We start from the raw sequence: 72,089 nt of genomic DNA on the forward strand, positions 1-72,089 counted from the left end.
TGCGTGGTTTTAAGAAAATGTACAGGGCATGGAGAAGAAAATGGTTGTCTCAAATTCAGCAGGAACAGTCTGAAAATTATAGTGGTTGGTTTATTATAAACAAGGAACAAAGAAATGAATGGCAGCTGCAGGGAGTCCTCAGGTTTCATTGTGTTCCCTTCAGGCTTTTGTGCCAGAAGAGCATGTTTGAGATTGAGGGAAAAGACAGGAGAAAAATTTTAGCCACACCTACATAACGAAGCTTCGGTAGGAAATTGTCTTTTAATATGAGGTGTGTATTCACTAATTTAAGCTTCCACCAAATGTTATCCATCCCTGTCACGATTTGAGTTTTGTTTAATGTGATCTCGTGTTCTTTCTTGTATCTGAGATGTGTTATGAGTGTAGTTAAGTTTCATGTGTTTACTCCTGCTGCAGTCATCTGCTATGTGATAAGCATGGATGTAGACCAGGTGAGCTGTTCATGGGAAGTGAACTTATTATGCCAGCACAAAGTGAGGCAGAACAGCATGTGAAGATTAGGCTGAAAGCAGGTGCAGACGGGATTCCTACAGTCTTTGTTCAGTACCGTGCTGACGAAAGGAAATGCCTATCCACCCACCACCATGCACCTGTGGTGCCCTCCAATAATTGCTAAAACATACAAACTTATGTATTACACTAATACAGTATTTGCTTAGTGTCCGTGGTGCAGCAGGACTCAGTTTCATAGCAGGGACATGGATACTCATTCTGTGTCTGCCTGTAATCAAATTCTAGCAAAACAGCTTCAGCGTCAGCTCCAATATCGCAATAAACCTCCGTCAGTCCAGTGAGATTTATGTATGTATTTATGTATTTTTATAACTCTTTCTTTCTGTTAGATTTCACTGGCTTTGTTTCTCAGTTGCATGATGCGTTGCTTTTTAAGATCTTTTGGCATTCTCTTTGTCAGACAGGTTCTATTTCGGATAGGATTTATTGTCTCAACTTGTCTAGAAATAATCGGGCCTGAGTGTGGTTAGTGAAACTGATCTCAGCTTTCCGAAAAATACGGTTAAAGCTTCATAATTTAACATATAGGTATGACAACTATGCAAAAAATGTAGAAAGAAAGAAAGAAAGAAAGAAAGAAAGAAAGAAAGAAAGAAAGAAAGAAAGAAAGGAAAAGAAAACCAGGAAGGAGGGAAATACGTTTTCACAGCACTGTATGCTATTGTATATACCACCTGCATGCAATAATCCTGTAAGAATGAGTTGTTGTTTTTTTCAAAGGGCAGACAAAGACACTAAAGGGTGATGAAAGGAAGGGTGGATACATGTAATATTTTGGAATCATTCATTACTTTGGCTTTTATCTTTACAGTCAACAAGCAGCAGCCTGGGTAGCAACCAACAAAAATGATTGTATCACAAGGTTAGAGCTCTTTGTCAGACATTACTTACACTCTGCACAATTTTTAACAGTATATACTGCTGTGGTGAGTTTATACTTGACTTGTTTTCTGCTTGGCTGTCACCTAAGGATTTACATCCCTAATAAGCAGAAGGAGTCTCAGTGTCTGTTTAACTTCTCCCATTACAATGGCCTGTGTGTGTGGAGTATAAGGCCCATCTGTAGTGCAGATGCATACAAGTGAGAAAGTGACACTACTCTTACTAATGTGATATGATTGAAATATGTGATTAATACATGAGAAAAGAAATCTGCCACCACAGAGTGTACCTTAGGTAAATAACTGTCAGGGTTTCTGGGTCGTTGACCCAGTATTTTCAGTTCATGTTCACTGTTTATCTTCTGCCTGTTCCTCTTCCTGTTTTATTGTGTTAGCTTGGGTCTGTGTGCATTATGTTCAGTCCTCTTCCCATTTATCATTAGTTCATTATGTTCAGCTGTTCACTCACCTGTCTCCGATCGTTGTCATTGTTAGTCATGTATTTAAGCCCTCTGTTCCCTTCAGCCCTTGTCGTGTCATTGATGTACATGTGATGGTATGATGTTGTTCCTGTCGCGTGTTCAGTTCAGTCAGCCAGTTAGTCTACCAGTCCATTAAGTTCAGCCAGCCATCCTGTCATCTTTTGTCTCCGTTTCCAATAAACCTCATTCTGCACCAAGAGTCCTGCTTGTGGGTCATCTCTTCCTCACCTCTGCACACGACCCCTGACAATAACTTTCACAACCTGAAAATTAAAACTCTTTAAGAGGTGTAATCTAATCTCCTTTGTTTCGCTTGAATATTTTCTAAATTTAAAGATATTAGAGATACAAAACTTAACTTAAAGACATAAATGAAAGCCTCAAAAGAAAAATTTTATATTTTTAAACATGCGCCTTATTTTGCCATCTTACTGGGCTTAAAAAATGCTTTAAATCAGCACAATGGTTATGACGAGTAAGAGTAACCCGCATGGAAATTGCCCTCGTCAATGTAAAATTCTTTGTTTTTGGCAGAGACATTCGCAGATTATATTCTACAGAAGTCTGGGACTACATTTAATGGTGCCTGTCATGCTACTGTGTATACTGGAGCACTTTTCATCAGGAAAATGTGCTTTTCATGTAGGATCTAGCCCCCTAGTTAATTGGCAGCAGACACTACTTACTGCAAACAACAACGTTTCCAGGTTCAGCACTAGCCTGTCTCTGAAAGCTTTAAGAAGGGTAGTCATTGTGTTGCCACAGTGTGAAGATAAATCACATCACACATCCAAAACAAAGAAACACATAAGTGTGTGATTATTAAAATAAATGTCACAATGTGACAGCCATGCTCATGACTTACTGTGCTCCTAGAACTGTTTATGCAAAAACAGACCACCTCCTTAGGATGCCAGAATATTTTACACTTCCTTTTTCTTTATGTTGGTTATTGATGAGGTATGGTGGGACTTTATGCAAATAATTTATCAGCATGCTCAACAACACAGTAAGACAAAGTATTGCACAAGATTGTACAGCTGCTTGGTGTCAATTATGTTGTTCATTCTACAAAATGCATTCAGAGGGAACAGGGTGTATCTAAGGTCTCAATCAACACTTTTGTAGCAACAGAAAGCCTGAGGTTTCAAGGTCTTTTGGAAAGGAAGTATAAATCCTTTTTTAGTTTATGGCTTAGGAAAAGGAGAGGCTAGTTCATTACCATGATGATAGGAAAAGCTCTGTGAAACGCATCTGACAAAGCAACTAGATTTAGCTATTCTTGGCCAGCCTTGAGGAAATGATGCTCCAAGCGTTGTGTATTTGAATTTCCAGTGTTTGTGCATCTGTACACTCCATTCGCTAACACATGGGTCTGGGTACTGCTGGCAGGTTTTTGGTCTCTGCAGAGATTGGTACTTTTTGACATTTTGTAAATATACAAAATTGGTGTTGTCAGCCAAGTTTGACATCCTCCCCCATTAAATGCATTCATTCAACACTCTGCTCTCATCTACCAAAAGGCTTGTCACTGAAGTCCCTGTCAACAAAAACCATCACAGCGGCAGCTTGTGTAAATTATTACAACGTGGCAGAATGTTGGAGGCATAACTCATAATTAACTTTTGCTGAAGAACCACAGCCTTAGCATTCTGTTTGAGGACGTCGTCTAATCCCACACCCCGTCTTCCACTTTTTTTTGTTCATCTTCCCATACTGGTGTACTTCATCTATTAATGAGCTGTTTATTTACTGCCATTGAGATTGACATTCAGTAACTTGCCTAAGGACATAATGAACTGGTGCATACTTGTTTGAAAGACTAAAGCCATCCAAATCTCTTGTTTTATAAAATCTTGTAATTTACAGTCACGTCCAATAAATTTCACACCAGCGTTTGCTGACAGATTTTTGACTCTGACTCTGTTTTAGACAAGTTTATGTTCACTGATATTTTACCTAAAAAAAAGCGGCCGCGAGGAAGGCGGCGGCGGCCACTGAGCAGGTCTGGTCACAGACATATCACCACATGCCCTATTTAGGTTATTTGCGTGCTCCTTTAATTAACGTGATAATGTCTGCTGCAATCAAAACCCGGTAACGTGCCAGCAAAGCAGCTGCTGCCTAAGCTGATTTGTCTTTCTTGCCAACTTACTTTACATGTATTTAACAGTTAATGATCGACAAAATCTGGAAACCTTGTGGGATTTGAAATGTGCCCTAATCCTCAGTTAGCCTGTTTCATCCGTTCCATCTGCCTGATTATGTTTTGCAATCACAAACCTCTAGATTTTGCTTCTTTGGCAACTTTCAAAATAAATGTCTACTCGGATGTCCAGCAGCACAAATGGACATTTGTTTACATTACAGGTTTTCTTTCAATTGTTTACCTTTTTTCTCCAAATTGGTCTATTTTCACTGAAATACACTTCCTGTAGCTGCAAGGATTTTTGGACAGTGGCACTTCTTGTATTTTTGCTTCTATACATTTACCACAATGGCTTTTAAATCAAATACTCAAGATGACACTGAAGTGCAGACATTCAACTTTACTTCAAAGAGCTTTACAAAAGTATCACACTCAGTGCTTTTGAATTGAATTAATTGAAATTTTTATACACTGTTGACAGGGGATTTCTAAAAATCACCCTGTAATTCTTCAGCTAAGACACCTGAGTTAGAAAACACAAAGACTGCAGTCGTTTTTTACACGCGTGGGAAGCAACGAATGCACCTTGCGAACTGCGAACTTTTATTTTATACGTGTGCGTGTGTGTGTGTGTGTGTGTGTGTGTGTTATATGCAACACTTTAAATTAACCGGTTTTAGTGATGCTTGCATCATTGGAGAAGATGAACCCCTGCCAATGTACTGTTGCAGCTGGTAATGAAGAGTTGTCATATGTCTGAACAAAGCCTGCAACACCTCTTCTTCTCTTTGTTCTAACTTAAAATTTTCTCTGCTTATTGCCATTTTATTTCCTCTGCAGTGTTGACTGATATCAAGGATGGATATTCTGGACGTTGTGGACGAAGACGAGATGGCACTTGAGGGATCAAACATTACATCCATCGTTTTAAACACCAGCCTAGATGGTGTATCCAATGTCACCAACATTACCTTTTTCCCTTACTATCAGCACTCTCTGTATGTGGCTGCCATCTACACCCTGGCTTACTCCTCCATCTTTCTGCTGTGTATGGTGGGTAACATCCTGGTGTGTCTCATCGTACTGGAAAACCGTCGTATGCGCACGGTCACCAACCTCTTCATCCTCAACCTGGCTATCAGTGACCTGCTGGTGGGGATCTTCTGCATCCCTACAACACTGGTGGACAACCTCATCACAGGTAATACTGAGCTTGTGACTAATGTACATGCAGTCGTATCATTGTTAATTTGGACCTGAGTGCAGATGTGCATTTCAATTCAGTGCAATGTACCATTTGGATGCATAGCATAATCTCAGAGTATTCCAATAAGCAAATGGGTCATTCCATTTTAAATCACAGGCCTTATTCTCGATCTTCTCTGATTTGCAAAAGAGTTTGAACATATAGCTAATACATATGAAGCTAAAATTTTAGCTTTATATGTTTACTTGATTTGAAAAATACTCAGCTGACCAACATTTCAGGCCTTTTTTTCCACACAACAATGTCTGAGGCAATGTTTGAAAGTAATTTTCATTGGTCTTTCTTACAATCAAAATTCTATGATTTAGAGCAGATTAATTTTAAAAAAATATCTCGATGTTACTAGTGAAAATTTCTGAAAAGTACAGTTATACAGTGGTCCCTCGTTTATCGTGGGAGTTACGTTCTAAAAATAACCCGTAAGTGCCTTTGATGGTGCAAAATGTTTCATTGACATTGTTGGGTTTGTTGGGAAGAAAACTTACAAACATACAGTACAGCACTTCAGAGTCGCACTGCTAGCGATCAAAGATTTATGTAAATTTGAGAAGCTGAATGCATTCTGTACTGTACTGTACAGGAGAGACGGCATGAGATTGACTGACAATGGTCTACGGCCAAAAGGACGCAGAACACAATGTGCTGTAAAAACAAAACAAAAAAACAAAAAACATGCAAAATTGCACAAAAAAAAAAAATGAGTGAAACAGCGAGGCCGTTATAGCGGTCCCTTGTTATAGCGAGGGACCGCTGTATTTGCAATTTTGTGAAATAATACTATACATCATTCAGAAATTGTCTTTAGTTGTCATCACACACAAAAAAATGAGTACATGCATCAAAACGTTTACCCATCTGGAACAACCCTGACATCTTACAACACAATAATATGACAAACGTCGCAGATTAGGGTTGTTAAGGAATTAAATACTTGGAACGTATATTCAAAGTAATAGACTTTTATCCATTTGGCAGAAGAATATTAGAATATGAGATTAACCAGAATAGATTTTTATACTATCAATAGTTTAATAAAAGAGTTTAAAAAAAGGCATTTAAGCAAAATCAAGTCAAACTACAAACAGGTGTGGTGCAATTCCTTAATTTCAAAACCCCCACATTACTGTCTAAAAGATACAGAACACTCAAAAATAGATGAATCAATATCCCTTCTATTGTGAAATCTATCAGTCAACTTCTGGCCTCAGAAATGCTTAAAAACCTTTAAAATGACCTATCTACAATTAATTCAATACAGAATCCTGCATAGAGTCAGGTCAGTGGTTGTCCAGGATTGGTTTTGTGTCATCTAACACCTGCTCACATGGTCAAAGCAATTTGCCTACAATTACATCCACCGTCTGTCTCTGGTGGAGGCGACAAATAAAGTTTACTCCTGTTTGAGTAACATTTGCAGTCCCTAACTGTTTCAGAAAATCACGGAGTTTTCACGTCTTCCACTTTCACCCAGTAGGAAGGGGACTGTGTGCCACAGGAAGTCTCGGTCTAAATGGTAGATTCTGAAATAGAGAAGGCTTTCAGTAGCTGCCGTGCACGGCCCACTTTATAACAACTCTATATGAGCAATGGTCTGGAGATACAGGTGTCAGTGGCGAAAAGCTTAAACAGCTGTGCTGCTGTGATAACAGGATGCAGCAGTCAGAGAAGTTGCATCAAATCTCTCGTGCACTCTCTGGAAAAAGTGATGTTGTCCTTGAAAACCAGAATCCTGTAAACAATACTGTCATCTTTTTAGTTCACTGAAGCAAAAACTTTACATGAAAATACCGTCACACTTTCTAATCCTTAATATCTCTTTTTTATTACCAAGAAATGTGGTGACATTTTACCTGATTTAAAAAAAAAAAAAAAGGGAAAAAAGAACAAACTGTGAAAACATAATTTTCCTTACTCTGCTTACTTTAGAAAATATTCACAGAGGACACATAACAAGTAAGATTGAATAATTCATACAAGTGATAACAATATATGACCTCCAATCACATTCCCTGGATGCCATGCTCACTTTTCTTAGTCCTCACACAAACAGACAGGACGTTCAAGTGTCAGCAATAATGATTTCACAGCATTACTGCAGGTGCTGGCATTCATCGACTTTAATTAAGTTATGTTATCTTTATAAAAAGAAAGAGAGCCAAAGGAATGTCAGGCGTTGTGTGGAGGCGAGGAAGAAGGAACCCAAACGCAGGACTCGCAGGTAGGTGAAGACTGGTGAAGGTTTATTATAAGGAGTGGATGAACAGAGGGTAAATGGACACTGACTGGCTGGATCACTGAATGGCTGACTGAACTGAGAGAACACACGAGAAGGACAACATCACACGAACATCAATGACACGACAAAGAACTGGTGAAACTGAGGAACTTAAATACACAGGTTGAATGATGGCAATGATTGGAAACAGGTGAGTACAGGGCTGAACATAATCTGACTAATGACACAAGAGACAAGCTGACACGGGGAAAACAAAACAGGAAGTGAGAACATTGATGTGGCAACATAACCTAAATGTGACAAAACTGAAAACACTGGGTCACCGACCCAGGGACCCTGACAGTACCCCCCCCCCCCCCCCCCCCCCCTTCAAAGGCCGGCACCCGACGGCCAAAAGAGAAAAAGACCAGAACAGGGCGAGCAGAGGGGGCCCTGGACGGAGGGACGGAGTCCACATAGAGACAGTTCAGGTGGGCGGCCGCGAGGAAGGCGGCGGCGGTCACTGAGCGGTTCCGGTGGACCAGGCGAAGCCGAAGCTGGACCAGGCGAAGCTGAAGCTTAAGCTGAGGCTGGACCAGGCGAAGCAGAAGCTTAAGCTGAGGCTGGACCAGGCGACGGCATGGGAGCCGGGGGTGACGGAGCAACAGCTGTAGAGACAGCGGGTGCGGAAACCTCTGACTGGAGACAGGCAGGGCCAGCGGGCCGGGCCAGCGGGCGCGGAAACCCCTGGCTGAGGAGCGGGAGAGCTCGCAGCTGGCTCTGGATGCTGTGGCTGCAGGTCAGGGAACTGAACAGGATGGTGAATGAGTAACTGGACTACAGAAGACTGGACTACAGACGGCGGGAGAATGGGTGACTGAGCTACAGGCGGCCGGACGGGAGGCGACTGGACTGACTGGACGGGAGGCGACTGGACTGACTGGACGGGAGACTGAACTGGAGGGGACTGGAGGACAGGAGACTGAACTAGAGTAGACTGGAGGACAGGCGGAGACTGAACTACAGGCGACTGGAGGACAGGAGGAGACTGGACTACAGGGGACTGGAGGGCAGGAGACTGGACTACAGGGGACTGGAGGGCAGGAGACTGGACTACAGGGGACTGGAGTAAAGGCTGAACAGCAGGTGAGTGAACTGACTGGACTGAGGAGACTAATGGATAAACAGAGGTCGGTGAGGATATGGCTGAGCTGAGGTTGGTACGGCTAATGGCTGAGCTAAAGACTGAGCTAGTGAGGGGGATAAAGCTGTAGCTTGGGCTAGTAAGGCTGGTGCCTGAGCAGGGGACAGGTCAGCTAGCCTAACTAGAGATAGTGCTAGGGCATGGAAAGCTGAGTGAGGAGATGGACGGGCTGGCGAATTAGCAGGTGGACAGGTTAGCTCTTCCGTGCCTCCGGAGTGTGAGGGCGCTTACTGGAGAGCCTCAGCCGAGCCTCTAGGGGGGTCAGGTCGGATCCTGGCCACCCTCAGCCTGGGCGCTGGGATAGGCGCGGGAGGTGGCTGGACACCAGTCACCCCCACCTGAGAAACAGGAACGGGTGTGGAGGTAGACTGGGTCGCAGCTGCCCTCCTCCTGGGAGCTGGCACTGGTGTGGGTATAGGCTGACTGACGGGAGTGGAGATAATGACTGGGTGAGTGATACTGACAGGTTTGGGTGCATGAGTATTTTTAACAGTGGCCGGAGCTGATGAAACCGGAACAGGCTGACAGGTGGACCAAGGAGCAGACTCAGATAAAACGGTCCTAGAGTGAGCAGGCCTAGGGTTTGCATACACACGGACTGTAACAGATTTATCGGAGATTGCTCTGGCCTTTCTGCCATCACCATTTACAGTCTTTAGTTGAATAGTCTCCGGAGGTGTTGAAGTGCGGGGATTGTCCTTAATGAATCCCAGCTCAGAGGGAGCAGAGCAGAAAAAGTCTTCCCAGTCCACTCCCCATGAATCAGAAGTGAGTGTACTGTGCGTTTTAAGGGAGTAATCAGATGAAGGGTGTTGCTGAAAATGGTCCATATTATGGCGGCGTGTGCGCCGCTTTCTCCGGGAAGAGGAAGCGGCCGGGGTAAACAGCTGAGCCTCTGGCGCGGTAGCCTCCGTTGAGCCAAGGTGGGAGGCGTAGCCGCTGTGCCGTGGCAAAGGTGGAGGTCCGGCGAATGAGGCGGCGGGTGTGTGAGCGAGGAGCGGAGCGGCGAGAGAGGGAGCGGCCGAAGCCCGGCGTGAAACGTCCACTCTCCGCGGCAAATGCTCCGGTGCAGGTGAGGCAGCAGGTGGGGGAACGCGGCATCTCCGAGGCCCGCCCAGAGCCAGGCGAGTCCCCTCGAAGACGTGCTCTCTCTCCGTGAAGAGCCGCTGTTTTCCCCTGAGCTCCTCTGCCCAACGGGAAAGTGCTGCCTCCTGCCGCTCGTAGAGGTCCGAGTCCGCTGGGTTCCAATCGTGTCTTCGTGGCACAGGTCGTGTCATTCTGTCGTTGTGTGGAGGCGAGGAAGAAATGGTAAATGGCCTGCATTTGTATAGCGCTTTTCTAGTCCATAGGACCCCAAAGCGCTTTACACTACATTCAGTCATTCACCCATCCACACACACATTCACACACTGGCGATGGCAAGCTACATTGTAGCCACAGCTGCCCTGGGGCGCACTGACAGAGGCGAGGCTGCCGGACACAGGCACCACCGGGCCCTCTGACCACCACCAGTAGGCAAACATGGGGTTAGTATCTTGCCCAAGGATATTTGGCATGCAGCCAGGAGGCAGCCTGGGATCGAACCACCGACCTTCTGATTAGTGGCTGACCTGCTCTGCCACCTGAGCTACAGCCACCCCATGAAGGAACCCAAACGCAGGATTCGCAGGTAGGTGAAGACTGGTGAAGGTTTATTATAAGGGGTGGATGAACAGAGGGTGAACGAACACTGACTGGCTGGATCACTGAATGGCTGACTGAACTGAGAGAACACACGGGAAGGACAACATCACACGAACATCAATGACACGACAAAGAACTGGTGAAACCGAGGAACTTAAATACACAGGTTGAATGATGGCAATGATTGGAAACAGGTGAGTACAGGGCTGAACATAATCTGACTAATGAGAGACAAGAGACAAGCTGACACGGGGAAAAAAACAGGAAGTGAGAACATTGATGTGGCAACATAACCTAAATGTGACAAAACTGAAAACACTGGGTCACCGACCCAGGAACCCTGACAAGGAAGCTGCATGAAGCCCATAATTATCCTCTTAATTCAGATAATTGCAACAAAAGATGCAAACTGCAGAATGTCATTGATAGGTTTGTAGCATAAATCTATTTGCTGGAACGTTAAGGACAATTTAATTACACAGCAAAGCAAGACACGAGTAGGCAAATTTCTTTATGTTTCTCGTGCACGGGAGAGAACTGGACAAATGCCGTCCCTTCGCTTGACCCCGTAACACTACTCTTTTATTGAGGTTACATGAATATACATAGGTTCATTAACATATGACGTTTACATACAAACAAAGAGTACTTTGCCTGTGCGTTGTGTAAGTATGTGTGTGCGTGTGCGTGTGTGGGGTCAAGATGTGACCCTGTGAAGACTCCCCAAAGCTGGTGCCAGGAGTCTAGCGGTCCATCTAAACAAAAGGCTCTTAGCCTAAAACTGACATAGCTACGTTTATCCTACCATAAAACAATAAGACAAGGTACGACCTCTCCCATGCTCCCAGGATGTAGGTGTGAATGCCAGAACACTCTGGAATGCACACAAAGCCTTTGCAGACTATTAAGGATCACACATCCTATCACTACACAATCGATTATACACCTCTAAGCATATATGGTTAAATATTTCTAAGCATAAATGACAATAAACAATACAAATCTAACAGTCATCAGTCGTCATTACAGTGCCTAACAAAGCCTGTAACTGTGAGAGCTGACTCAGACGTATTTCATGCTTTGCACATTTACTGTATTAGCCAAAATCTAATTTTTTAGTCATCTGATATTATATTGCTTCTTAGTGCTAATACAAATCCACACACTGCATCTTCAGTATGATCAGGAAAGAACTGAACAGAGGGAGCATGTTTTGTGTGTTTGATAAATCACAAAAACATCAAAGTTCTGTTCCTGATTTCAGAATACATAAGCCAAAAACAACATTCCCAAAATCCTATTAGTCATCTTTGTTGACTGACAGACACAAAGACATAAACCAATATAATAAATCAATGACTGCTGCACTCAAAGGCTGTTTCAAGGCAAAACAACAACACCCAGTTTCACAGCAAACAGTTTCCATCGTATCTTCAGTCAGCTGCAGCAGACATTCCCAGTCACCAACTCATCAGCACATCAGCCTGTTGGACAAAATTTCTATCCTCAAACTTTCACCACTGATATTTACAGGATGTCTTTGATCGATATGTGAAACAGGCAGGGTATATTGCTTGCACAACATCAACAAATGCCTAGTAAAGACCTAAAGAGAATTCCTAGAATAACACCACACAAGTTCAAATGGAAAAACTCATGCTGGATATCTATACTGATATGGGCTGGGTAATGTCTTAGGGATGAAGGGATGTCACACTGTTTGATGGAAATTAAAATTATCAACCTACAGAGGGCTGAATTCAGAGAAAGACAGAAATTCAGAGTGAAAAAATGAAACATTGGGCTTGTTCATGCTACTGAAATTTTACTCAGTAGTTTGTATGTGTGCTTGTATACATGCCTGAAAACGTTGGAGCATTATCATAATGAGATGACAGATGGTGTCAAAGAGGATCTGCTTGCATATTTGAACCAGGGCATCACTGAGCTACTTGACGGCGCCAGATAGAGCGAAACTAAATGTCCAAGAGGTGCTCTGTTGGATTTATGTCAGGCAACATTCCAGTCCTGCCGATGTGTTAAGGACCTTCTAAAGCCTTGTCCAGGTCTCCAGGAGTAGCTGCCTGTCTCCTAGAATCTCCTCCAAGCACTTAAGACGGTGCTGAGAGATACAGAAAACCTACTGATAATGTATTTGCTGGAATTTTGTATTGTGTCACATGTTAATGTACCATCCCAGGAGTTGGGCTACCTGCACATCCTCTACTTAACTCACCAGATCAATATCCCAGAAGTTTAACAGACCTGTTGCTATGCTCTGATTTAAAAAGTGTTTCTTTCACACTGAGAACACTTCCAGCTGTGTTGCTTCCTGAATAGAAGTACCCCTTAATGTTGAGACAGAACAAATTTGAGATGTGAATGTGATGCAAATCGCAGTTACATGAGTACTTCTTGAAGATTAATTTTACGAATAGCTTCAGTGGTTTGGATTTGCTTGTACTCATCTGACAGATAAATTGTGTTAACATGTTTCTTATGTTGGAATGAGGCAAAGTTAGATTATTCAGTTTGTCAATAATTCACAGTACATTTAAAAATCACTACATACTGTAGCAGCCAATCGGAAAGCATGAAGACAAGGTATCACCACATTATGGCTCTAATATGAAAAGGTAAATTGTTCCAGTTTAGTGGAGCTTTAGTGCAATTTATTGTTTTAATTCATCCAGCCACACATACACGCAAAAAACAAGAGCTAATCCAAGTTCCTAACTTGATAATTTGTGAAAAAAGGTTCAAGGACACTATTGAAAAACGTAAACAAGGGCAACTGAAAGTTGAATACATCAGGTATCTTTTTACATTTAGAAATTTAAATTGAAACTATTTTTCTGTCATTGGACTCATTTGTCATTTGCACCACTACTGCATGACTCTACGAATGACTGATGTCTAGCTAAATGAAACCAACGATTAAAAAGAAAAATCTCTTTCAGTTCACTTTCAATGCTCTTTTTCTTTCATGAAACCGACCGTGAACTACTACTGGTAAAGTTTTTCAGCCGGTTGACAGTTTTTGCTTGACTAAAGAAATATGTGTTTAATTTGATTTCCTCATTTTTAATAGAATCTGTGGGTAACAATTCATTTTTTTAGGAAATTCAAAATTATCTTAAGATAGGCTTATGTTCTTAAATTGTTAATTCAGAAAAAATACCTTAATATATAATTAAATAACTAAAAAACAAGCCTATTGGTTTTTAGTGCTCTTTCTGATACAAGTCTCTTCTGTTCTGTCAGTGAAGGCTCTGTGGGATCCAATTGGAAACAAACAGGAGGCAGTAATTGTTAAAGTTGTGTGTACACATGCATGCGCAGTGTTGGGAAGGTTACTTTTAAAATGTATTCCATTACAGATTACAGAATACATGCCCCAAAATGTATTCTGTAACGTATTCCGTTACGTTACTCAATGACAGTAACGTATTCTGAATACTTTGGATTACTTAATATATTATCATGCTTTTTACAACTACGTGAATGTACTATTGCTGTGTGATTTACCATTACTGAAGGTCCGCGGCTCCGAACCTTAGTAAAGGGACCTCTGACTAATACGGCCGAAAAATAGCTTTACTTTGTTGTGTGGGTCAACTTTTCTTGGGAGAGACAGAGAGAGGCGTTGAAAGGCTGCTCCAACGGAACTTATTGTTTTCGGAGGAAAACACGAACACATTGTACAGTCGAGTCTTAATAGCTTACTTACAACTGGGCTCCTCAGGCACTCTTCTTGGCTGCAGTGGTTATTATTATATTTACATGCTTCCAGCTCCCGTTTTTTCTCGATGACTGCTCGTACCTTTCCATTATCCTTTTTTCTCCCACCTCTTGCTCACAGACACATAACGGGTATGGCAGTCCATTCTCACTGCAACACGGACTACACTGCCCATAAGGCTACATTCTTTAGAGCTATGCTTGTAGCATTCTGCCTGTTAGCTTAGCACAACAACAACAACAAAAAGGTGCTCTCTCACCCAGGAAACACAGTAGCGAGACAGAGAGAGGGCGTCGCCCTGTAACCATGGCAACCGTAACGCTGCCGCCTGGAACAACAGAACGTAGCTGTCAAACAAAACCCAAACAGTCCTGACCCGCCACAATATGAAACAGGAAAGTACCGCAGTGTAATCCATTTATTTCAACAAAGTAACTGTATTCTGAATACCACCTTTTTAAACGGTAACTGTAATGGAATACAGTTACTCATATTTTGTATTCTAAATACGTAACAGCGGTACATGTATTCCGTTACTCCCCAACACTGTGCGTGCGTGATGAACCATGGAGCAAAAGTAATATTAATTCAAGAATACATTGAGAGTAAATCTTGATTGTATTTTCAGTGCAATGTGCACAAAATAAAAACAAAAAGAACCCAGCTGTATTTTGATGGAGCACTCTTTGATGGCATTTCTCATTTTTCATTTTCAGAAAATATTTACTTTTATTTTGCTTTAACCAGAACTTCAGCCTGTGCCCGCCGGGCTTTCTCACACTCTTTTTTTATGCACATTTGCGCCTATCTTAAACTGTTTATTTCTAACCATATAGTCTACATAAACATAAAATTGTAGCAGGTGAAATATCACATCATCACTTATATCTGCCTTAGAGCACTGTGCTCTATGCAGTCTCTGTAGATTCTGTTCCTATATCATGTAAAAAGGACTAATTAATTACATTGCATCATTTCCTTCAATGAAATATGTCTTCATTACTTCATAACTCACTGTTAACACAGTATTTCTATATTAAAGTAGTATTAAAGTGATCATAGCAAGTCTTACAGGGTTTATGTTACACCTTCAAATGTATTGTTGCTTCTTTTATGAGTACTGAATGTTGTTCTTTTATTCTGGAAATTTGTATAACAGCTGCTTTTAATTACAAAAGAGTATAAAGCGTTAGATATCCTCCTTCATCTGTTGATTACTTGGTGAAAAGATTGTTTCACCTCTGTTATGGTATTCACACATCTCAAGAGATGCTGTCTGGCTTAGCATCAGAAATTCACAAATCTGTGATGCCTGTGGCATAAACATACATTCTGATGCACTCATTTCTATTCTTGTCCATTCTGATCACTTCCAATGAAAACTTCGACATCACTAACTCTGCCACCTCAAGCTCGGCCTCCTCTCTTTTTGTCAGTGCCACTGTCTGCAAACCATACATCATTGCTCTTAGCCTAAACTGGAAATAAAATTGGGAGAATGAAATTTGTGATCAAAATTGGTCTATTCCTGACACATATCCAAAAGGATGTTTCACTAGTGATGAAATAAATGTTCTTGTTGTTTTTTCAGAGCCCATTTAGATGGCCGTGTAAGGACAGGAAGAGGTCTGTGTTAATATTCAGTTTGTCCCTTTTATTGTTCAAGTTTGTTATGGTCTATATTAGGTCTTTATTGTGGCCTTCAGTTTTACTTCAGGGTGTCCTGTAGCTTCTTGCTTCCATATCTGTCCTCTAAAGAAATAACAAGTGACAGAGCTAATTAATGAAGGACATATTTCACATGTTTTTCAGACACATTATTTTCTGAGACTGGGGTGAAAATTAAGCCACCCCCACCAAAGAATCCATGGTTGCACAGACTTCCACAGATTCTCAAGGTTGTTATCATGATCATCTTCCACTGAGTCATTATATCTGAGTTGCTATAGCAACACTGTAACAATACAGATTATCCTTCACACCACAGTCCTCACACAGAAATAGTACACTGTAAAAATTGATATAAAAACCATGTAAAATCCCTACATAAATGTATAGTAAACCCCAAAACACAATTTTTCTGTTTCAATCACAGTGAACTTTTGTAAACTATTAAACAGAATGTTTTTGTTATATTTACAACATCAATGTGTGATTATAATCAAATTTATTTGTTAAAACTACAAATATTGGGAACAAAAACAGTGAAATACTTTAATACTCATAACAAAACAATTATGTTAATTTGACATGCAAATATTGTAAAAACTATAGTTTTAGTCAGTTGTTTTTAAAAATACACGAATTATATGTAAGTCACTTAACAAGTTTATACTGTAGGCCTGCAACGGACCTACTTTTAACATTATTCATGAAATTATGCAAATTCAGGTATATATGTCATTGTGAACTTGAGAGGTTACTTCTCTATTTATAGGTGTAACACCCGTCCCACGTTCTATTGAGAGGGGCCCTGGGTTCCTGTTGTTACTTTCCTATTGATACTCCCTTTTTAATGCTTATTGTATTAAATATGCAATAAAACTACACTATATCGAAATAAATTACACACAAGCAGGTTAATTATAAAGTTAACTCCACTTTAGTGAATGCTTAATTAACAACACAAAAGAAAATAAGTAAAATCAATAAAGTTTGTTAAACAATGGTAAGGTATCTACCTCAACAGAAACAAAATAATCAAATAATATTGTGGGCCCACACGCACTCTCACCAAACACACACACACACCTCAAGTGCTACAGTCTTTCTGCTAGCAAACCCCTCGTTGCAGGCCTGAGTCGTGGCTCGGGTGCGTTGGGACCTAAAACAATATGGTCGCTTCACTTGTTGCCAAGCAGTAAAAATAAAAGCACGTGCAAACAACAGTACTCACACCTCCAGGCAGTTCAAGGGGATAGCGGGGAAACTGGTTCACGGCTACCAGCAGGCCGCGGCAGCAGCACTCACAGTCGTCCTTTCCACGTGCTCCCACGTGAACACATAACTTCAGCACACCAGCAGAAGGGACCTCTCTGACACGCCAGCAAGACGTCCGTCTCCTCCTCTCACAGTAGGGTACAACAGTTCTCGACTCCAGTTAACTATCCGTCAACCCGAAAATACGTCGGTCGCCCTTCTATGAACTCTGCGTTCACTCGACACTGTTCAGCTCTCGTCTCTCTCGCTTCCTGCAGAGTGCACACGGCTCCCCACTTACTCCCACCCCTCTATCTGAGACTACTTCAGGGTTCACTGGAGCTGTAGTACATATCAATACCATATCAAAAATAATGACATAAACCTCAAAATACAAATAAGAAGGTTGTGCATTTAACTGACACACATCACATACTTTGCAGGCATTTGTATACATTCTTGAACACATTAAACATTTGCAATTAACTATCAATATTAATGAACAAATTGAAATAATGAGCTACTTATATAGCCAGGGCTACATAGGCTATATAAAGATATACAATTATAATGACATTGTCGGTTTTCTAATCATTCAGGCTATTTGCAGTCTATTGTAGAGTAACCTATAAGAAATTATTATCGATAGCCTAAGTAACACTTCTGCTCAGTCATAATCCTTGTATTCTTTATGTTTCTTTTAATTGTAATTTGATACTTAGACTAGACTACTGTTTTTGGGTTAGTTTAGCAATGTATCATATCACAGGCTAAACAACCTAACAGTGCCTCCCATAGGATGTGTCATGGCTACTGGACAGACTCACGCACAGACAGCTCTTTCTTTGAGAACAAAAGGAGATTATTTATTTACAACAGGGATCACCTCAGTGCTATATATATGTACAGTGAGTTGGGATGGGGGGGGGTCCAGGGAGAGAAGGGGGGGGGGGGGGAAATCCAGACACGCTTCCTCTTCCCCACAGTCACCTCCACAGCTCCTCTGCACACACGCACTCCTCTTCAGCCGCACTTGCTCCAAAACTCCACACACGCTGCCACACCCGGGCAGGTCCCGTGATTTGGTCCAGGAGAGGGATATCTACACACAGAATTTCAACGTTAGTTCCACAGCAAAATACACACAGGGGATTCTTTTGATAATGCCGAGAGCACGAACTCAGGAGGCTCAACGTTCCAGTGGTGAGTTGCTCTGTGCCACTGCCTTAAATAGCAGCTGGGGAAATCAGCCAGATCAGCAGCAGGTGGAGACAATCACACAGGTGCCTGGGCCAAGAGCGAGAGCCCGTAACGAGCTCCACCCAGGCAGAGAGGAGGAGAGACAAAGAAAACAAAAACAAAAAAGAACAACAACAACAAAACCTGTAGCCAGCGTGAGCCAGCCAGAGAGACATGGGGACCGTGACAGGATGTCTATGGTGCCTTCTCTCCACAGAGCTGTAGGCTACTGTAGGCTACTAGTAATGTGTGGATCGATACTAAAATATCGATTCCTCCGATACCAGTCATTTATGTTCTAGAATCAATTCTTACATTAAAATATCGATATTTTAGTAATTTAGGGTAAATTTGTAGTTTATAATTAACAGGAACATAGTGGAAGGAAACTATAACATTGTCTGCATTCGAAGGAACTACTTCCTCTTCCGCCTTTCATAGTCATGTGCGAAATACGGCTGTATAAATGTGTCGCAGCCCCTTGGTGTGCGCACTCACAACAATGGCTGAGCGTAAATGGAGTCATGTGCGGAGGTATTTTACATCCACAAACAGCCGAGACGTGGTTTGCGATACATGTGGCAAAAAAGCGAGATGTTGTGGCAACACCACTAACCTTGCCAAACACCTCAGAGTAAATCATATCACAGAATATGATGAGCTTATGCTGAGGCGAACTGAAAAGGAGGAGTGGACAGGTGCTGCTAGGGCGAGAAAGACGTCTCTCACGGAGTCCTTGCATGGCCTGGAAAACAAAATCTGGAAATGAAATCAAACTTCACACTTGTAAACAATTGTATCATAAAAGTAATAAGCATTCAACATCAGCAAGACAAGTGTCATGTGCAGGTTTTCTCAAATCAGTAAACTACAATTATTACCATAATTTGCCTCAGACATGGATCATCCCATGTACTCAGTCAACATTAATGTAATCGGTGACTTCCCTTAAGCGAAGTCACTCCACTCATATATTACTATGGGCTCAAAAGTGGCCAGCTAATGAGCCCATATTCAACTATTCCATAAACACTGCATCTCGTATTTGTTTTTCTCATGTCACTTGTCCACTTCTGCTGAATCTTCTACATGCATTCTTAGAAAAACAAACATTAGCAATACACATTGACTGTGGTCAGACGGTGGTCAGACACAGGTCAGACGCAGGTCGACAGGTTCCAGAGGTGCCATAAAAAGACCATAAAGTTAGCCATCCATAGCTGTGGAAAGAAGGTTATTCACATCATCAAAGTAACCTTCACATTTTCCCAAAAACACAGTGTAACAGCATCACCACTCATAACCTGTAAATACAGTTTTCTTCACACATAAACCCAGAAATCCTGTAGTAGGAAAAAACATCAACCAGTTGTCCTGGTATAAATCGCATCATCAATTCACATGAAGAACTGTCATGCTGTAGAAAAGAAATGCAAATGTTAGCGCTGCGCAGGTGTGTACACACTTTCTCACAGTGATCTCTATGAGCAACACAAGGTAGTGAATAACACCCCTGGTAGATGCACAGACACAGAAAGTGGCATTTAAAAGGTTAAATCATCACGCAACCTCGAATATGGCTGTCATCTTTCTGCTCCTGTAAAAGGAAACACACATAAATTCATCTGCACCTTTGTTGAGCTCTATAATATCCTATACCGAACTGGAGATTGTTATTCATGCTTTTATCTCATCACGACTGGACTATTGCAATTCCCTGTTTATTTGTTTAAACAAAGGTTCTTTGGAGCGTCTGCAGATCGTTCAGAATGCTGCAGCAAGACTTTTGACGAAAGCTTCTAAATATTCACATATAACACCGTTGCTTATGCAGTTACATTGGCTTCCTGTCGAATTTAGAGTCCATTTTAAGATTTTGGTTTTAACTTTTAAGGCTCTTCAACAACAAGCACCACCATATATTATTGAACTTTTAAAACCCTATGCCCCTAGTAGGTCTCTGAGGTCGAGTAGTCAGGGCCTACTTGTCATTCAGTATACGAGACTGAAAACTAGGGGTGATAGAGCTTTTGCTACTGTGGCCGCCAGACTGTGGAATTCCCTTCCTCAGGACTTACGATCCGCTGATTCATTGATTACTTTTAAAAAACAGCTAAAAACACATCTTTTTAAAATTGCTTTTTGCTAACTTTGTTTGTATCTTGTTTTTTTTTTTGTTTTTTTTTAGAATCTGTTATATATAGCATGGTTTATCATACCATCATACTAATTGGCAGGCTCAACTTCACAACAAAAGAAAAATCATCAGCTAGATTCACTCCAAACCAACCACCAGCTGCACAACACACAACATAACCCTAATATGTCTTATTAGCTATGAGTTTAATGCCCAGGTCTGTGCTCTTCACTCATTTAGGCCACACACCCATTTTATTCAGTTTTCCTTTTTCCCTTCATCATAAAACATGTGACATGCTGTCATGCACTTCACAAAAGAAGTTTGTTCTGACGTATTCAGAGTTATGTATCTAGGTACAGGATTCACTCGCACATCAAAGCAGGAAACTCAGTGTTTTAGAGTCTCCACTCAACACACAACAAACTCCAACACATCCCATTCACTCGTGCTAGAATTCAGTCACCTTTCATTAATCTAAGAACGATCAACTAATTTGCATATCAGCTATTAACCCACTAGGATGACAGGACAACAGAAAAGCATGTTCAAAATAGTATCACAAAAGACAATTTCCCTCATACAGTAAATTACTTGTGCTGCATCAATCAAGCAGGAAGCTCCTCCCAATTTACTATATTAACAACTAAATTTATTATCTGATCACTGGTTGGTCAAACCAGAATCTTTTTTCCCCACAAAAGTTAAACTGTTGTCCTGCAACCTAGAGAGTCAATTTTTTGCGTTGGATAAATTCAGCATTTGATAACAAGTGTCTGCTAAATTGACACTATTTTAACACTGATGAGAGATAACAAGCTGATCTTCATTGCATGTGTGTTTGTGTTATTAGGCAGGTTTAATCAATGTCTGTGGAGCTGCATATCCAGCAGAGCATGTTCTTAAAGCTGCCTTTCCTACACATTTCTCTGCTATTATTTGATCATTTCTTAACTAATGTGCTATGAGTCCACTGGTCTTTCCATCACACGAGGTGACTTGGACAAGATGATAAACAGACTCACATGCTTAAGATGTTGTCTAATCTTCATGAGTTCTCTTGTGTTTGGAAGTGTTAGTAGGGTTAATGCATGTTCTGCTTGTGTGTGTGATTTTGTATATGTTTCTATTTTTGCAGTGTTTCAGACCCCTTCACAATTTTCCAACTTAAGCAGTCAGTTTTCTTTTCCCCAGGTAACCCAAATTTTGATTTCCCACATTAAATAATTCCTATGTATTCTCACCTAGTCTTCTCACTCTGTTGTCCTCTCCCACTTCAACAGTCCAACAGCCGGCAGTTCTCCTTCAGCTTTGTCCTGTGTTCCACTGTCTCTTCTTGCCATTTTACTCCAAAGGTGGCAAATGTCAAACTCCAACAGTCTCCTCAGTTCTCCTCAAAAGTTTTCTTCACATGCATAGTGAATTTGCAGCTTGTTGTAAACACAGTGCCATTCATCCGATCAGGCAGGATGATGGGTTTGCTCTTCTTCTCCGATGCTGTTTGTCCACACTGCTGCTGCTTGCTGGGACTCTTTGCTCAGGACTTTGCTGCTGTCTCTTTATCTGCCATGTTATTGCTCTTTGGAGCTGCATTCCTTGTCTTCAGGGAGGAGTGAGAGCTTGCTTGTTAGGTTGAGAGACACATGGTGCTGTAAATAAATTAGCCAGAAACTTGGCCTGAATGTTTCCGATGATGTTAAACTATAACTTTCTTCTGACCGCTGCATGTGGAAAATTGATTCAGGTCTGCTTTGCACCTGAAAGTGACAAACTAAGACATTTTTATTATTATCATCACTGCTTAATCAACACACATCTCTCTCTCTCTGTTTTTGTGAACAGTCCTTTCTTAAAAGCAGAAAATGAAATTGTAGTTGTTTTTGGCTGATCAACACAAAACCTTTTTCCTATGATTTTTTTTTCATCTACAATATAAATTCTTTCTCTTTTGCACTCTTTTTTTTTTCTTCTTTACAATAGCTGGTGACCTGCAGAATCACCGCTCTCACAATCAGAGGCAATTACTTTTACACAGCGCACAAAGACACTGTGATGTCAGACACATTCACACTCACTTTTTCATCTGCATAAATAAATCATATGGCTGATGTTATGTGCCATGGTGATCCATATGTATGATCACAAGTTTATTTAATTATTTTTAACCCAACAAAACAAATAAACAGAAACATGATGCTGATGCTATGAACACTCCACACACATGAGTCAAGATGCAGGAAAACTGCTCACGGAAACGCTGCACACTCAAGTTATCATAGTTATCATAGTTCTGTTTCCCTCTCTTTGAGGAGTTCTCAGCCAGCTCTCGATCTGATAATGTGTAGCTTGCTCATCAGCTCAGTGGTCAAGATGTGACCCTGTGAAGACTCCCCAAAGCTGGTGCCAGGAGTCTAGCGGGTCCATCTGAACAAAAGGCAACTGTTGTGAACAATGTTGCTGGTAACAAGAAAATAGATCATTTCCAATTAATATTTTATATTACAGAATAAAATGAGCCAACTTTCAATAAAGCAAAACAAAATACATTTTATCACTAAACCTATGTAAAATATGGCTTTATATCCTCTCCACAGTCACCTGAGCCATCCCAGTCTCTGCCATTTGTTATTGGAAACCAGCTGATCTTATAGGATATCTTGCAACATTTTGGTAGTACATTAAAGACAGTTAGCTGAATGTACCGTATTTTTCGGACCATAAGGCGCACCAGATTATAAGGCGCATTAAGCGAAACAAAACAGTCAGAAAGGTCAAACTTTACTTAATTCATTCTTCTTGCTTCCCCCACTTCAGAAGTTTGATTCATTACTGTTGAATTCTCTCGCAGCTGCTCTATTCCCTTGCTGTTGCAGTATATTAATGACTAACCTCGTATTGTGGATGGATTATCTCAGTTGTTCTCCTGACTGAAGTTTGGTCTGTTTACAGCATCCTGCCATATGATTGCATTTGTCTCTAACCATTGGGAACCCTCACGTTAACTTTTATCGAGTGCTAAAAGTTAGCATTCATCCTCAGTTTTGGACCCAGATTACTCTGCGAGGCTCCCGACAACAGTAGCCCAATTATAAGGTGCACTGTCAATTTTTGAGAAAACTAAAGGATTTTAAGCACGCCTTATAGTGTGGAAAATACGGTAGCATTAAGGAGTTATTTAAATATGCCTTTCAGTAGTTTTCAATGACTTAGTCAGGGGATAGAATGATAGTGATCCAAATATTACCCAAATGTTACCCAAATAACAAGCCGTGGGTGACTAAGGACATCAAAGCCCTCCTCAACAACAAGAAGAGGGCTTTCAGAGGGGGCAACAAAGAGGAGGTGAGGAAGGTCCAGGTGTTACTAAAGGACAAGATCAGAGAGGCTAAGGACAATTACAGGAGGAAGCTGGAGTGGAAACTCCAGCAGAACAGCATGAGAGAGGTGTGGAGGGGCATGAAGACCATCACTGGATTCAGGCCAACCAACAGCAGGGGAGCTGAGGGAGGTGAGAATAGAGCCGACGAGTTGAATCTGTTTTTCAATAGATTCGACACCACAGTGTCTGCTCCCACCCCCACAACCTCACCTGCAGTCAGCCTGGAATCCAGAGCCACACCACTGTGCCAGCCTCTCTCTTCACATGTTGCCTCCTGTGAGATTCCTGACACCCCTCCCCCACCCATCACCTTCACTCAATACCAGGTTGAGATGCAAATGAGGAGACTTCACTCAGGCAAGTCTGCTGGACCAGACGGAGTGAGTCCCCTTGTCCTCAAGGCCTGTGCCCCCCAGCTGTGTGGAGTCTTTCATAAACTGTTTATGCTGAGTCTGAGTCTGCAGAGGGTCCCGGTGATGTGGAAGACATCATGCCTCGTCCCTGTACCAAAGACGCCTCGTCCCAGTGGCCCCCAGGATTACAGGCCCGTGGCACTGACCTCCCACATCATGAAGACCCTGGAAAGGCTCATCCTGGACCAGCTGCGACCCATAGTAAGACCACATCTGGATCCCCTTCAGTTCGCTTATCAGCCTCGTCTCGGAACTGAGGACGCCATCATCTACCTGCTCAATCGTGTCTACACCCATCTGGACCAGCCGGCGAGCACTGTGAGGGTCATGTTTTTTGACTTTTCCAGTGCTTTCAACACCATCAGGCCGACCCTCCTGGGTGATAAGTTAGCAGCGATGCAGGTGGATGCTTCTCTGGTGTCCTGGATTGTTGATTACCTGACAGGAAGACCACAATATGTACGTCTCCCACAGTGTGTGTCTGACAAGGTGATTAGCAACACAGGGGCACCACAGGGGACTGTCCTCTCCCCCTTCCTCTTCACCCTCTACACCACAGACTTCAGCCACTGCACAGAGACCTGCCATCTTCAGAAGTTTCCTGATGACTCTGCGGTGGTTGGATGCATCAGCAGGGATGATGAGACAGAGTACCGGGCTGTGGTCGACTCCTTTGTCACGTGGTGCGGGCAGAATCATCTGCAGCTCAACGTGGCAAAGACCAAGGAACTGATCGTGGACTTCAGGAAGACCAGGAAACACTTGACCCCTGTTTCAATCCAGGGGGTCAGTGTTGACATTGTGGAGGACTATAAATACCTTGGAGTACACATTGACAATAAACTGGACTGGGCTAAAAACACCACAGCACTTTACAGGAAGGGCCAGAGTCGTCTCTATTTTTTGAGGCGACTGAGGTCCTTCAACATCTGCCAGAAAATGCTGAGGATTTTCTATGAGTCTGTGGTGGCCAGTGCGATCCTCTATGCTGTTGCATGCTGGGGGAGCAGGCTGAGGGTCGCAGATGCCAACAGACTTAATAAACTGATCCGTAAGGCCAGCAATGTTGTGGGGATGGAGCTGGACTCCCTCAAGGTGGTGTCGGAGAGGCGGATGCTGTCCAAGATAAAGACAATGTTGGATAACACCTCCCACCCACTCCATGACATGTTGGTCAGTCACAGGAGCTCATTCAGTGAGAGACTGAGATTACCGAAAAGCACCACTGAACGACACAGGAAATCATTCCTGCCTGTGGCCATCTCCCTGTACAACGCATCCACTTAACACACTGTTTGCTGCTACAACTACACATGTTTCTTTTCCAAATATTTATTTATAAGTGACTTATGTATGTATGTATGTATATATATGTATATATTGTACTATTCTTAGTTAGCGTATTGTCTGTCTTGTCTTAATGTTGGTTTAAAATGGAGCACTGTAACAAAAAATAATTTCCCCCAGGGATCAATAAAGTATTCTGATTCTGATTCTGATTCTGATATCATTACCTTTAACTGCTGTGACTTTCCCCCCCACAAAGTTTAGTGGAGATCCCATACCACATATCCATATATCCACAGATCCATATACCCATAGTATAGCTTCGACCCAAAAGCCAATCTATGAGGAGCCATTTGGAAAAGCCAAGATGAGACAACGCTCCGGATAGTACAACCTTTCTGATTGTGTAAAGAAGAAATAAGGTTGTTCGTAATTTGGCTGCAATCCTATAAATGTTACAAGAGCAGACAGACACTTAAAGCTCCACTTCATGGACTCCAAAGTCATGACCTTCAACTACAGGGAAAGCAGTAAATTATAATTGATGTGTGACTCATATCGAGGAAAAGAGGAAATCAAATTAAACACATATTTCTTTAGTCAAGCAAAAACTGTCAACCGGCTGAAAAACTTTACCAGTAGTAGTTCACGGTCGGTTTCATGAAAGAAAAAGAGCATTGAAAGTGAACTGAAAGAGATTTTTCTTTTTAATCGTTGGTTTCATTTAGCTAGACATCAGTCATTCGTAGAGTCATGCAGTAGTGGTGCAAATGACAAATGAGTCCAATTGATTGATTGATTGATTGGTAATTTATTTCAACATGTGAACAATATACAAGTACATTTAGAAAAGAAATGAGAGAAAAAAAAATATACTATACAAATTACATACAAAAAAACATTCTGATTAATTTACATGTTGAAAGGGAGTGGGAAGAAGTATACACTTATTTAATCCCACCCCTGTCCCATAAATTATCAGTGAATATTTAGTCAGCTTCCTTACTGATATAATTTGTAATAAAAATAGTGAACAGATTTCTGATATACTATATACTATAATATCACATCATGAATTTTTTGTTTGTTTGCTTTTAAATAGAGACATTCACTTAATTTAAATATTTTCCTTTTCTTTATAGATCGAGAAGATCATATTTTTATAACTCTTTTTGAACAGTTTTATGTTTGGACATTGCTTTAATTCCATATTCAGTTTGTTCCATAGTTTCACTCCTTGAACAGAAACACAAAAGCCTTTTCTTGTAGTACGTACCTTCATTGTTTTGAAGTTACAAAAACCCCTTAAATTATAACTTCCTTCTTTCAAAAAAAACATACTCTGAATATTACCTGGCAGTTCTTTATTTTTTGCTTTGAATAGAAGTTGTGCTGTTTGGAATTTCACTATATCGTCAATTTTCAATATTTCAGACTGCAAAAATAGTGAGTTTGTATGTTCCCTATAACCTGCATTGTGGATGATTCGAATTGCTTTCTTTTGAAGAGTAAAAAGTGAATGTAATGTGGTTTTATAGTTATTGCCCCAGACCTCTGCACAATAGCTTAAGTATGGTGAAACCAGTGAACAGTAGAGAATATGAAGTGATGTTCTGTCGAATACCTGTTTTGCCTTGTTTAGTACTGCAATGCTTCGTGATACTTTGGAATGAATATATCTTACGTGAGCTCTCCAGTTAAGTTTTTCATCTATTATTACCCCCAGAAATTTATTTTCACTGACTCTTTCAATATCAACACCATTTATTTGAATCTTTGCATTTGTATTTAAACTACTATTTCCAAATAACATAAGTTTAGATTTATTCAAATTTAATGATAATTTGTTTTTATCAAGCCAGAACTTCACTTTACTTATTTCATTAGTCATATCCTCCAATAAATTCTGCAGATCATCACTAGAGCAAAAAATGTTTGTATCGTCAGCAAAGAGAACCATTTTTAATACTTTGGACACTTTACAGATGTCGTTAATGTACAAGTTGAAGAATTTTGGACCCAAAACTGACCCTTGGGGTACACCACAAGCAATGTCCATACATAAGGAGCAACCACCATTTATTTTCACAAACTGCTTTCTGTCACTTAAATAACTCCGGACCCAATCTAAAACTACCCCTCTGACACCATAACGTTCCAGTTTTCTTATTAATATATCATGATCTATAGTGTCAAATGCCTTTGTCAAGTCTATGAATAACCCAGCCACATATTGCTTTTTGTCTATGGAATTTGTGATGTATTCTATTGAATCTAATAGTGCCGATGATGTTGATCTGCTTGATCTGAATCCGTACTGACTCTCAGTGAGTAGTTTATGTTTATCTATAAATTTTTCCAGTCTGTTTTTAAACAGTTTTTCAAGAAGTTTTGAGAATTGAGGTAGTAAAGAGACAGGCCTGTAGTTTGTGAAATGGTGTTTGTTTCCAGATTTGTATAGAGGTATAACTTTTGACAGAAAAATAGTTTCAATTTAAATTTCTAAATGTAAAAAGATACCTGATGTATTCAACTTTCAGTTGCCCTTGTTTACGTTTTTCAATAGTGTCCTTGAACCTTTTTTCACAAATTATCAAGTTAGGAACTTGGATTAGCTCTTGTTTTTTGCGTGTATGTGTGGCTGGATGAATTAAAACAATAAATTGCACTAAAGCTCCACTAAACTGGAACAATTTACCTTTTCATATTAGAGCCATAATGTGGTGATACCTTGTCTTCATGCTTTCCGATTGGCTGCTACAGTATGTAGTGATTTTTAAATGTACTGTCAATTACTGACAAACTGAATAATCTAACTTTGCCTCATTCCAACATAAGAAACATGTTAACACAATTTATCTGTCAGATGAGTACAAGCAAATCCAAACAGTTGAAGCTATTCGTAAAATTAATCTTCAAGAAGTACTCATGTAACTGCGATTTGCATCACATTCACATCTCAAATTTGTTCTGTCTCAACATTAAGGGGTACTTCTATTCAGGAAGCAACACAGCTGGAAGTGTTCTCAGTGTGAAAGAAACACTTTTTAAATCAGAGCATAGCAACAGGTCTGTTAAACTTCTGGGATATTGATCTGGTGAGTTAAGTAGAGGATGTGCAGGTAGCCCAACTCCTGGGATGGTACATTAACATGTGACACAATACAAAATTCCAGCAAATACATTATCAGTAGGTTTGCTGTATCTCTCAGCACCGTCTTAAGTGCTTGGAGGAGATTCTAGGAGACAGGCAGCTACTCCTGGAGACCTGGACAAGGCTTTAGAAGGTCCTTAACACATCGGCAGGACTGGAATGTTGCCTGACATAAATCCAACAGAGCACCTCTTGGACATTTAGTTTCGCTCTATCTGGCGCCGTCAAGTAGCTCAGTGATGCCCTGGTTCAAATATGCAAGCAGATCCTCTTTGACACCATCTGTCATCTCATTATGATAATGCTCCAACGTTTTCAGGCATGTACAGTGGGGCAAAAAAGTATTTAGTCAGCCACCGATTGTGCAAGTTCCCCCACTTAAAATGATGACAGAGGTCAGTAATTTGCACCAGAGCTACACTTCAACTGTGAGAGACAGAATGTGAAAAAAAAATCCATGAATTCACATGGTAGGATTTGTAAAGAATTAATTCGTAAATTAGGGTGGAAAATAAGTATTTGGTCACCTCAAACAAGGAAAATCTCTGGCTCTCACAGACCTGTAACGTCTTCTGTAAGAAGCTTTTCTGTCCCCCACTCGTTACCTGTATGAATGGCACCTGTTTGAACTCATCATCTGTATAAAAGACACCTGTCCACAGCCTCAAACAGTCAGACTCCAAACTCCGCCATGGCCAAGACCAAAGAGCTTTCGAAGGACACCAGGAAAAGTATTGTAGACCTGCACCAGACTGGGAAGAGTGAATCTACAATAGGCAAGCAGCTTGGTGTGAAAAAATCAACTGTGGGAGCAATCATCAGAAAATGGAAGACATACAAGACCACTGATAATCTCCCTCGATCTGGGGCTCCACGCAAGATCTCATCCCGTGGGGTCAAAATGATCATGAGAACGGTGAGCAAAGATCCCAGAACCACACGGGGGGACCTGGTGAATGACCTGCAGAGAGCTGGGACCAAAGTAACAAAGCTCACCATCAGTAACACACTACAACGGCAGGGAATCAAATCCCGCAGTGCCAGACGTGTTCCGCTGCTGAAGCCAGTGCATGTCCAGGCCCGTCTGAAGTTTGCCAGAGAGCACATGGATGATACAGCAGAGGATTGGGAGAATGTCATGTGGTCAGATGAAACCAAAGTAGAACTTTTTGGTATAAACTCAACTCGTCGTGTTTGGAGGAAGAAGAATACTGAGTTGCATCCCAAGAACACCATACCTACTGTGAAGCATGGGGGTGGAAACATCATGCTATGGGGCTGTTTTTCTGCCAAGGGGACAGGATGACTGATCCGTGTTAAGGACAGAATGAATGGGGCCATGTATCGTGAGATTTTGAGCCAAAACCTCCTTCCATCAGTGAGAACTTTGAAGATGAAACGAGGCTGGGTCTTCCAACATGACAATGATCCAAAACACACCGCCCGGGCAACAAAGGAGTGGCTCCGTAAGAAGCATTTGAAAGTCCTGGAGTGGCCTAGCCAGTCTCCAGACCTCAACCCCATAGAAAATCTGTGGCGGGAGTTGAAAGTCCGTGTTGCTCGGCGACAGCCCCAAAACATCACTGCTCTCGAGAAGATCTGCATGGAGGAATGGGCCAAAATACCAGCTACTGTGTGTGCAAACCTGGTAAAGACCTATAGTAAACGTTTGACCTCTGTTATTGCCAACAAAGGTTATGTTACAAAGTAGTGAGTTGTATTTTTGTTATTGACCAAATACTTATTTTCCACCCTGATTTACGAATAAATTCTTTACAAATCCTACCATGTGGATTCATGGATTTTTTTTTCACATTCTGTCTCTCACAGTTGAAGTGTACCTCTGGTGCAAATTACTGACCTCTGTCATCATTTTAAGTGGGGGAACTTGCACAATCGGTGGCTGACTAAATACTTTTTTGCCCCACTGTATTTTTAAAATGCACATCAATCTACAGGGTGGGCCATTTATATGGATACACCGTAATAAAATGGGAATGGTTGGTGATATTAAAGTCCTGTTTGTGGCACATTAGTATATGTGAGGGGGCAAACTCCTCACGATGGGTGGTGACCATGGTGGCCAATTAGATACAACTTTTGTTTTTTTCAATAGGAAGAGGGCCATGTGACACATCAAACTTATTGGTAATGTCACAAGAAAAACAATGGTGTGCTTGGTTTCAACGTAACTTTATTCTTTATTTCCTTTCACAATGAAAAGAAACAAAAACCTACAACGAGAAACCTGAGACGTGGAACATGGAGAAAAATACGGCCAAAATACAGGGGTTGACATGCAGACGAACCAGCAACTAACAGAGGGAAACGCAAGGCTTAAATACACAGAGGGATAACGAGGGAATGAGACACAGAAGGGGAACACAGCTGGGAGTAATCAGATATGACAAGACCAAGGGGAAGCAAAACTCAATACATTGACATAGGACACAGACTTTCAAAGTAAAACAGGAAGCATAACAGACGCAGGCTTGACTAGGTGAGATAGCAACCATGGAACATAGAAACCTAAAGACTAGGAAAGATAAACAATGACAAAATCAAAGTTCAATAGTAATACAGAAACAGAAACACTGGTCACAGACCCAGGACCGTAACAGAAGCAACATTTTAATCAAAACAGAGCACAGAAAACTTATCAAATGTTTTAACCTAGACATCTTCCTGTTTCATGAAGAATATTAGCACTTGAAATTTGATAGCAGGAGCACATATCATAAAAGTAGAGCCACTGTTCTTCTTTTAACAGTCTGCAAACATCTGGGAACTTAGGAGACCAGTTGTAATTTTTTTCTGAAAGAAATGATCTCTCATTCCTGCCTGATAGAGGTTTCTAGCTGTTCTATATTTTTCATGAAGCGCCAAATGTTTTTTTGAACATTTATGATGTGGGTTTGTACGTAGACACAGAGCATCTCATGGCATTACTCATGTGTAGTCAAATACAATTAAAATAAATATCAGGTAATTACAGGAAATTATTTAGCCCATATACTATTTGATTACTGTGCTCTCTGCAGGTTGTTTAGTGGTCTGTGCAAATGAGCAGCAGAGGAGAGGATAATTGATGGAAATGGGAGGTGTGCCGTATTATTACTTACCTAAAGGCTTGATTTAATTATTGAAATGGCATGCTGTGGTAGAGGTTTTTGTACCTTGTTTGAGTCCAGTAGAGGGGAAGTCTGGTATTAATTAGTGCACGCTGAAAGAATGAACTGAGCTTAAAGTGTTGAAAGTCTTTATTCTTTGCTGAAAGTTCTTTAAAAACCACCTCTTATAAACTATACTTATATACTCCACCTGACAGGTTGAGTACACCCTGGACAGATTGCCAGTTCATCACAGGCCTTAGACAGAGAGAGGGGCAACTGTTTAACTCATATCAACCAACAGGAGCTCCATTAACGCTGACATGCATGCCTTTGGACTGTGAGAGAACGGTGAGAGTTCAGTGGAGAGCAGTCCTGAATGCTGACCTGACAGTAATTGCCTTGCCATATCCCCATGCTGTATGATTGTCATGTTACAGACAGGGCAGTGAAAGTGCACCGGCATATCATTTTGTCTGTAAGAGAGAAAAAAAAGAAAAACAACAACAATATGTAATTTAAATGCAGTTGTATAGAATGCAGTCAGTTTATCTAACAATCAGATTGTACCAGAGGTGTGGACTCGAGTCACATGACTTGGACTCGAGTCAGACTCGAGTCATTAATTTTATGACTTTAGACTTGACTTGAAAAAATATTCTAAGACTTGTGACTTGACTTGGACTTTTACACCAATGACTTGGGACTTGAATTGGACTTGAACCGGTTTACTTGAAAAGACTTGATATTTTACCCCAAATATAAAATTTAACATGCATATTATATAGAGATTGAAAATGTGACGTCATTCACGGGTAGAACCGCAAAGGATTCTGGGAACTCGTGGCAAGCGGTACTAGCGCACGCAGGCTTTCAATTAAAATCAGTTATACAGCGATAAAAAGAAACACAAAAATGTCAAGAAGCTGTTGTATTATTGACTGCAATAGCCGGTCGCATGACAGCCACGGGAAGCTGACGGGTAAAGAGATCGGTTGTTATCGGATTATGTCGTTGAAGAGAAATTGTTCGAGCCATGTTTCCGAAGTAACAAAGAGGCGACTGGATTGCAGCCATTCAAAGACAAAATATAACGTCCCAGAACACTCCAGCTCACAGGTTAGTCTGCTCCAAGCATTTACACAAAGGTCAGTCTGCTGTTGTAGTTAATACGTCATTTTTTTAACATAATTGGTGATATAGGTTACAAGCAAGTCTGGCGCTGAACAGAAATTGTCGCGCTATGCTCCTTTGTTTATTGTGCATAAATAGTAAATTGTCCTGACACAATATTGCGTTTCGCTTCTGTTATTATGGTACATTGACAAAAACATATACTTTTATTCACAGGATAAAACAGGTTTTTTGTATCACTAATTGCCCAGTACGATTACAGCATACAATATTGTTGTCACTGCTACATTTCTGTGATGCTACCAAAAATTATTTCCACTGCTAATTAATTACCATTGAGCTCAAAGGTCCTATTAATAAACGGTTAACGAATGTGTATTTATGACGACGATTTGTGAGACTGGTAAACTTATGATACGTACGATGGTCTTTCGTTCTACACGGTGCATTTCAAGGTCCTGCACCCATCCGTCGGTAAACTGTACCTGGGCTTGTTGCAGTGACCGGAAGTTACTAAACTTCATGAGTGTATGCACTCACTCCAAGAACCGTATAATTATAAATATGCATATAAATATGCTACGATGAGATAGCTGACTTCATCTAACTTGCAAATGTTGTCCAGGCTACGTTGGTGATGCAGTTTTCTTTAATGTGTATGATATTTTTGTCATGTGATTTTAAAGCCGGTCCTACAACCGCATCCAAGAATAACATGCAGCTTATCTCAGAACTGTCGGTGAAAATTATTCTTGGAGCTAGGTTTAATTGAGCTGCATTTTAAAGAGGTGCAATTTCACAATTTGTGTATATTTTCTAAGTTCACTATTTTGTCATGTGTTGAGAAAAACACAGATTTAAAAATTACATGGTCTAATATTTACACTTAGCATAAAACTGCAACATGCTTTTTTTCGTTTTTTTTTAAAGACTCGAAATGACTTGAAATTCAAAATTTCAGACTTGTGACTTTACTTGGACTTTTACACCAGTGACTTGAGACTCGACTCTGACTTGCCTGACATTACTTGAGACTTGACTTGAGACTTGAGGATAAAGACTTGAGACTTACTTGAGACTTGCAAAACAATGACTTGGTCCCACCTCTGGATTGTACATATTAACAAAAATGTCCAAGCCATCCTCAGTAATGAAAGAAAAATGGTGTGGATCACAAGAGCTGTCAAGAAATGCGGTGAACAAGAAAAAAATATTTAATGAAAACACACTTGATGATAAATGATTAGCGGTAACAAAAGCCGAGGGAGGTCAACAGTGATCACTGACTGTTTTAGGAGCTTTTTGAGATTTAATAGAAGAAAATACAAAACATTAAACATTTTAACAACACAAAAGCCATATTAAATGCAGACTACTTTTTTTTTTAATTATTCAACTTTATTAAGAAACAGTGTACAGAACATGTATACAACCAGAACAAAATTAACATATGCCAGGGGGTGTAATACAAAGAATTACATACATTCAAATCATTTGTAATTACTACAAATAGTAATAGTTTTCATAGCCTTTTTGTTAAGTGATCCATGAATCAATTTTATGTAACATAAAACATCATAGTAATGTTTAAAATTAGGCTTTTTGTTACTGTATTTGCATCTGTGAAAATAAAATTTAGCTAAGATAACTAACAAGTTTATTATAAAGTAAACATCTTCCTTTTTTTTTGCCTTCGAAAGAAACAAAATACAACATTTTCCCATTTCACAGTAAAGTCATTATAGAGATGTCCAGCAATGAATATACTGAAGTCTTTTCAAAATGTTCTAGCGTATGAACAGATCCAGAAGAGGTGTTGCACAGTCTCAGGATGGCTTCCACAAAATCCACAGTTCACATTTATGTCCCTTTTGAACTTTGTCATATAATGATTAGCAGGATAAAATTTATGCAGTATTTTAAATGAGACTTCCTTCACTTTATTCGTTACCAGATACTTGTTAGGAATTGTCCATACTCTTTTCCAGTTAATGTCACTGACAAAGAAATTCCAATAAGAGACCACATGTGGAATAGTTAGAGATTCTGTCTGGAACAAAGCACGAATATTCTTATTACTTTTACTATGGTTTGTTAGACAGATTCTTCCTATGTGTGAATCTAAAGGGTTGGGGAGAGAAACAGATGATATGCAAGGTTGAATACCTTTAAAAAGCATTATAATACCCGTAGGTATTGCATCAAATAATATGGCATATTCTTTGGGTGTGGCTGGAAATTTATAGGCGTTTAAGAATTCTGAATAGGACATAAGCTGCCCATTAAGATTAAACAGCTGATTCATTAAAACAATCCATTTCTCAACCCACCTAGAAAAAAATAATGATTTATTTTTATACACTATGTTCCTATTATTCCAAATTGAATACGTATGGGGTGTAAAGTTGTGTTTACATATAAGGGACCAAGCTAATAGAACTTGTTTGTGAAACATCGAAAGGTTTTCTGGAAGCTTATCTATACTATAATCACAGCCTAAGATAAAACTTAGACCACCAAACTTAGAGAAAATGTAGTGAGGAATAAAACTCCAAATGGATACCGGATTTTTAAGAAAATGTTTAGCCCAATTAATCTTAAATGTATTGTTAAGGGGGACGCTATGGAGCCGCGGACCAAGATGGCTGCATAAAGTGGTTGCTCCGTGTAACCTGCATTAAAAACCCAGAACAACCCAAAACTAGAAACTTAACTGTTATTGAAAAATGTCAAAAAGACTAATCTCAAGGACTGTGATATTTTCACCCGAAAACGCGGTTCCCAAAAACCAGTTAAAACTGATATTTTGGCAACGCCTGAAAGCAGCGAGGGAGCTGCTAGCGCTAGTAGCATGAATGACCTTAGCACGGTGTTAGCTGAACTTCGGTCGTTGCGCTCCGAGTTTAGTGTATTCGGAACTAAACTGGACAGCACAGATAACCGTATGGGCGAAATGACGAAGTCAGTTGCTGCTTTGGAGACAAATATGACGGAGGTAAAGCAAAATGTTGCTGCAAATGCTACACGACTGGAGGAAGCTGAAAATAGAATAATGTCGGCAGAGGAGCTCCTGGGAAAGAGCGTGGCCAATCTCTGCAATGCCATGAAGCGGATATCCTACCTGGAGGCAAAAACCGACGACCTGGAGAACCGGGGCCGAAGGAAGAACCTGCGGCTATTTGACCTCCGGGAGGGCGCCGAGGATCAGCGGCCACTGCTGGAGTTTATAAGGGAGGTGTTACCGCGCTGGCTTGAGACCGACAGATCGTTCGTTATTGAGAGGGCTCACCACCTCTACCACCTCCAAAGCCAAACCAACATAGAGGTGTCCTTATCCGATTCCTGAACTTCCAAGATCGGGAGTTTGTTTTCCACTCCACAAAACACAGTAACATCGAGCACGACGGAAACAAACTCTTTTTTGCCCAAGATTTCTCAGCTGAGACCATCCGGCAGCGAACCGAGTTCAACGCGATCAGGAAAGTGTTTGCCGACGAAGGAGTGTTCCGCGTGCAAGATGAGGATCCTCCACGATGGGAAGATACGCCTGTTTTCATCTCCAAAGGAGGCCAAGTGTTATGGGTCAATGCCAGGGTTTTTTTTTCACTATTTATTTCTCTATTTTATTTTATTTTATTCAAAGTTTACTTGTCACTTTTGTTTACTCAACATCAGCATCACGTGTTGTTATCTTAATATTACAGAATGAAAAGTATGGACCAACTAAACACCCGCAATATCTCTGACATAAAAGTCACTAGTTGGAATGTCCGGGGTCTCAGGAAACTAATCAAACTGAAACAGGTTATAAGCAGGATCAAGCAATTGAAATCAAAAATAGTTTTTCTTCAAGAAACACATCTGACAGACTGTGAACTAAAGTCTGTGAGGAACAGATGGCCTGGCCAGGTGATCCACGCATCATACAATAACTATGCAAGAGGTGTAATTATTTTGATTCATAGAAGCATACCATTCCAAATGACGAAAATAATAAAAGACCCTGCTGGTAGGTACATAATCACTCAGGGTACCATCCTTTCTATTACTTTAAACTTGGTGAGTCTCTATGGCCCAAATGAAAATAAGCCCAAATTTTTTGAAGATCTGTTTCTTACTGTATCTGCTTTGCAAGGACTGTATATAATTGGAGGAAACTTTAACTGTACTCTCAATCCGAGTATGGATCGCTCAACAGGTTCAGATACATATCAACTTGGTAGAAGTGTGGAGAGAACAAAATCCTGATAAAATAGAATTCTCCTGTCATTCAAGTATACATAAATCCCGCTCACGTATAGATTACTTTCTTATCTCAAGAGAACTTTTATCAAGAATCAAACAGTGTCAGTATGATAGCATAGTGATCAGTGATCATGCAGCTATCTCACTGAGTATCCATCTAGGAAAGTTTATCCATAACCCCCCTCACTGGCGGTTTCAAACAAAATGGCTGCAGAATCCTGAATTTGTTAAATTTGTAGAGGAGAAAATAGAAAATTACTTTGAGTTAAATACAGATCAAACTTGTGCCTCAGTGAGATGGGAAGGATTCAAGGCATATATTAGAGGTGAAATTCTTAGCTTTATGAGTACAAAGAATAAACAGCAAAGAAAGCGAATGGAAACCCTGGATAAACAGATTAAATCTTTGGAATTAGACTTAAACATTAGCGACGACTCAACAAACCAAAGTGAATTGCTACGTCTGAGAACTGAATATAATAAATTATCATCTGATGCAGCAGCAAAAAGTCTAATGTGGCTGAAGCAATCTTATTATGACCAAGGAGAGAAAGCAGGTAGACTTTTGGCATGGAGAATTAAGAAAATGCAGAGTGAAAGAGCAATTAGTAGCATAAAGACCTCTTCAGGGAATGTAACAGTAGATCCATTGGAAATTAATGACAGCTTTAGAGAATTTTATGAAAAATTGTATAAATCAGAATGTGCTCAAACCTCAGAAGAACAGGACATATTCTTAGATCAACTTCAGTTTCAGACGCTAACAGAAAACACAAAGCAGGAATTAGACAGACGTCTAACTACTGAAGAGATATCACAGGCTATCAAAAGCATTAACAGTGGTAAAGCACCTGGGCCAGATGGCTTTCCGATTGAATTTTATAAAACTTTCCAAGACAAATTATTAATTCCACTTTTTAACATGTATGAAGAAGCGTATCAAAATGAAGCTCTTTTTCTTCTTTGATAAACTAAACGGTATGTTTAATAGATTTATTTGGAATAATAAAAAACCTAGACTAAGACTTCGCTTGTTGTACCCACCATATGAAAGAGGGGGGTTACAACTCCCTAATCTTAGACTGTATTACTGGTCTGCACAACTGCGCTCAGCCATGTTCTACTTTTCCACTGAGACACCCCTGGCCTGGTTACAAATTGAACAAACATCAGTAACAAATCTTCAGTTAAATCTGTATTTATATTCTGCAAGCCTGAGCAATTTTTAAAAAATGACAAATAACCCTTTTTTAAAAAACACAATAGATGTTTGGTATAGGGCCCATCAGTATATGGGAGATAGAAGACTTATCTCCCGTTTTTCACCTATTTGGGGCAACACATGTTTTAAAGCAGGAAGAGCGGATGGGGGTTTCAAAATCTGGGCAGATAAAGGTGTACAGAAGGTGGCAGATCTTTATAAGGATGGCAACCTTCTTACATTTGATCAGCTATGCCAAATATACAACATCCCCAAAAAACATTTTTTTTAAATATCTACAAGTTAAACATTTCATTATGTCAAAATATAAACAGATTGTATCTGAGCCACCATTATCACAATTGGAGAATGTCATACTTCAAAAGCCAGTGGGCAGAGGTCATATCTCTTCGGTTTATACAGCTCTGTTAACACATGATGGGGAATCTGCCACTGACAAGTTGGACGCATGGAGGGCTGACATCCAAGAGGAGATACAGGAGGTGGACTGGGAAACTGCATGTTTAAAAGCCCAAAGACAATCAATTAATACAAGGATGAAACTCCTCCAATATAAATGGTTGATGAGAACTTACATAACCCCAGTCAAACTGAATCGCTGGTCGCCTGTCATCCCAGATAGCTGCAGTAAATGTTTAGGCACTCTGCTCCACTGTGTATGGAGCTGTCCAAAATTACAACAGTACTGGAAATTAATCACGCAAACTTTATCTAAGATTGTTGGAGTAAATATACCTGTTGAAGCAAAAATGTGTGTGTTGGGTATATATCCAAAGAACTGTGACTTTAGCACCAGACAGCTAAAATTAATTGACTTTGGCCTCCTGCAAGCTAGGCGCTTAATATCTTTGTATTGGAAGAAAGTGGATGTACCCTCAAGTCATATGTGGGTGAAGGAGATGGCATCATGTATTGTATTGGAACAACTTACTTATATTGTCAGAGGAAAGGGAGTAGATTTTGAAGAAATATGGTTACCTTTAACTGAGTGTCTGAGACATTATGAAGGGAATTAATTTAGAAAGTGATACTTGGTGCTGAGTTTTGGGTTCCTTTGTGTGTGTGTGTGTGTGTGTGTGTGTGTGTGTGTGTGTGTGTGTGTGTGTGTGTGTGTGTGTGTGTGTGTGTGTGTGTGTGTGTGTGTGTGTGGTTTTCTTTTTGTTTTGTTTTTTTGTTTTTTGTTGTTGTTGTTTTCTTTGTTATCTGTTTCTTTGTTTTTGCTGTTTTTATTTTTCATTTGTGTCTTACTTTGTTTGTTTTACCCATGCTGTGCATCGGTTTTGTATTATTTTATTACTTATTTATTTTTATTATTATTATTGTTGTTTCTTTCAATTTATATTTGTTTACTTTGGGGACTATGTTCTTCAATATAAATCTCATGTTAACTGTACTATTATTCTTTGCTTGTTCTGTGATATAAAAGTCAGTAAACATAATGTTTTAAAAAAAAAAAAAATATATATATATATATATATATATATATATATATATATATATATATATATATATACACATATATATATATATATACACACACACACACACACACACACACACACACACACATATATACATACATACATACATACATACATATTGTTTAGAGTAGTAAAATCCAAAACATTGAGACCACCGTGTTCATAGTCATTCATCAATACACTTTTTCTGATGTAATGTGTCCTGTTTTTCCAGAGGAAGTTGAAGAGCATTCGGTCAATATCCTTACAAGTTTTGCCGTCCACATGCAGAGAAATTGCCGCATAAGTCAGTCGAGACAGACCTTCTGCTTTTGAGAGCAATACCCTCCCTCTTAAATTTAAATCTCTCTGCAACCATTGATTTTATTTGGTTTGAGATTTTTTAATAATTGGGGGGAAATTTAGTAAAATTCTGTCTTTTGGATCTTTGCAGATAATCAGACGTAAATATGTTGCTTCATTTTTAACTGTTATATTACAAATACTCTGAACATTACACTCTTTGACAGGTAATAATTGACATTTATTTAAGTTTAGGACCAATCCAGACCCTTTTGAGAAATCCTCTATTACATGTAAAGCAATTGGCACTTGGCTGGCATTTCGATTAAGACTAAAACGAGAAGTGGTGCCATTTTTCATTCTAATAGAACTATTAGCATTGGAATACAGAGTTTTGATAGCTCTGCAGAAGATATCACCAAAACCAAATTTCTGAAGTGTAAGAAATATAAATTCATGCTCAATTGAGTCAAAGGCTTTATAGAAGTCCAGGAGAAGGATAAATGAGTCATCAGATATTAATGCTGAGTAGTCCAGAATATCCAAGACGAGTCTAATATTACTGGAGATGTGTCTGTTTGTCATAAAACCAGACTGTGTCTCATCTACAATATCATCCAAAATATATTTAATTCTTCTAGCTAGCAATAGAGCTAATATTTTATAATCATTATTTAGGAGGCTTATTGGTCTCCAGTTGTCTATAAAAAGTAGGTCCTTCTTAGGTTTGGGAATTAAAGTAATAAGTCCTTGAGTAAGGCTGGGAGGAAGAGTGCCCCTTTCAATACTTTCATTATAAACCTGCAACAAAAAGGGTGCAAGCTGAGAAGAAAATGATTTATAGAATTCAGCCACCAGCCCATCTGTGCCTGGAGATTTGTTGTTTTTAAGAAATTCAATAGATGCCAATATCTCTTTTTCAGTAATTGGACTGTCACAAAAAAGCCTATCAGCACTTTTAATCATTTCAACATTGTTGACAGAGTCAATAAATTGGGTAGCGACCTTTGCGTTATAATTGGATTCATACAACTTTGAGTAGAAATTACAACAAAATTGAGTTAAACGCAGACTACTTTAGGCCCGGAAGTAGGATTCGTCACGTCAACACTTAACGACCGGATATGGCGCTCCCCGGAGGCTGCAGCCAGACCCTTCTCTCATCCACAGACTCTGCTTCCTCCACGGAAGACAGTACAAATCTAATTAAAAGCCAATCTAAATAAATGAGTCTTAAGCTGCTTTTTAAAAGAATAAATACAGTCAAGGCAATGTAATGATGGAGGGAGAGCATTCCGTCAGTACCAAGATTTTAAAATGAATTCTAAAATGTACTGGAAGCCAGTGTAATGAATGTAACACTGGTGTAATATGCTCTCTTTTTCGTGTCTTTGTTAAAAGCCTTGCAGCAGCATTCTGGACTAACTGGAGACGGTCAAGATTCCTTTTGCTCAAACAAAGAAAAAGAGTGTTACAATAATCTAAGCGAGATGAAATAAAAGCTGTCATGATCTGCGGAGGCAGACCGTGCGGAAATGTGTGTGGTGGACCCAGGTGCGAACACAAGCGAAGATACAGGAGTGGATTAAACAAAAGCGAGCTTTTTATTATGGCTGATGAAAAGGAACAAACCAGAGTGAGGGCAGCATAAGAGTAGTAGCTCAACAGAAACCTAAACTGGACATAAACTATGGAAAGGCTATGGCTGGAGATACGGAACACAGGGGGTGGGAACACAGACGACGCGACCCAGACTACATGAAACACAGAGACTAAATACACATGAGGGATGATCAGGGGAAGTGGTCACACATGGGAGCACAGCTGACACACATGAACCATAACGACAGGACAGGAGAGGTGAAACTGAATACACTGACATGAATACAGACTTTCAAAGTAAAACAGGAAACATGGAGATTAGACATGACATGAACTAAACATAACCACGCAGACGTGACACATGAACCAGGGAGACTTAGTACAGGGGGAGATGACATAAACAACTAAGGAACAAGACTAAACAGCAATCTAGAAATTTTAACTAGGTGCACTAAGCTAAGGCACAACAGAAATACAAAAGATACATAAACTCAAACACTGGGTCGCTTGACCCAGGACCATGACAAAAGCATGAATAACCATGAATGAAAATAATGAAATTCTCCATCTACTACAGGTTTGTATCGCACACAATACTATAGATGCCTTTAAAACCAGTGTCAAACACGGTGATAAATCATCACCACCTGAAAAGTTTTTGTTTTTCATAAGCATTTCACTTTAAGCACATAGCAGTATGCTGTGAATCAACGTAAACCAACAGCGAGTATGTTGTCCGTGCAGCCTAGTGTGACTCAGTGTCTGTCCTCTGTGTTTTATACTATGAGAGATTGAGCCCCTCCTGTAGTGGTTTGGTTGCAATGGTGTGTGACAGTGACTCTGATGATGCATTATTAAAACAATGACCTGGGGCCTCATTTACAAAACAGCACATGGGACCATACTAGAAGTGTATATGTGCACAGAGACTAAAATCTGTGTGTCAAAGGATAATCAGGTTTATATAAACTGCAGACAATTCCCCTTTATAAATTAAATGCATATGTGGATCCCTATTTCACGCTCGGCATGGCATTTAACCATAAAAAGACTTTGCAAAGCACCTTGTGAATGGAGATGCATAGCAATGAGCCTGCTGATCGATGGGTCTTTAGTCCTCTAGCAGTGTCCACCACCAAACAGCAAGATGCAAGTTTTACTGCGGGTTTTATTTTTAAATTTTACAGCAGTCTGATTATTTCACAAGATGCTGAATTGATAGCAGCAATCAACATTTTCTTTTCATTCCGTCTGATTCCTGGGGGTCTTCTTTCTAATATTGTAGGGTCTTTACCTTGCGATATAGAATTTAAAGCACCTCGAGGCAACAGTTGTTGTGATTTGACACTATGTAAATAAATTTGAACTGAACAGAATGGAATTGGCTGAACTTGTCTCATGATATGATAATGAGGATGAACCATGCTATTGATGTCATTGTCTTTATTTTAGGGCTGCTCACAATCATTTAAATGTACAGATGGTGAAGTGACAAAAGGTGGAACGTGTGGGTGGCAGCTCAGTGAGCTCTGTGCAAGAACCATCGGGAGAATACAGTAAAGAATTGCCATTATTATAATTATTATTATCATACAACTCCAACTCCATCCACAATTCCAAAGTTGGGACCCGAATCGCAACACAACTGAAAACATATAAGTGTTTAAATTGAGCCATTTTGCTATACAAAATGCCAGCTCATGGTAGCATCACACAGTAGGGACCATGCCATCTTCTTTTAACAACAATCCATTCAATTCAATCAGTACTGTAGGATTCTAGCTGCTCTGTCTGGACTGCAGGCAGGTCAGTTCAACACCCGGACTCATCTTATATGAGGCGATGCTGCTGCAATAGCTGTAGAATGAAGTTTAGTGTTCTGGGTGGGAGCATATGTTGCTCTAAAACCTTTATATACAGTACCTTTCATCACTGATGGTGCCTTTCCAGATGTGCAAGCTGTGGTTTTCATAGACACTGATGCACCCCCATACCATCAGACATGCAGGGTTTTGAAATCTGCTGATAACAGACAGTCCCTCTCCTCTTTTGTTTGGAGGACGTGACATTTGTGTTCTCCAAAACGAATTTAAAAATTTTGATTCGTCTGACAGCAGAACGGTTTCCAACTTTGTCTCAGTCCATTTTAAATGAGCTCTGGTCCAGAGAAGAAGTTTCATTCTGTATGTTGAATCTAGGGCGATTGGTTTCTGGTGTTGATTATTAAATGACCCGAGGAAAAAGTGATAAATGATGAACTTATGTTAAGAGGTCTGATGGAGAAGCCAGTGAACCCCTAAATTCACAATAAAAATCCTTTCTAGGCATTTCACAATGCTGACTGGAGTTTCTTTTATATTTTGTCCTCTGTCGCACCTTTTTGTCCCTAAGGGTTTTTTTCTTACAAAATCTTTTGTTTGTGTTTTCTTGTTTTTAGCACTTTGGGATTTTCAGCCTATAAGCTCTAATGATCATTCTTACACAAGGATTCTTAGCCACAGCAAGTTTCTGCAGGGAGAAAATGCCGCTTTGCTTGAACTCAGAAATTTCACCTGCTTATTTGTCCTGCAGAAATTACATACAATGCTGGAAAAGTATCAACATTATTATGCACTGTTGTAATCCATAATCATATAGAGGTATTTAGCACCTCACACGTCCTCTGCCTGATGGTGTGCAATGGAGTGAGGAAGGTACAGTATTATTTGACATGAAATGTTTGCCTATAGAGCTGCAATTTTCCAACACCCCGAGGTCACTGTCAATTGATTTCAAATTTTTTCAGCACACCAACCCACTGCTACAATCCCATCGCGCTCAATTCGAGCAATTTGCCGTTCATCATAGAAAAGAAATTGGGAGGCTATAGTCACGCTCTCAGCTGTGTTTGAAGACACTGTTTCTGCTGCCGCTGAAAAATGAAACAATCACCGTGAAGCGGAAGGAAGAAAAATGTGAACGGATACGTCTTCCATTCTAAATGCCACGTCTCACTTTGTGTGTCTACTGTCGTTTGACAACAAAGACATGAAATTGTCCAAGATTGTACAGCATGAAGTCTAAAAACTGATTGCCAACCTCAATTTTCTTCCTGCAGCAATATAATCAGACTGATGTTAAGGATTTCTAAAATCACTGGGACAGTTATTTCCTTGTATTGTCAATGATGTTGCTTTCTTAACAGGTTGGCCCTTCTCCAACACTGTGTGTAAGATGAGCGGCTTTGTGCAGGGCGTGTCAGTGTCTGCATCAGTCTTCACCCTTGTGGCGATTGCTGTTGAAAGGTAAGTGCACATTGTTCTTTGGTTCTTGATGGAATATAACACAATAACAGTGAAATAATTAATGGACAAATATATAAAAATTATAATAATAATTCTAGTGGTGCAATGTTTGCTCTATTCCCATTTCATTTTAGAACAATACTATTTACTAACAGCAGCGGACAAATATACACCTTTGGCCTATTGATGGTATGAAAAGTGTATCAAATTGAGCTGATATCTTCCATTAAATGTGAAATTGTCTCAGTTTAAGTATTTGATGCATTTTCTGTGTTATAGCCTACTGTGAATAAAATGTGAGATTTGCAAGTCACTGCGTTCAGTTTTATTTTTACATTTTACAGAGGACCCGAACCTTTCTGGGAACGCCGTTGTTTTTATTTATACATTTAAGTTGGACAGTCCAACCAGCCATACCCAGACTGACAAAAACCCCAAATATTTAACAGCTTTATTTTGTCACTTATTGCTAAGATCACTCTAGGAACTTGCAACCAACATTAATGCAAGGATGTGCAGTCAACTTGTGATCCTGTTGCCTTTGAAATCTGTTTTGTTTTTTTGTTTTTTGAAAATGAAGATCAGATCTGCATCCACTCATATTCATTTGTCATCTTCAGCGTGACCTTGGTGCATTAAGACAACAACAAAATGGCAAGCAGACGCAGTCAGTCTGATAATAGGTCTGTGACTGAATGGAGTTAAGTTCAAAATGACATAAAATCTGTCTGATAATACATCAATTAACAGTTATAAATCAGCAAAAATTGAGATGAGTGTTGTCATCTACATTCACAGAAATTCAAATTAGCTACTCCAACTAGAATCCAACTAAAATGACATACATATGAAAAAGAAGTTCCTCCTCAATGATGCAGTTTCTGCAGGAGAGCAACTGAACTGCAATATTAAATGGACACTGCTTTTAGGACAACCTTGATTTCATATAGAAATAACCAGAATGCAACCAGTAGTCAGCCAGTTGAGTCAAGTCCCATATTGCAGAGAGATGTGTCTTTTGCTATTTTGCACAGACTAATGCAAAATGTGCAAATGCAATACACAGTCTGTCTGTGTTTTTAAATTACACACTAATTATTTGCAAACCTTTGCCAGTTTGACAAAGACTGCAGTCGGTAAAAGTCAGACCGCAAGTGTTTGAGACAGGTTGCCTACTACCTTGGAATAGAAAGTTTTTGGCCAGAAGTTGAAAGTATTGCATGCTCTACCTCTAGGAAATCATTTCATACCTAAAACTACTTTTTAACAAACATGAAAAAATTCAATGCAATTGATATACAACCACAGACGTTTTACATAGGAATGACACATCGGAAACAATTTACACTTTTTCTTTTCTTCTTCCTGTAAAACAGTTGTGATGTAATGGATTTATCTCACAGGGTTAAAAAAAAATTAATTAAACAAGTTATGATATTTATCTCTGAAAACCCACAAGTTTATTTCATTAATTCATAACAATGCTTCTTTTGTTTCCTTGTCCCCTGCAGGTTTCGCTGTATTGTGTACCCATTACGACCCAAGCTGTTCGTTGCCAAATTAGCCATCGTCTCGATCTGGGTGTTAGCTGTGGCCTTCATGTGTCCTGCTGTAGTTGCCCTGACTGTGGAGAAAGTCCCTTTCCATTACATGATATATAATAACAACTTCAATCAGACATTGCCCTTGTACACCTGCTACGAAAACTTTGCCAACCCTCGGATGAGAAATGTCTACACAGTGGTTTTGTTTGCACACATCTACCTGCTGCCCCTCACAGTAATCTCACTGATGTACATAAGCATTGGAGTCAAACTGTGTTCTTCTGTGTTTGCAAACAAGGAGCCGCACCTGGCCAATGTTACAGTCCAGGAAGGAAGCAGGAGACACGCTCATCCGAGGGTATCGAGGAAAAAGATAAAGGTGATAAAGATGCTCATTCTGGTAGCTTTGCTTTTCATGTTGTCCTGGTTGCCTCTCTGGACCCTCATGATGATAACAGACTATGCAGACTTGGATGGGAACCAGCTAGACCTTCTGACCAGCTACATCTTCCCCTTCGCACACTGGCTAGCTTTCTCGAACTCCAGCGTCAACCCCATCATCTATGGCTACTACAATGAGAATTTTAAGAGGGGCTTCGAGGCGATATGCAAGTCCAGGCCTTTTTGTTGCATTGTGCAGAGCCAGCTGTGGAGCAGAATTGTTGGGTGGAGGAGGAAAAGAAGGTCTGTGCAAGCACCTTGTGAAGGTACTGTTTCTAGAGAAGTTGTTAATCACAACCATTTTGTGTTGGGACTAAGAAATCGAGTCCATAATGACAACAAGTTGAATGACACGGCTGAGGTGAATAGGAGTGCAAGAGTCGAGAGTGCGGTGGTCCACTCGGGAAGGGCGCTTACGGATCAAGAGTTAGAAATGACTGCTGTCAATAAGAAAAGCAGTAATGAAGAAGAATCAGAAAAAGTTAGTTCACTGGCAATTTCACCGTATCAGGTGTGGGATAACTGAATAATTACAGTGTTAGCAAGAGAAACCCGAAACAAAGCCATACTGTTACACTACCGCCCCATGAAGGACACAGTCATTAACTATCTGATGTCACAGGTTAAATATGGTTACACTTTAAAATGATGGTTAGAGAGTACACATGTTAATTTTCTACAATTAAAATAAGTTTTAGGAGTTGAAATGAAAATAACAGTATGACTAACTAACCCTTCTAACAGTCCATAAACCAAAGACAATCTGACTATATTGGTCACTTTCATATTATTTTCCTGTATCTGAACCACAAACATCCAATAAGGTAAGCAGGTCCTGTCGTCTGTCCTCGCCCTGCTACCAAAAGGTTTGGCTGATCACGTGTGGAGCCACAAAGACGTGTGACCACATCAAAAGATAACAATGCCAGTATTTATGCAGGCTAAATATGCAGACCTAATTTAAGATCCATGCACGATCTTTGCCGTCATAAGGCTTGGTCGGTATTTTGTCTCTATTTATTTGAAATAAGAATTAGACTAATAGCCTTTTTTCTGTCTGTGTATCTCATTATCCAGCCTTTGTGCTGAGCACACAAAGACATTTTTGTTACAAAAAATGTTTTTCAGCTCTTCATTGCACTTTGTACACTTAGCCTGTTTATCCCAAAACTGATATGGCACAACAGCCAAATATTAGTCATCTGATAAAACAACCAGAGTGAAAATTAACATGTTTAAACAAACCACTATGAGCCTTATTAATAGAAACACCCCCCAAAAATATTGGAAGATAAACTAAGACAGATTAGATATTGTGTTAGCCTTTGTATTCAATCATCTGGCAGTTAATATAGCTCAGCTTTGCATCTTGTGATATGAAATTTGTTCCACGTAGCCTAGGGTTTTGTGTAAACAGTACATGAGAATAAAACATTACATTATCTTGATAGATCGCATCAAATGGCGTGAAAAGTGTAGCATAAAGGATGCTGCATAGGCGCCAGTGAATGATTATGAATGACAAACTACACCACAAAATATCTAAAACACTTCATCAGTGTATTAGTTTTGCACCTCTTAGCAAACGTGAATATTTTAATGGAAGACATCCAGCAGTCACTGAAAAACTGCCTTTAAAGAACAATCGAAAAACGCTACCTCCACAATCATGCAAATGTACAAATGTAAGCAAATTCAGATTCATACTGGAAGCTACTGGTCAACTACCTCAAACTCATTAATACTATGAAACTTCTAAAACATTTAAGTGGCATAAAATGATGAATAAAAAAAGCACAAATACCATTTAATAATTTCATTCTAATATGCTGAAGTTCTTTCTATTCATTAGAAAGTCATTACAAATATTTTCCAATCAGTGGTTAGTCTTGGTGATTGATGCCAGTAAAGCTGATAAATATGGAGCGTGTATCTCGTAATGTGCTAAAAACCACGGTTATGCTTAAAAAAACTACTTTGCATCACAGGAGACAAAAGGAAAAGGAAAAAAAAGCTGCTTGCACGCCCCCACACACACCACAGCCAATTACTGTGTGTAGGTAGGTGTGAATGTTAGATTGTCGAGGCTGACAGTGGTGATCGTGGATGAATCAGTATCAAAGGCTCTAATCAGCTGCCTTTGGCAACTGATGATTTTCCAGCCGAGCAGAAAGTGTGCCCCCTGTGAAACAAATGGAAGTTGTTAAAATTACAGGGTAACCTTAGAACGTCCACAAATTAAGTGAAATAATATGAAGTGAATGTGATATTAAATGAAACCACAGATATATTGAGGGAGGAGGAAGATGATACTGACAGAGTTTGAAGAACTAAAATGAAATCACACAAGTGGAACAGAAAACGAGTTCTAGAAATGGTACTAATCACAATTTGCGCAACATCTGAAGTAAAACAACAGAGAGAGAGAGATACCGCCAATGTGGATGACAAAAGTACCCAACATGCATTTCTTTGCACATGGTTTGGTTTCTCTAAAATGCAGCAATTAAAGAGGAGGAGCTCCCCCAAAAAACTCATGAATAATGACGCAGGGCCAGATTCATATTTACATTTTTCTTACAGGGAAACTGAATACAGAGTGATGCAGTGTTGCTGCAATCACAGCAAACCTCTCGCCACAGCATTGCAGTCAGTTGCTTTATTACAAATGCAGCATTACTCTCGTTTTGCCTTTTCGTGCTAGATGTTTATATAGGAACGAACAGCATAAAACAAAATGTGAATGTGAGATGTGCTAACTTTAGTTTCCTGCTGTTATCTGCTCCAGAACAAATAACTTAATGGTGTTATGATTACAGTTTTTGGCTGTGGCCATTATTTAAAAATGATTACTTGCTCAAAATAGCATTCTGTTTTTCTTGGGGGAAAGCTGGTATTTCTTCTGAAAATATAGATTTCAGTTTAAAGGGGATTTCCACTGATTTTTTTACGCACAGAAAGTAGCTAGAAGAAATTGGCTTTGTAAGCTAAAAATGACCTTAAGTTGAAAAATATACATATGTCCTTTGTAACCACAAAAATTGTTGGTTGCCCATTCATTGCAATGAATGTTGCCAAGAGTTAAGGCAACCAGCTGGTTGAGTTTGAGTGTTCAAAACCCTCAGCCTCAACCAACTCAGGGTTCAGTATCTTGCCCGAGGAACCTTCGACACATGGGCTGGAGGAGCCAGAAATCAAACCCCCAACCTTTTGATTGGTAGATGACCTACTCTACCACCAGCTGTTGCTCAGATGTTAAAGCAAGTCAAACATGTGGGAACCAACCTGTCTCCAAACAACTGCAGTCTTGCAGATTGGCTAAGGTTTGCAAATAACTGGTGTCTGATTTTTTAACTTAGACAATATGTTACAATCAGTTTGCATCGGTCTGCAGACTCATCTGCAACCCGTGTGCAACCCGCCTCTTTGAAGTAGGGGACTTGGTTGCCATGTGGTTATATTCTGGTTGCTCTGCTATTTAAAAGTGTCTATGTCACTTTACATGTAAATTTCTGTTCTGTCATCAATACATCAATCTTCTTTCATTATCTTTGTCCTGACTGAATTATATTTTTGGCAGATATGTTTGGAAAGAGAGCATAAAGCTAAAATATGAGCAGAACTTTTTTCCCCCATGTTATATGGAAAAAACAAACATTACTAAAATCACTGGATCCCCTTTAAACACTGTGCAGTCACAACACGTAAGATTATGTAAGAACACATATAGTTTAATAGTGATTCCTCACTCATTATTTTCCAGTTTGCAAGCAACTGTTAAAATCACCAGCAAAGTTGATGATAAAGTTTACTAATAGGAGTAAATTAAAGTGAGAATTTACTGGCGAAGTTGTGATGTGCAGCCTCAGACGTCCTCACTAAAGCATCATGGGGCTAATAAGCTGTAAGCTTATAGCTGAGGTTTTTGTGTGTGATATTCGGCATCACTTTAACAAAGATTTTGGGTAACTCAAAGGTTGTTACATTAATGTGACTTATAAAAATTATTTTAAAAACTTTTACAAACCAATCAGATTTCATTTCAACACAAAACTTTTTTCTTACTGTTACTAAGTCAAGCACTTAATTTCATGACTCAGAACATATGTTGTTATCCAGTGTTAATACCTTGTAATATCTAGTGTTGTTTTTAGAATAGAGGTGCTTGGTTACAGACTGTGATATATTAAAAAATACCACTGTTAAATCCTTCAGATGACGGTCTGATCTGAAAAGAATGTATTTTAGAGCAACGTATTTAACTAGTAAATATGCAAGCGTTGTGATCCTCCACAGCAAGAAAGATATCACCATTATTATAGAAATATATGGATGAAAACATGTGTGCTTGTACAAATGTTGTCCCCAGGAGCCTGAACCAAAGAGCAGCATGCAACATAAGGATAGTTTATCTTTACACATGCTGTACTGTGCAAAGGTTCGGGTAAAATAAGGATGTTATGTTTCGACTTCCCTAGATCTTTAAGACATCATCATCACCAAACATCATCTCTTCACTACACTTAAAATGGACATCATTACTGTGTCATCACGTTTCTTTAATGAGAAGTGGATCCGACTGAGAAGACAAGGACACTTCACTCATACGGTAGCAAACTCTTCATCACAAGGTAATCAGGGCCTAAATTACACTGTGCTTTATCTTGAACATCATGATGAATTATTTCACACTCAAAACAAGGGATTGAGACCATAAAGTCTTCAGGAAAGTGTTTACTAGATATTAATTAAAGCGAGCGATAGGGTCCTTAACTTGACGACTTGTTTTATGCAATTGGATTTCTTTTCTGCAATCAAAGATGTCGTCTCCTGCTGGCCATTTAAAAGAATGTACTACAGTTCTGTGCAAAGGAACATTTCTCACAACCCCATGATTCAAAAGCTTGTAGAACCACCTTTAGCAGCAATAAAGTAACTGAATTAAAGCAAGTACTGTATTTTACAGACCATAAGGCGCACCAGATTATAAGGTGCACTGCTCATACAAAAGGCGCATTAAGTGAAACAAAACAGTCAGATAAGCCAAACTTTACTCATTCTTCTTGCTTCCTCCACTTCTGTACCATTGATTCATTAATGTTGAATTCTCTCACAGCTACTGTTGTTGCATTATATTAATGACTAACCTCATATTGTGGATCTTTTATCTCAGTTGTTCTCCTGACTAAGGTTTGTTCTGTTTACAGCATCCCACCATATGATTGCATTTGTCGCTAACCATTGGGAACCCTCACAGGGCTCGCAAAATTTCAAAATCCCTGGTAGCCCTTCGGGCAGGGACTCTTCAGTTTTTGGTTGCCCAAAATAAATTTAAGTAGCCCGAATAAGAAAGAGAGCAATTTTTTGATTGATGTTTTGTTTCCTGTTTTGTTTCCGTTACAATATTATACTTTAATGTATAATATTGTAACGGAAACAAAACATTAATCAAAAAATTGTTGAAACACAAATTACAACACTGTATAAAAATTACAGTCATCAACTCAAATACTTGGTTCTAATTGAACAGAAATTTCTATGAATTTGTAAGAACTGTGTAGGACATGAATCAGTCTGGGTCAGATCCTGAACTTGAAATTTCCAATGAAGTCACGGGTAAGAGGCAAGTGGAACCAAGATCGAGGCCATTTGCTTTTTGAAGTTTGCAAAGACTGCTAAATTGTGCCAGTGGTAGTTCACTCTTTGCAACATAGTACGCTGTTCTAAACAGATTTTTCAGGTTTATTTTTAGTATGTTATTTGCAATTGGTGTTTGTTCTGGGAAAGATATTGCAGACTGAGCAATAATGCATTTCTTGCATTTCTCATGGGTTCTAATGGGGGCCTTTCTTAAAATGACTGGTCCCAGTAACAAAGGCGCTTGTCGACTCAGAAATCGAGAGAAAACCAACAACACACCCGGAAGAACATTATGTTATTTACACGGGTGCACATAAGTGGTCCACATGTGCGCATTCGCTGTCAAAATAAAAGACGCGCACCAGATAAGAAGTTGCAACGCGCGTTTGCGTCCATATAAAAAGCAGTGTTTTTGTCCACTAGAGTGGGATTTTCACGGCACATTCTGCACCACATCTCTGTGCGTTCATCATTTGTTTGAAGCCAGCTCACCTCCTGCAACCACTTTCCCGAGAATACGCGCTTCTTTTGTGGTCCTTCTGACATTTGTTTGGAGGTGGAGGAACACCAAAGTAATTGCTTAAAGAAGCTTCTTCGACATCTTTAAGAGTTCTAAACAAATGTCTGTCCTCCTCCAGAAAATCTTATGTACGCAAACACGCGTTGCAACTTGTTATCTTGTGCGCGTTTTTTATTTTGACAGCAAATGCGCACCTGCGGACCACTTATGTGCAGCCCTGGTTATTTAGCTCGTCATATTGCAGCCACAGAAATTCTTTTGTCCATGAAACCATAAAGCTGCACTTTCTTTTTGCCTTATAGTCTGATTTGTCATAACTTTTCCGTTTTGTGGTCACTTCTTCACCCTGACCTGTCTTATTTGGCTCAGCAGAACTAAAATATATATCCTCCTGCTTTTACACACGCATTCACATAATGCTCAGTGATTCTCTGCGCGATCAACCTCTCACATGTTTAAGCTGCGGGAGATTTCACTTGTCATGTTTGCATAGTAAGCTAACGATTAATAAGACGATGTCAGAGGAATTGGTGCGCAAATTATCATCACTCACAGATCAGTGCTGTCGCTCTCTATACACAGTTCGCGCGATTGCAAAGTGAAAGCAAAAAACAAGCGCAAATTCAAACGCGATTTCAATATGTCACATATTGACAGTGGCTCACCGATGACAATGACATAATTACATTTCCAAAAGAATGCAAAAGCATTGACATATATTTTTCCTTCCTATGACAGCCCGACGGGCAGGGCAGAGATCGATTTTGGTAGCCCGACTGGAAAAATCGCTAGCCCCGGGACGTCGGGCTAGCGATTTTGTGAGCCCTGCCTCACGTTAACTTTTTATTGAGAGGAAAAAAGTTAGCTTTCATTCTACAGCTTCACTGTATTGGTTATGCTAACCTTGCTATATCGTTAGCGATCACATAGCACATCATTATATACCAGCTAGTCCAACTTCAGTAACCCTACAAAAGTCAATGCTGTTTGGTTTTCTGTCTTCATTTATGTTAGAAGTGATAGCAGAGCTGTACATTTTGTTTTTTTCACAAATCTCTCAGTCAGAACATGGTCTATCACAGTGGTTCCCAAACTTTTTTTGCTAGGCCCCCTTTGTTTTACAAGAAAAATGTTCGCCCCCCCCGGCACGCGCACGCACGAACACATCCTCCAACCACACACACCCATATTTTGCACCATTGCGGTTTATTTCACACCTCAAACATTTAGTGAACAATTAAGCAAATGCAAGTAATCTGCAATAAATTACAGGTAGTAAGAAAATAAACTACTAACTCTTTTACACTACGTCCGCACCTACACGGGTATTTTTGAAAACGCAGCTGTTTCGTGCACACGTAAACGGCGTTTCGAATCACCGAAAACTGAGATTTTTAAATCTCCTTTTTTGCGTTTATGTGTGGACGAGGAATACAGAGTTCCTCACGCAACGTCAAAGGTATGTGCCTTTATTCACGTCACGCTGTGCGCCACGTTATTGTAATTATTTTACATGTAGTTGTTTTTTTCCTGTGTAATAATATTCAACATTGCTATCAATACATTTTTCAATCCCTCTGCAAAATGGGTTCAAAAACATAAACAACTGTGGGATACTGTTTGTCCGGAATTTAGACATGGGGAACAAATCGTGGCAGGATGAGCCTGATATTATTTGTACTCCACTGTAACTTTACTGTATAAAGAGATAACATCTCCAAAATGTCAGGAGTAGTTAGTCATTACAACAAGTGTTTGTGAACTTAAAATCAGGAATGTGGAATACTGTTTGTCTGTGATTTGAAGAGCCCAGTGCGTGCTCCCGACAAAGGGAAAACCAATTCTGAAGGGGAGACCTACCTCGGCACTTGTGCAAGTTAGTTGTGCAGGTTTTCTAGTCTTTGGATTAGAATGAAGTTGGTTTGGAAACATATTCAGCGATCCTTCATCTCCTGATTTGCGTTTGTGGAGGCGCCCCATGTAGGGTTGCCAACTCCCTGAAAAATAAATAAGGGACACCTCGTGGCCAGGGCCGGGCGACCCAGTTGTCTTCACCCTTCCCAGTGTGGTGAATTTTCTAGCTCTTTTTTTGTGTGTGAAATTATTTTTTTAACCATTTGACTTGAATTTGATTTAAGTAGATGTGTATTCTTTGTGATATGAACACATGTGAAACAAATGATCATTTAGCCATTTATTTTTAGCTCAAAATGACAACATTAACACAATAAAACAGGTCTCCTTCTTAAACAGAAGCCTGTCATGCTTAACTTTTGAGAATATAAGTAAATCTTTCTTTAAAAGAACTCTGTCCTGCTTAACTTAAAATAATAGAAAACAATAGAAAGAAAAACATTCTTGTAACTGTGCACATTTAGTGCATTTAGTACAATTGGCTTCAGCTGAGGTATTATTTCAGCTTTTCTAATGCTAATCAGCTGCTCCTGTTTGTAAACCCGCTTGTTCCCATGATTACGCATCTTAACTCATCATCATTATTCATCTATGTATTACTTTTATGTATTAGTCATCTATTTGTTGTAATCATCTATCCTTGCAGTCGTTTATTACACAAAATAAATTATATTATCACACTTCTGGCCACATAGCGCTGATATTCACTGCACATGCCCATATTAACTTTTTCCAGCCAGGTGTTTTCCTTTTCCCATTCTTCCCTTTCTCTGAGGGGAACAAACATTGCTGCTCTAATGCTGGGCTCACACTGTGCGGTTTTAGGCCCATTTTGAGCCGATTTTTGAGTGATCGGACCGATTTTGGCCTTCATCGTGCGTCGTGTAGTATACGTGGGGTAACGAGAAGTGATTAACACCTCACGACCAGCTCCCGATCATCAATCGCTCGTGAGGGTCTCACCACAGCCGCTCACACTGCTCGCGCGCAAACACGTAAACGTCGTGAAAAAGATGGAGCAGCACGGCTGTGCACCGTGTGATCTGGACACAAGCGATGGAGGCACAACTTGTAGAACTTTGAAAAGCTCATCCGAGCCTTTTCGATGTGGCATCACAAAATTATCACGACCACAACAACCGTGAAAATTGTTGGATTTACATCGCTGCTCAATCACAGCTGCCTGATCATGTTTTTCATTAGCAATTTAGCAAAGTTGATGGTGGTGGTGGTGTGTCTGTGTGAGTGAGAGACGGAGAGAGAGAGCGAGCGACAGATTTTCTGTTATAACCTTAATTTTATGGACGCACAGTGTGAGCACTCAGGTTGCATCAGAGCATCGGGCGGTATAGTGTGAGACCTGCATCGTGACCTACCAACTTCTAACCCCTGCGAGTCAATCGTGCAGTTTGAGCAGGAGCTGAATAACGTGACTGAAAAAATCGCACAGTGTCTGCCCAGCTTTAGGTGTACTGTCGTCCGAGACTTGCACCGCAGTGTCGGCGTTTGTTTCCCTGTTGGCCATGCTTCTTGTTGTGGTCATCTGTTGTCTTCCGGTATTTTCTCCGTAAGCGACCTTTCCTCGACCAATGAGATGAGCGGTAATCTGAATTGTCATACTCGAATTGTCATAAGTGTGCTGTCAGCTCATTGGTCACAAAGCAGGAGAGGGGCTGGCAATTATGATTTCAAACAAAGTATTAATTCCATTAACATTTATAGACTACTTTTGATTCTCACTGTATTACGGGACAAAGTGCGTCCCTTATTAGCTCAATACGGGACGTGTGCTTTTGTTTCGAAATACGGGACGATTCCGTATTTTAAGGGACGGTTGGCAACCCTAGCCCCATGCTAGCAGTGTCCAAGCTTTGGTTTTTTTTTTGTTTTTTTCCTTTTCGTACTGCGTCCCCTGCAATGGCTCTGCGCCCCCCCTTCCCACACTTTGGGAAGGTATGGTCTATCATGTTTAAATGGAAACCTGCGAGCTAACTGGTAACTTCTAACTCCATTAAATTTAATAACTTCTGTTTTCATGGATGCCTGGATGTTAAACTTAATTGTTACATCTGGCAAAGCAGCAACGCTGATTATGTTGTTAAAGATGAAAGAATTTAGACAGTTTTTAACTCTCAGTGATGCTGCAGTGTTCGTTTGACTTTAGGACCTGAAGAGGAAGGAGTTTTGGACCCAGATTACTCCAAGTCAGCGAGGCTCCTGACTCTGGTAGCCGTAATGCTCTGACAATCCATCAACCGTTGCGGCTTCGTAGCTTAATACAACCTAAGTCGTATTGAAACATTTTTTGACAGATTTCTGAGCGCTGTGTACCACATAAAATTGGTTTGAGGTCAGCAAAAACAACCAGATTCCATACATAAGGCGCACTGTCAAATTTTGAGAAAACTAAAGAATTTTAAGTGCACCTTATAGTGTGTTGTGGAGGAATTTGGGCTACAGTTCATTAAGATCCTGCCACACTTGGTCATTGCACCACCTTGATTCTTTTCTTTTTCAGCCATTCTGTTGGAGATTTGTTGCTGTGCTCGGGTCCTATTGCATGATTTCAGCCAAGCTTTAGCTGTTAGACCCTGTCAGGCCTCACATCTGACTTTGGAAAACTTTCATGCACAGAGGAATTCATGTTCAATTTAATGTTTTGCAACGTACCCAGGTTCTGCAAACCAAGCTAAAATCATTAACCCTCCACCACCATGCTTGACAGTTGGTATGAGTTCTTTGTGCTGACATGCTAAGTTTGTTTATTTACCAAACATGACACTCTGTATTACAGCCAAACATCTCCACTTTGGTCTCATCTGCCATGAACTTTAACATTTGAAATGCTAATGAGGTTTGAAGAGCTCTTGGGTTTTTTGAAACATTTTGCAGTGCATGGTCTGACCTTGGGGGTGAATTTGCATGAACGCCCTCTCTTAGGAAGAGGGTGGCATCATGTTATCACACACATGAATGTTTCAGACCAACAAACTGACCAACCTTCTGGTTTTATAGAGGTACTCACATTTGGTGATAATCACTTAATCAAATATAATTGATCAACAGCATGTGGCTGCTAATTACTAGAGATGGCACGATACCACTTTTTTATGTCCGATACCGATATCATAAATTTGGATATCTGCCGATACCGATATGAATCCGATATAGTGTTTTTTAATCAACAAAACTGTTTTTTTAAATATCTTGCTGCATTTTGTATAAGTTCATACTCAAGTTTAAAACAACAACTACACTAAAGCTATTCTGTTATACCTGTATGCAAAAAAAAATGTTTCATAGTTCAGCAATACTGATCAATCTAATAAACTTAAACCTACACCATCCTCCCTATTCTGGTATTTTAAAGAGTACTTAGCATAAATATTAAGCAACCTAACTAATAGGGTTCCAACTCCCAGCAACAAAAATAAATAAATAAAAAATAGGGAACCACCCCCTCACGCGCCACCTCATGATGCTTAATTGACGTAATCAACCTTAATTTGATGCAGTGTGAAAAAAAATGCACAGAAATCAATTATTTTTCAAGAAATATTAAATAGATTCAACATCTTTCTTCAACAAAATTGCAGACTGCACAGATAGTACCTTCCCAAAGTAAAAAGTACTATAGCTTACTAGGGTATATATATATATATATATATATATTAGACTTAATAGTTACTATATACAGTAATGGACTTCTATTCATTTTGCATCAAATTAAAACTTTGGCTGTCAGATAATTATTTATTAAAAGCTAGACATTTTAAATGAGAATAAGAAAGAAAAGTATGTCTTTGTGCCCCCTTTTCCCTGTTAATGCCCTATCAGCCCCCCTGGCTAAACTTTGCTAGATCCGCCCCTGCACAGTTACCAGCCGTCAGCTACATAGAAAAGGATCCTGGTGTAGAAAGTAATATTAAATACATTCTAACAACAGCTTATCAAGCTTAAACGTGCTGCTGTTGTTCAGCCGCTGGTTTCCTCTTTCTGGTGCGAAGTGGGCCAAAAACTAACAAAAGAGACGGACTCGCGACAGAAAAGCCGATCAGCTGATCGTTAAGCAGTTTCATGATTGAAGTAGCAGCAAGAAGAGGCAGTCGCTTGTTAAGCTTAACGCAGGAATGCTTTACAAACATTCAGAGATGGACTTACACACTTGCTTTACTTCTCTCGGGGATAACTTTGTCGGAGATGAAATGCCGGGTTGCTAGCGAAGCTCCAAATGCTATCCAGACCACCGACAGGTCCCGCATGCCACAGCCGCTCTATCACGTGATGCATACTGCTCCGACGTGCTAACGTTCTGAGGCGAGTTACGGCGTGTTGCAAGTTTTGTGAGGTGCTTTCGTGATATTTAATGGATCGGATTACATTTTTTATTTAATTTACGTCAGTATCGGACCGATACCGATACGTAATATCGGATCGGTCCATCTCTACTAATTACCCTCTTTGTTCCTATGGAAGCAGTACTTAGTTTTTACTTCAAGTCCTGTGAAAATTGTCTTTTTCACGTGACGGCATGTCCTGGATAATATGTCTTTTATATACAGCCTAGAGCCACTGTGTGAAATTTAGACAATTTGGAGGTGAATCAGGTAGGGGTATTTTCCACATTAGTTATCTGTTATATGTAGCACAGAGCTGTCACGTTCATTCTACTGGAAAGAGTCTGTGTGGATCAGGCGAGGGAGCACCAGGAAAGCTAGAGGATAGAGCCAAGATTATATAGGAGGCAGCAAACATGATGCCTACTTGCTAATGGTAAATGCACCACACTATTGGCTGCATAATTCACACATGAGGGCATCTGAGATCACACAGGTTTGCACATATGTAGGCAGGCCTGATGCAACAGAGTCTAATTTGCACAAGTAAAATGCAAGCGGGCATTGTTTTTCTCCAAATGCCTGTGTTAAAACTGCTTTCATGTAACCTGCTCCTCCATCTACATACAGTATAGGTAGAAAGGCTTATCATAGTCAGGCAATGCTACAACTGTATTTGTCTGTAATGCTTCTTCTGCTTTTTGGTAGATGCAACATGATATCTTGGGTCATTTCTATTTTTTTCAAAGAATTCACACATCTCACACATCTTACATATTTCAAACTTTTAAGTTAGGATTTAAAAAACTTCTTTATTTGAACTTTTCCCACAAGGTTCCATTTTTTCTATAGCAGCTTCATATAAAGTATGGACCAGGCTTTTAATCTCAATGTGGATGCATTGCTCACAGCTCTAAAACTAGACATTAGTAAATCATATGCCTAATTATTATGTGTCACTGTGATCCACAAGTATGATCACAAATTTGTGTTGCAAACCAACAAAACAAACAAACAAAAAAAACAAGTTGCTACACACAGGAGTCAGGACACAAAAAGAAAAAAAAAAAAGGCTGCTGCCAAAAACAAATCAGAAGTGTGAGGAAAAAACTGAGCTCACAGACAGCTGCATGTGTGAACTTTAATAGCATGCAGCTCCTGCTCTAAAAAAATAAAAATTATAAATACATTTAAAAAAAAGTGTAACTTGCTCATTAGCTTAGCAGTGTCCACATATTTAATTCAGCTTCTCAATCTTGTAGCTTTAGCTGTTGTCTACAGGGTTTAGCTTATTAGTTGTTACTATAGGTGTGCTCTATATCTCAGCAAAATCTCATCCAGGATGACAGGTTTTCAAGCAGGTCAAGTGCCTCTTATGCACTTAATTAGTTTAGGTATTTTCTTTATTTCATATGTCATTATACTGAATTTTAGCAAACCTTAAGCTTGATGCAGACTACTTCTAACAATTATCCACCTCACATCATAACTGACTAAAGTGCCTCTTCATATTAATATTATGTCATTATTAATGTTATTATCTTTTTTTTTATATAACAGCAATGGTATATTACAATATTTTATTTATATTTTATTTTGTATCCACCAAGGGCTTTGGGTGATCTGCAGTTTCACCCTTTCCCAAGCTATTTCCATCTACAAGCACTGATTTGTCCGGCGCCTGGACATTTCTTTTCTAGCCACTGCTCGTCAGCAGTGAGTTTGGTGGGCTGATTCCCCATTGTCACAGAACTGCAGAGCCTTCTCTGGTACACTTGACTCGGGGGTGGTGGCTGACACGCCCTTCTACTCCGCGCTATTCACAGAGCGGTGTCAGTTTTATGAGGCGGAACCAAGGGTGTAGATTTGGTTTTGGCATTGGTGGGGACGGATGATTCAACCACCGAACCCTGCCCTGTTTCTTTTTTTTCTTCCTTTTTGTCTTTGCTTCTTGATAAAAAAAAAAGGAGAATATACTTGCCTACATGTGCTATTCTGCATACTTTTAAACCATTTAAAATTACAATTCATAGTTTTATATGTGAATTATATAATGTTACTACTAAAAAATGACTAAGTATTTTAGACTTTATTTACTTCAACCATATTCCATATAAATCAGGTATCATACAAAAATAAAAATAGCTTCAAATAGAGTCATGACAATAAAAGAATATGACTTTAAGGACTTAACAGCATTACTTCAGTTATAGTACACAAACATCTCTTACACATTAGCACTAAGGGAACACTGAATGACCTGGTGGTTTTTGTCCATAAAACTACTCATCTAAGATTACCACAAAGTAAAAGATCTCTCAGCAAAATTATGCAACCTTTTAGGCACACTATACAAACATTGCTGATGAGTCACACATCAGTAATGTTTGTAGGGTGAGTTCATTTTTAAAACAATTTGTGCAAACTGCACTACAAGGTGGAATATTTGCAAAATCATGACTACTTCATGATATTTTGTCTCAAACATTAACCCTATGAATATGTCAGTACCATTAGGATGAAATTATTGTGTCACCAACATTTTAACATTAGACATATAATGTTAACAGCCTCTGTAAACTAATATCCTGTCTTACTCGAGGCTGCCGTTTTCTCTGACAGTTTCAATCAAAATTAGAAATGCTACTCTGGGAGACTGAAATAACCAATAGTGCTGCATGTTGTGCAGTTAGTTTCCTCCAAAACACGTTATTCATGGTTACATACAATTTTAGACTGATGTGGGCCAAAGCCTAGCATAGCCTGTAACGTTATTGTGACGGACACATTTTATGAGTGAACTTGACTTTAAGTGACTTACAGGTTTCTTTGAAACACTCTCTTATATCCAGCTTCTTCCTTGTTGCTGCCGTCCTCCTCTCCTCCTTGCAGGTCCTCGCAGCGCAGGCTTGCCGCTGATAAAACTAAACAGAGCTCCCTGAAAGGCACAGCCAATCACATTGGCCATATTTGTCATATGAGGTAGGACTCCAGTAGAGAACGTAATTTAACTCTTTCTGCATCACTAGGTGAACGAGACGTTGACAGATCATTTTTCTTTTCTTTCTATCGGTTTTGTTTTTCTTTACTCGAAGAGATCTAATTATTGGTGGGGACGATTCGATAATCGCTGGATATTGGTGGGGACGTGTCCCTTCCGTCCATGCCAAATCTACGCCCGTGGGCGGAACTCAACCTTTCCCCTTTGTCACCAGTACATGGGCTTTTGCAGGATACACAAAGATGGAAGTAGTTCAGCAGTTTATTTGTGCTGTAAAATCAACTTACTTCCAAACACATACACACATAGACATTTGCGCGCTAATTTGTTACGAAGTATTTGACGGCTACCTCTAAAACCAGTCTAAACACAGTTCCTTTCGGCGAACTTAAACTTATTTCACGTGTTTATTTCTTCAAACCCTTGTGGCGGGTTAGACCCCTTTAGACCCTTGCGGCGGGTTAGACCTGTTTGGACCCTTGCAGTGGGTTAGACCTACTGCGCAAAACTTAGACGATTGCGGCGGGTTAGACCTAAACAGTGTTTTCTCACCCTCTGGTTGTTCAGGTCGTCTGGCTGGATCCCAGCGTCGTGGACCAGAACTAATTCACCGGCCTGGACCCAAATTCACGTCCCAGGACTTTCTCCTCTACCTGGAGAGGGCTGTCGACAGACTTCGGTGCTGGCTTCCCACAACGTCAGGATACAGCAGTCAGACCTCGGATTGGAGTCACAGAAACGCGTCTGTTGTTTCCATCGCTGAGCTCGAAGGACCAATTTAAATGACAGGGGATTTCTAAGAATCGCCCCACAGTTCTTCAGCTGAGACACCTGAGTTAGAAAACACAAACACTACAGTCGTCTTTACTTGCGAGGGCAGTCACAGAGCGCTCGTCCTCACAGGAGGCACTCACGGACTCGCGCTCTGTCACTGTCTGCGTTCTTTATTTATACAAGCTTGTGTGTGTACAAAAGTAACAAATTTATTCCAAGAACTTAGAGCTGAGGTTCCCCTTTTCTAAGTCTGTATGTTCTTAGATAAGAGGAAGCTGTTAGATGCTAAATAAGTTTATCACACAAGAGTTCATGTAAAAAGTCACGTAGACATGCGGATTGCTTAGTGATCAATAAAAAACACATTTCATGTAGCTGATCACGCTATGTACAATTTTCTTCTGACAAGGATTTAGCCCGGATAGCGACAGGAAGGTTGTTCCATAAGACCGGGGCAGCTACAGCAAACGCGCGGTCACCGCGAGACTTCAGTCGAGAACGAGGTTGCTCCAGAAGAATTTGGGTAGCAGATCTAAGTGCTCTGACAGGAGTGTGTAACCTGAGAAGCTCATTGAGGTAGCTCGGCGCCAAGTTATTAATGGTTTTGTAGGTGAAAAGTAACATTTTAAATTGAATGCGGTATTTAATTGGAAGCCAGTGCAAGCCAGCGAGAACAGGAGTGATGGAAGAAAACTTCCTGCTACCTGTCAAAAGGCGTGCCGCCGCATTCTGGAAGGTCTGCAATCTAACGAGAAGGGAGGAGGAAAGGCCAATGTAAAGAGAGTTGCAGTAGTCCAACCTGGAAGTCACGAATGCGTGAATGAGTTTTTCCAAGTCAGTGTGCGGAATATAGCGCTTAGCCTTAGAAATGAGGTGCAGCTGATTAAAACTAGACCTCACAACAGCAGACACTTGCTTGTCAAATTTAAGCGAGCTACCCAGTAGTATGCCCAAATTACTGGCATAATCAGAAGGAGAGCTAGCAAAAGGCATCAGAGCAGCGCACAGTTGGTCGTGGGGGATTTTACTATCAAACACCACGATCTCCGTTTTCTTTTCGTTCAGGACAAGAGAATTACTCTTGAACCAACCTTTAATGTCACGCATGCATTCATGAAAATAGTGAAAAGACATAGCAAGATCGTCAGTAATCTCAAAATAAATCTGTATATCATCAGCATAGCAATGAAAGGCAATATTATACTTCTCAAAAATTGCTCCAAGAGGGAGCAGATATAGCGAAAAGAGAATAGGGCCTAATACAGATCCTTGAGGCACACCACAGCGTACAGGTACCGAGGAAGATGAGAAGTTGCCCAAATTAACCGAAAAAGACCTGTCAGCAAGATAAGATTTAAACCAGTTGAGGGCAGTGCCTCTTATACCCACAGTATGCTCAAGTCTTAATAGAAGAATGCTATGATCAACCATATCAAAAGCAGAGGAAAGGTCCAATAAAACCAGGACCACAGAGCGTCCAGAGTCAATGCTTACAAATAGGTCATTGAGAACTCTAAGCAAGGCCGTTTCAGTGCTATGCCGTGGCTTAAAGGCAGACTGAAATTTCTCTGCAATGTTGTTCGCGTCTAAGTACGCCTGAAGCTGAGAGAGAACTAGTCGCTCCAGGATCTTGGACAGAAACGGAAGCTTAGAGATTGGTCGATAGTTCAAAAGATCATAACAATCAAGATTCTTCTTTTTCAGAATAGGCTGGACTACAGCATGCTTAAAGGCCAGTGGGACAGATCCAGAGAGTAGAGAAAAATTCATTAAGAATACAATGCTCGGTCCAATTACATCAAAGCAGCCCTTAGCAATGCGTGATGGGAGAATATCAAACACAACATTGGTGTTTTTTAGTTGATCAACCAGCTGCTTCAGAGTCGAAAGTGACACGGGCTCAAATTGATGAAAAGTTGAATTACACTCAGAGGAAAAGACAGGATAAGAGGCAGACGAAAAGGAAAGCTTAAGGGATAAAACCTTATCTAAAAAAAGAATTTGAAAACGCTCACAAAGAGCTTGTGAATACAGTAAAGGCATATCAGGACCGGGATTAACAACAGAATTAAAATTTTTAAATAGCATACGGGGGTTGTGACCATTAGCCAAAATGACTTTGGAAAGAAAAGATGCCTTAGCCATTCTAGCAGCAGTTTGAAACTGTGAGCGGCTGGTCCGTAACATATCATAAGAAACCTGAAGTTTATCTTTTTTCCACCTCCTCTCATCACGGCGACAGACACGTCGTAAGGCACGTGTAGTATCGTTTAGCCAGCAATGAGAGTAGGTTCTAGGGCGCTTCACTGGAATCATAACTGGAAAATAACTCAAAATGTTAGAAATATTCCAGTGTTAGAAAATCAGCACTGCTCAGTGTTAGTCTTTGTTAATCTTCAAAACTGACTAGGTTACTTTTAAACATATAACACTGTCAAAAGTGTTAATTTAACACTCAACAGTGTTGTATTTAACACTCAGAGGTGTGGACCCATATAGATACTCTCTAGTGTTAATTTAACACTGGAGATTTTGCTGTGCAGTTTAGCGTCCGGACAATCCAGGGAGGAGGGAAAAAATGATGGCGTGTCCAGATTAACATGTACATGGTCCGTAATTCTGGCTCTGAGAAAGGCCCTGAGACGGACGTGACAGCCACTCCGTCTTCCCCGCTTCCTGTAGCGTTTCTTGTGGAGACTAGGAAGCGGCAGGTAGGAGAAGCCGCAGTACGAATCCAGTTGTGGTAAGTTAGCGCTGCCGACACTCCAGCAGGGGTCGGGCCGAAACGAATGAAAAGAACGAAGATTTAAAAGTGTAAAGCAGTAAAGCAAATTGAAAAATATCCAGGGTGTGTTGAACTTGCGTCGTAGTTTTGACCCCAAATCTCTGTCGCACATACAGCAGCTGTTGCAGGATAATAAGGGAGAAACAGTGCCTGAAACCTTTGCACAGTACTTTATGTTACAGTTAGAATGTTTTGGATCTTTGCTCTGTTTCGTGTTGCTTTTTTTAATGCCATCTTTATTGCTACACAGTCACTGTTGTAGTACAAGTTGAATGTGTTACCCGTTCATGCCTTTGTCAACATGTACAGAACTGTTCTAGTATTTGAGAAGAGCCTCGAGAAGGCCCCCGGCATCATAAATTTGAAATCATGTTGTGAGCTCGGCGTAACCATACTCTGGGTTAGAGGAACTACTTTTGTGTACTTTTTATTAAATAATCTAAACGTGTTTTAGAATTGAAGCATGCTAGCTCAAGTGTCATGGACAGAGGATGTTTACTGTACAGTGGCCTGTGACTTTGTTATCACTGTTGATTTTTTTGTGAATGTATTAATGATGTCAGAAAAAAGTGTTCTTGTGGTCAGTATTGCCTGATGACAACTCAGGAGAAGCAAACGCTATGTTGCAAACTATACGTGTGGCTTACAATGCAAAACTCTGCCTCTATATTCTCTATCTTATTGTGATTTATATGTGTTCTTGTACTCGATAGCTTCCTGTGGTTCTGTTTTGATTCGTGTCACAAAGGGTTTAACTCTGACGGTTTTATGAAGCCCAGTTATATTGCTCATGTTTCAGTGGTGAAAACATTTATTTTTTATTTTTTGTATTATAAGGCACTGTAGAAAAAAAAGTCACTGCTCAGCTACAACCACAAACAAAGCAGCAGCACTGGGTGTCTGTCTAATGTGACTGCTACAACCCATCCCTGTAGCCAGAGCAAGACGTGTTGCTATAGAAACCAAGTTCTGACCAATTATGCTAAAACTACCATTAATTCCTTGATTAGCCACAGGAAGCTGGCAGCAGGAAGTCAAACATCACTGACTCCTTTATGAAAATGGCAAAATTGTTTTTTAATCACATCTCCATTTCTTTTTAGTGAAGAAGCCTCTTGAGAGCAGCTCCTTAAAACGAGTATGGCAGTGGCCTAAACACTAACGCTGAGACGTCTAGATGCAGACTCAAGAATAATAAAGGCACATGGCGCTCATTTGCATCTTTCATATACATTCTTTTTTAAAATATTTAATTTGATTCAATTTTTAGTTCATCAACAACATTAATTTTATTCTACTGATAATGCCGGAGGGAATTTCTCTCTAATGAACTCAAAGAGTTGTTGAGGCATTTCACAGTAAAAGTCATCCTCGTGCTGGAGTGGAGAAAATGTCAGCGTATTAAGAGGCTCAGTGGCATTAATCCTGTGGGCAGCTTGGATATCAGGGAGAAGCTGTTGGGGCGTTTCATTGTGATCCAGACAAGCTGACCCTCACACTCAACTTTCCTATTTGCTTTAAAGGCTAAAAAAATATTCCCAAAAAATTCAGAATGCCAGTCTATGACATCCTGCAGCTACTTTATAGATTATCCTGTATGCCATGCTCTGCTTCACACTGTGCCTGCTTGCACACCAGCTGTGACACTAGTTGCTTGTGGCTGTAGCTGAGGAGCTGTAACACGCAAACAGCTGCTGCAGTGGCAGATTATTACAGACTGTGTGCTATCATGCCACAACTGCGCTTTGAGCTTTTTTCATGTTCAGTCTGCATCATGTGTTCAGGTTTAACGTGTTAATTATGTGCGTTGTTTTGTGTGCCTGTTTTGTTTCTCTTGTGTAAAGCTACCAAATAAATGATTCTACCCGACTGCCTTTGTGTTCACGTGTCGTGATGAATATACACCTTTCAATTCAATTCAATTCAGTTTTATTTATATAGCGCCAAATCACAACAACAGTCGCCTCAAGGCGACCGGTTGGGGTGAGAGAAGGAAGACAGGATAAAAGACATGCTGTGGAAGAGAGACAGAGGTTAATAACAGATATGATTCAATGCAGAGAGGTCTATTAACACATAGTGAGTGAGAAAGGTGACTGGAAAGGAAAAACTCAATGCATCATGGGAATCCCCGGCAGCCTACGTCTATTGCAGCATAACTAAGGGAGGATTCAGGGTCACCTGGTCCAGCCCTAACTATATGCTTTAGCAAAAAGGAAAGTTTTAAGCCTTATCTGAAAAGTAGAGATAGTGTCTGTCTCCCGAATCCAAACTGGAAGCTGGTTCCACAGAAGAGGGGCCTGAAAACTGAAGGCTCTGCCTCCCATTCTACTTTTAAATACTCTAGGAACAACAAGTAGGCCTGCAGAGCGAGAGCGAAGTGCTCTAATAGGGTGATATGGTACTACAAGGTCATTAAGATACGATGGGGCCTGATTATTTAAGACCTTGTATGTGAGGAGCAGGATTTTGAATTCAATTCTGGATTTAACAGGAAGCCAATGAAGGGAAGCCAAAACAGGAGAAATATGCTCTCTCTTTCTAGTCCCTGTCAGTACTCTTGCTGCAGCATTTTGGATTAGTTGAAGGCTTTTCAGTGAGTTTTTTGGACATCCTGATAATAATGAATTACAGTCGTCCAGCCTGGAAGTAATAAATGCATGAACTAGTTTTTCAGCGTCACTCTGAGCCAGGATATTTCTAATTTTAGAGATGTTGCGCAAATGGAAGAAAGCAGTCTTACATATTTGTTTAATATGTGCGTTGAAGGACATGTCCTGGTCAAAAATGACTCCAAGGTTCCTCACAGTGTTACTGGAGGCCAAGGTAATGCCATCCAGAGTAAGAATCTGCTTAGATACCATATTTCTAAGATTTTCAGGGCCGAGTACAATAACCTCAGTTTTATCTGAATTAAGAAGCAAAAAGTAAGCGGCCATCCAGGTCTTTATGTCTTTAAGACATTCCTGCAGTTTAACTAATTGGTGTGTGTTATCTGGCTTCATGGACAGATAGAGCTGGGTGTCATCGGCATAGCAGTGAAAATGTATGCTATGTCTTCTAATGATACTGCCTAAGGGAAGCATGTATAATGTAAACAGAATTGGTCCTAGCACTGAACCCTGTGGAACTCCATAATTAACCTCAGTGTGTGAAGAGGACTCTCCATTTACATGCACAAACTGGAGTCTATTAGATAGATATGATACAAACCACTGCAGTGCAGTACCTGTAATACCTACAGCATGTTCTAATCGCTCTATTAGAATATTATGGTCAACAGTATCGAATGCTGCACTAAGGTCTAGCAGGACAAGCACAGAGATGAGTCCACTGTCAGAGGCCATAAGAAGATCATTTGTAACCTTCACTAAAGCTGTTTCTGTGCTGTGATGAGCTCTGAAACCTGACTGAAACTCTTCAAATAAACCATTCCTCTGCAGATGATCTGTTAGCTGTTTGACAACTACTCTTTCAAGGATGTTTGATATGAAAGGAAGGTTGGAGATTGGCCTGTAATTAGCTAAGACTGCTGGGTCTAGAGATGGCTTTTTGAGTAAAGGTTTAACTACAGCCAGCTTGAAGGCCTGTGGTACATAGCCGATTATTAGAGATAGGTTGATCATATTTAAGATCGAAGAATTAATTAATGGCAGGACTTCTTTGAGCAGTTTTGTAGGAATGGGGTCTAAAAGACACGTTGATGGTTTGGAGGAAGTAATTATTGAAGTTAACACAGAAAGATCAATTAGAGAAAAAGAGTCTAACTTAACATCAATGGTACTAAGAGTAGCTGTAGATAATATTACATCTGTGGGATAATTATTGGTAATTTTTTCTCTAATGATAAAAATTTTATTTGTGAAGAAGTTCATGAAGTCATTACTAGTTAACGTTAAAGGGATGGTTGGCTCAAAAGAGCTCTGACTTTTTGTCAGCCTGGCTACAGTGCTGAAGAGAAACCTAGGGTTGTTCTTATTTTCTTCAATCAGTGATGAATAGTAAGATGTTCTGGCTTTGCGGAGGGCTTTCTTATAAAGCAGCAAACTATTTCTCCAGGCTAAATGATGATCCTCTAGATTTGTGACACGCCATTTCCTCTCCAGATTACGAGTCATCTGCTTTAGGGTACGTGTTTGAGAATTATACCACGGAGTCAGGTACTTCTGATTTGAGACCTTAGTTTTCACAGGAGCTACAGTATCCAGAGTCGTACGTAGTGAGGAGGTGAAATTATTAACAAGATGATCGACCTCTGTTGGGGTAGCGTTCAGATAGCTGCTCTGCTCTGTGTTGGTACAGGGCATTGAAGATGATAACAGTGGGTGGATTATATTCTTAAACTTAGTTACAGCGCTTTCAGAAAGACATCTACTGTGATAAAGTCTACTCTCCACCGCTGTGTAATCAATTATTGTAAATGTAAATGTTATCAGGATATGATCAGACAGGAGAGGGTTTTCAGGAAACACTGTTAAATGTTCAGTTTCTATGCCATATGTTAAAACAAGATCTAGAGTGTGATTAAAGTGGTGGGTGGGTTCTTTTACATTTTGAGAGAAGCCAATAGAGTCTAATAACAGATTAAATGCCATGTTGAGGCTGTCATTTTTAGCATCTACATGGATGTTAAAATCACCCACAATAATTATTTTATCTGAGCTCAGAACTAAATTAGATATAAAGTCTGAGAAATCAGACAGAAACTCTGTGTAAGGCCCAGGTGGACGATAGATGATAACAAGACTGGTTTCTGAGTTTCACAGCTGGGGTGGACGATGTTAAGCATCAGGCTTTCAAATGAATTTAAAGTCTGTCTTGGTCTTTCATTAATTAATTTCACTTTACTTCTGTGGAAGTAACCACGGATGTCTTTGTAATACACAGGTGCAAGCAGAATAATTTAAGCAGGTGGAAATAATTTTTTAATCATTTAAGAGGATGGAAATTCCAGTTTGTGCTCATTGGAAGATTGGTTAAGAAAAATATGCCTGCAGTTCACATCATGGTTGACTTGTTTGCATAAATGGACTTTAACATTATACTGATACGCTATCTCCCATCAAAGACTTCATTAGGAACATGGGAAACATGCATAATTAAGACAAACTGACCCCTTTTTGTAATTTGTAATTTGGCTTGAGGCTCTGAAATATAAGACATGGACAAGAATGGAAAGAAATGAACAAAGTTTTCAAGGTTTTTCAGAACTATTTTATGTTCTCTGTGCCCATAAAATGAAGATTTACTTGTACTGTTTCAGTGGGGATGCTTTGCTTCTTGCAAATTTGAAAACTTTCTGCAAGAGGGCAGGAGGCGGAGTGTGTAGAAATGGCTGCTAGTCGCAGAGCCAGCTAATTCAATCCAGCCCAGTTCAGGTTTATTGATTATCGCACCAAATCAAAGTAACAGTCGCCAGAAGCCAATGCATGGTAGGATAAAGATGCTACAATAATCAGATGACTGGCAGAAATTCAACTACTAGCTCCTTCTCTCACCCACCAGTTACAGCAGATGGCCGCCCCTCCCTGAGCCCGGTTCTGCCGGAGATTTCTTCCTGTCAAAAGGGAGTTTTTCCTTCCCACTGTCACCAAGTGCTTGCTCATAGAGGGTTGTCTAATTCTGGAGGTTTTCTTTGTATTATTGTAGAGTCTTTACCTTACAGTGTAAAGCTGCTTTAGACAACTCTTGTTGTGATATGGAGCTGCATAACTTTAAAATTTAATTGGATTAGAATTCTTGTGAAACGTATTTAAGGCGTATTATAAGGTTCACAAGACAAATCAAGCACAGCAGACAATAACAGTCCAGTGATTAACCATTAAAACCGCCATAAATGTTTAAATGTCGCACAAATTACAGCATGAACTTGTCTGAGCCCGATTATGACTTAATTTGAGGTGTAAATTGCTAATTAGGATCAGCACAATTTCATGTCTGTCTCAGAGGATTAGAGTACCTGGTATTCTTCATGTCCTGCCAGCTTCTAATACAGTGGGGCAAAAAAGTATTTAGTTAGCCACCGATTGTGCAAGTTCCCCCACCTAAAATGATGACAGAGGTCAGTAATTTGCACCAGAGGTACACT

At 40.0% G+C, this 72,089-nt stretch overlaps 1 protein-coding gene across 1 annotated transcript; it reads left to right on the forward strand.

Moving 5' to 3' along the window:
• The first annotated feature begins 4,904 nt into the window (after positions 1-4,904).
• npffr1l2 (neuropeptide FF receptor 1 like 2) lies at positions 4,905-47,556 on the forward strand. Its single transcript, XM_085474100.1, has 3 exons — positions 4,905-5,247; positions 44,946-45,045; positions 46,557-47,556. Exons 1-3 carry the CDS (start codon positions 4,905-4,907, stop codon positions 47,554-47,556), a joined length of 1,443 nt encoding a protein of 480 aa, XP_085330226.1.
• Positions 47,557-72,089: the final 24,533 nt, after the last annotated feature.

This window comes from Copadichromis virginalis, linkage group LG12, assembly GCF_057382275.1.
Source record: "Copadichromis virginalis isolate Kocher_CV1m ecotype Utaka linkage group LG12, C_Virginalis_male_GT1.1, whole genome shotgun sequence".
NCBI lineage: Eukaryota > Metazoa > Chordata > Actinopteri > Cichliformes > Cichlidae > Copadichromis > Copadichromis virginalis.

Bases quoted from the DNA above. Each gene is read 5' to 3' on its own strand.
- npffr1l2 (XM_085474100.1), top strand. From the start codon at position 4,905: ATGGATATTCTGGACGTTGTGGACGAAGACGAGATGGCACTTGAGGGA. The intron at 5,248-44,945 runs GTAATACTGAGC...CTTTCTTAACAG, and splicing joins GGTGGACAACCTCATCACAG to GTTGGCCCTTCTCCAACACT. The intron at 45,046-46,556 runs GTAAGTGCACAT...TGTCCCCTGCAG, and splicing joins GTGGCGATTGCTGTTGAAAG to GTTTCGCTGTATTGTGTACC.